Here is a 72089-nt window from a genome sequence, read left to right as displayed (position 1 = left end):
ACCCAAAAAAAAAGCATTAAATTCGGGGGCGGGGCGGGTCCGGAATTGTTGTCTCCGCCCTGGCGCGAAATAAGGTGCCGTATTCGCGGGAAAATTTATCATCCTTATTTAACTAGCAACAATATATTATAATATGCGGAATGTATTATATAATATTATAATATACAAAAGCAAAAATATATTATATAATGGATCTATCTAAGTTACATGCACGTACCTTACAACCCTCTCACATGAATAGTGAGTGGACCCACATTATTCACTATTCATGTGAGAGGGGTATAAGGTACATGCATGTAACTTAGCATTAGCCTTATATAATATGCAGAGTTAAAAAATTTCAATGGATTCTCTGCTTTGCTGTGCATATTTATCATAAAATATTTCATGAAACTGAAAAGTTAAAAGCTATCCGGATTTTTTTGGGTTATTATTATTGTTATTATTATTATTATTATTATTTTGGCAAATTACATTAAAATGCTAAATTAGCAAACATTAAATAGCATGTCAAGTTAATACTAAGGACAATGCTTAATACATGAGCATTAATTAGGAGAGCGATTAATAATATAAACATGAATTTAATCCAATAATCGACATGGAAATAATTAATATATTGAGTATTTAAATTTATGCAACCTAGTATTCATTGTGAAATTGGTTTCATATTTTAAGATCAGAGTTGAAATCAAGTCAATAATGGATCGTGAAGGACCTTAAGTTGCTTAAGGGGATTTAGATTTAGTGTTAAACTGACTTTTGCGATTGATCCAAATCTTGTTTGAGGAGTTTTATTAAGGGAAATTATCATTACACCACCTTGATTTTGTCTTATGTTCATCTAACCACAAAAAAATTTTAACATGTTCTATGCACCATGTTTTTTTAAATTTGTATCAACTAGCTACTTTTGCATTAACACCGTTAAATAATTTAAATGAAATGACAATTTTACTCCTAAATAAATTAAAAGACCATTTTATTTTATAAAAATTTTGAAAAATAAGAAAATTATTATTATAAAAATACCCCTAAATTCAATATAAAAAAATCCCAAATAGAGGTGCTCAGCTGATTTTTATTAACTATAGATTTTGTAAAATTTTAATAATTATTTTTATTAAAATTAAAATTTTGCAAAATTTTAATAGAAATAACTGAATTTATTTATTAAAAAATTATAATTTTACAAAATTTTATTAAAATAATTAAATTTATTTATTAAAAAATAAATCCCAAAATTTTATTTATTTAGGGGATTTTTATTAAATCCCAAAATTTTGCAATTATTTTAATAAGTATAATTTTTATTTAGATTTTTATTTAAAATAAAAATTCTAATTTTGGGATATTTTTATTAAACTTAGGGATATTTTTATAATAATAATTTTCTTATTTTTTAAAGTTTTTATAAAATAAAATGGTCTTTTGATTTATTTAGAGGTAAATTTTCATTTTATTTAAATGATTTAATGGTGTTAGTGCAAAAGTGGCTAGTTAATACAAATTTGAAAAAAAATGTGGTGCAGAGAACATGTTAAAATGTTTTAGTGGTTAAATGAACATAAAACAAAATAAAGGTGGTACAATGATAATTTCTAATTTTTTAATGATACGTTTCATGATTAGTGTTAAAAATTGTATGTTTATTGAGGGGTAAAAATGTTATATTGTGCTTATAATATAATTTACATTTGTAATTATGTAACATATTATGAATTTCTAATTATTTTTTAAATATTTGATTTTGTGTATTTTTGTGTTTATTAGGTAAAAATAATAATTTCATACTATCTGAGGCTCCAAACAAATATACGGATGTCAAATTTGGATTCCAGAAGTCCGAGAAGTTAGGCCATCGTCAAGAAGGATTTACGACTTTTGTTGTAAAATTATAAGTTTTTACCACATTAAATATGGTAATTGTGAAATTATAAGTTTTTACCATGTTAGGTATGGTAATTGTTAATGGAGTGTGTTGAATGTGCTTGAATGAATTAAATTAGGTTTATTTTTTATTAGTGGGACAAATGTAAAGTTAAGATGTAATTAGTTTTATTTATTTCTTTGGTGTGGATTAATCATGTATTAGTATAAATAGAGACAAGGGAACACAGCTCTACATACATTTTCTTCTCTTCTTTCCCCTCAAATTCTTTTTCCTATCTCTCTTTATAATATTTTTCAATAAATAAAATGAGTTTTATTTTCAATTTTCAAATACTTTTTAAAAATTTTTATTTTAATAATTCCCTTTATTTTCAATTATGACTTATTTTCAATGACTTATCCTTGCTGCTTTACAATCAAAAAGTGCATGACTTATAGTTTCCACGCTCTTGTTGCATCTTTGACAGATAGGCTTTGGCAAACACTTCATTTTCCATGAATTTTCGGCCGCTGGCAAAATATTTTTTATTGCCCTCTATATGAAAATCTTAATCTTCTCAGGCAGCTCCAAAACCCAAAGAACATTGTTTATCTCATAATCATAATCAATTAGGAAATGGGGATGAAGATGACCTGAAATTTTTTTAATTCTTTGGTCAATGCTTCAGCTAAAAATGGCCAACGCGCACATGGGTCGTGCCGTAATTTTTTTTATAAGGGCCTGGCACGGTCCAAGGCACAAGCCCACTCGTGTCGTATTTGGCTCGTGCCCAAAGAAGGCCCATCAACTTTTTTTCCCTTCAACTCCACATGTCCAACGTGCTTAAAAAAAATCACCTGTTTGACATACTTTTTTAAACCTACCAGCCTAATAATAATAATAATAATAATAATAATAATAATAATAATAATAACAACAACAACAACAACAATAACAACAACAATAATAACTTTTATTAAGAGAGCAATTAACATTTTATTATCAGTTTACCATAATTTCATAACTATATATATTTAATTTCATAATAATTAATCATAACACAACAATATATAAATTTAATTCCAAGGATCATGTAATGATTAATGAAAATTAAAATTACAATCCTAAAATAACGATTAGAAGAAGTCACAACTACAAGATATCAATTATAACAAATCACAGGTCACAACTTATAAATATTTAGTTCATAATTTATTTTTTGTGTATAAATATGAAAAACATTCATTCAGAAATGAAACATATCTCCATTAATTAAATTATGATTTCATAAATGAAATATCAATGTCGTAAATTTTTTAGTTATCAGTTATAAATTCATGATATTTATAATTTTATTTATTAAAATCATGATATTTATTTATTCATTTAATAAATTATAAATAAAAAAATTAGAATATTTAATTAATCTAAGACTTAAATTAATTTTAAAAGCCTATGCTAAAAAAATTAAAAATTTAATTTCATTAAAAAAATTAATTTGTAAAATCTTAACATTTTATATTTACTTTTTATTAAAAAATTTTATTTTGATATACTTTGGCGTATGTGCTATTAATGGGCCACAGGCCCCGTGCTACCCTACCAATGAAGTGTGTTTATTACATGCCTTTTTGCATGTCATACTTTGGTCCATCTTTAATCGTGCCCTATTTTTAAAGCCTGCGTGCCTAAAATTCTAGGCCCAACCCGCCCATGTGTGTGCCATGTCGTGCCACGTGCCCTGCGGAAACATGCTCTTGCTGTGTCGTGATATACGAACAAATGTCATACCTGTGCCATGCCGCGTGCCACCCGACCCATTAGTCATCTTTACTTACAGCCTAGAGCTAATGGGAATTATATAATAATAAGGATTAATTTCGGATTACTCCATCGTGAATTAATTACTATCAAATCATCTCCTTATTTTTATAAGTTTCAATTTACCCTCAATTTTTATTAAGAAAGTAAAAAAAGTTTCATCAATCCACATGTATTTTTTTTCTTATCTATTGAACAAAAATGGGATACCTTGAGATTTTTAAAAGTGAAGCACTAATTTAAAGATAGTCAATTCACAAGAGAACTAATCCAAAAACTACCCCAAATAATTAACAAATTCGGAGGGATGTTATTATTAACCTACAAAGAAACATGAATAAATAAGAATAAACATGATCATATAACAAAGAGGTATATCAATTAGTTCTTGTACCTCACAGCCCAAAATTAAATTCCAGAAAGCTTGATCAATGATGCAATTCGTGTAAAAGCAGAAGCAGCAGCTCTCCTCAACATTATATGGCATGCTCCCCAGGAATTATGGAGAAAGATTTTAATTTCAGTCTCGCCTTTGTTTTGTTAATATTTGGTTATTTTATTTCATTGAATTCATTAGCTTATAATTTATACGTTACGATTTATTTCCTTGTAATATCTCCTTTTACTTTTTACTTCCTAGCTCTAATTTTTGATATTCCAAAATTTACCTTTTGTCTTCCCTTTTTTTAAGGCATTTTGGATAGCTTTTACAGCTCAATTTTTCCAATTCCAAATATCAGAACCTACCTTTCTACCTTTTTTTTCTCGAATAAAACATGTAATTTAGACTCACCGCTTAATTTTTTTCATTTATGTAATTCAAGACTCTGATGATAAGTGGGAGAAAGAGTGAAATTCAAATCTCTTCTGGAATGGAAGACCCCCATCCACTGACTCCAAGACTGCAGCCTAACACCCAAGTTAGCCTGACGGTTAGCTAAATAAATCGCTTCCGTCTTCACATGACGAATTTGAACTCAATGTATATATATATATACATACATATTAAGAAACGTTTTCTCAGGATAAAGCATAGGCTGCCTAGGTTCTTTATTTTTACCGTTCGCCCATATAATCATGTTAAGAGTACCATATTCTATAATTTGGACACCATTGGATGGCCATATTTCTTTTATAACTATTGTGAACTTTTTAATCATCTTACCATATGTCCTAAAGATAGGTTTATAGTACACTGAAGTACCGTAGTTGTATATATGCATATGTATGTGTCCGTTAAAGTTACATTAATTTTTTACATCATCGGTCGATCAAATGAGACTATGGTTGATTAAATGAGATTATCTTATAATTTATTTTTTTTTTAAAAATGTATAGGGATGAGTAAAGATTTAATTATTTTTTTAATTGTTACCTCTCACATCATTGTGCGTAGCCAAATAATCTTTAATTATTTTCACTCCCAAATGTACTTTCCAAAATTTTCTACTTCCTTACTTATATTTTACCTTCTCTTTTCCATATCATCCTCACTCATTATTTGATTATGTCTCCACAACAATCTCTTCTTTAACCGTGAAATAAGAGAAAAAAATGAAAAGGATAAAATATTCCATTGGAGATATTGTTTTAAATTATAGGAAAAATGACAATTACACCCCAAGATTAGGAAAAATGGTCATTCAGAACTTTTTTATTTTCAATAAGAGATACTAAGACACTACAGTAATTAAAAAACTGACGTTAAAAATTTTTAATTAATACAAATATAACATAAATAATATAATCTGTCTAATAATATTAAAGTACTTTTAGCATTTAAGATAACATTAAATTTTTAAGTTATTATATTTCTGTTAATAATTTTTTTTGTATTCATTACAAAGATTTTAAATAAGTCTTTGGGTTATAAGATTTTACAATTAACAAATATCTCACTATCAATAATATTAAAATTATTTTTTACATAGTATTCAAAAATTAATTTTAATTAATTAATTTTAATATTATGTTTCTATTTATTCTTAAAAACTACTTAATATAATAAATATGTCTAATAGATTGTAAAATATTAAAATATTTTTTAAATATTAAAATTAGTTTAAAATGTATATATTACTATATTTTTTAATGTTATATTTCTATATGTTATAAAATATTGGAGTTAAATTTTTTGAGGTTTATAAAGTTAAAGGATGCTATTGTCAAAAGGAGATCTCGGTGTCCTTTATTAAAAATTTTAAATTTTTTGTGATCATTTTCTCAAACTTTAGGATTGTAGGGTCCTTTTTTCAAATGTATATTTTCAATATACATAGTGTTAGTTAAGTCAATTTACTGACGTGGGATCCCAGAAATTGGTCATTTCTCCTTCATATTAAAACTCTCTTTGCCATGGAAGTCCTAATTGTAAATGATTTTTATAATATAAATAAACAAAGAAAGAAAGAGGAAAAAAAATAATACGTAAAAAGTTTTTTACCACTACTCTTATCGAAGTGCGAAACCAAAGTGGAATGTTTTCTTTCATAAACAATCTTGGAAAAATAAAATAAAATTTCACACTTGTCATCCCCTTTCGAAAGGAAAAACTTCAAGATGCACACACTCTTTTCGATATGAGTCTCAAACTCAATTATTAATTTCTTTCTCTTATTTGTTTTTTGGTGAGCAATGATGGTTTGCAAAATTAGACATGAACATAACTAAACAGCGATCCATTCGGATTTCGTTATATCAACATTTCTTTTCTTCTTTTATATAAAATTAAAATCTTTGCATAAGCTCCTCTATTGAAAGTACACTAATCCAAGAGTCAAAAAAATTGTCTGTTAATGGATGCAATTGTTTTCTAATAAATGCCGAAAAATTTAGTAGGGAAAAAAATTGCTCATGAGGTGTCAAATATCATATTGTAATATTGATTTTTTTTTATGGTGACAGATAGGGGTGGGCATCGGTTCGGTTTCAGGATAAATTTTCAGTTTCGGTTCGGTTTGGGTCTTAAATTCAAAAAATTCATTCGGTTTTTAGAGAAAATAAAAATCAAACCAGAACCGATAGTTCGGTTCGGTTTTGGTTTTTTGGTAACGGTTCACTTAACGGATCGAATTAACAAATCGATTTTTCAGTTTATCTTAACTTGCACACAAGACCTACTATAATCAATGTATAATCAACCAAAAAAAAAGTTTACAAATTTGTATAAGAAAAAAAATGACAAAAATTTGGACTAAACTGAATAATTATTAGAATCATTGTCACTGTTTTTAATATCAAAACTTTTAGCTCAAAATGTAAATAAAATAAAATAAGTTTGTGTGCCGTAATATAGCTTATCAAAAACATAGGGATCAAATGTTATCTTGCCTTGTTGACTTTTGGATAATGACTCTTTTGAAAAGTTTACAAAATATGTTAGGTCATAATAAAATTTCTATATGTAAAATTTTCTAAATATTGGGTGATACTAAAATTTGATAAAAGAGAGGGAACTAAATGATATTATCAGTTCGGTTTGAGTTTTTTAAAGTTTGATATGAAAACCGAACCGAAAAAATCAAACCGAATTTCTATATTCAAATTTTTTGAAATAAAAAACCAAACCGAAACAAAAAAAAAAAAACAAAACGAACCGAATTTTTTTCGATTCCAGTTCGATTTTGCTCACCCCTAGTGATAGATATAGTACAATTTGAAATTTATTATAGTCTAAATAGTGCATACACTCATGTCAAGGCCGACTCCACCGTTAGGCCAAATAGGCACCCGCCTAGAGCCCAAAAATAGGAAGGCCCAATTTTCACAATTAGTTAATATAATTATATTTCCAATAAAATTAAGAAGGCCCAATTTTCACAACTAATTATTTAATACAATTATCTTTGACTTCCCAAATGGTAACTACTTATTTAATACAAACAATAATTAAATATTTCAATTATCTTTTCAATAAAACTTTCAATATTCCTTTTACAATTAAACACCTTAAAAGCAACCCCCAAATCCTTGGGTTTTTTTATTTAAATATACCCCATTTGTCCTTAAATGCCAAATCTATACCCCATTACATACACATACCTCATAAAAGTGTAAAAAGTAAAAAATAACCTAAAAAAACTATCTATTTACGTTTACTTCCTCTCTCATGACTTCCACATAATAACACAACCAAAGTCGAGTTTACTCGACTTTTTACCTGACTTGATTAAAAGTAAATTTTCATTTCAATTTAAGTCGAGTATTCTCAACCAATTACCGAACTTCAATGAAAAGTCAAGAATTTTTCTGAATGAATATTGGGTAAGGTTAAATTAAAGTCGGGTATTCTTAACTCTTTACTCGACTTACTTGAAAAAATCGAGAATTTTTCAGATAATTTTTTATTTCAATTAAAGTTGAGTATTCTCGACTATTTACCTGACTAACATGAAAAAGTCAAGAATTTATGCTGAATTACTAATTGTGTATGGTTTGGTTGAAGTCGAGTATTCTCGACTATTTACCCGACTTCGAAGAGTTAGGTTTAGTTTTATAAGGATTTAGTTGTTGTTATTTTTGTACTTTCTTTAATTTTTTAGAGTATATATGTGTAAAATTTAAGAGTGTTATAATTTTAGGTATACATTGGGTATTTTGAAGGAAATGGGGTACATCCCACACAATTCTCCCCAAATCCTTTGCCTTTTCAATTCTCTCTTCCTCAGCACGAAAGTCTAGAATATTCATTCTCAATTCCATAATTCAAGCTTCATCTAATCATCTCATCTCCTTCCAGTGATCAAATTCGAAATTATTGGATTCTAATTATTTGCTCCCATTGATTGAATTTGGCATCTCATCTACTCCAATTTATCAAATTCGAGATTCTTTGTACTTGAGAAGGAAAACCCATTACCTATTTGTCATCATCGTTTTTTCTACGTGCACTCATTCTAATTATTTCGTTTTCACTTTTCAAGTGTTTGTGTTTTTTATTATTTGTTTATGCTTTTGTTTGTTTGTTTGTTTTCATATATAATATTAGTACTTTATAGGAGAATATTTGTTGTTTGTTAATTTATTTGTTTATTCGATTATGTTTGTTATTTAAAATTGAAGATGTCAACTAGGAAATATGCACCTGGGTATGAAAAACTACTAAAAAGAAGAAGAATTGAAAAACTAGTTGAATCTCAAAAGGGGGCTCTTGATAAGTTTGTCACATGTAGTAAAAAAGATAGAGATTTAAGTGAAGGCTTAGTAATTGAACAAGAACAACAATCAGCTCCAAAAGAATTAGAAAAAGATGAAGAAAATAGAGTTGAAGAAGAAAATTTAAAAGAAACTGTAATTGATAGTGGCACATCTAATGTAGAAAATTTATCTATTCCACATAACATATATGATCCGGGAAGATGGAAAAAAACAGATACAAAGTTAAGAGATAGTTTAGTAGAAAAAGGCCCAATTAGAGAGTATGATGTAGGTTATCCAAAAGATGAAAATCTTAGGCATTTTTCTAACACATTTTATGTTAAAATACTACCAAATGGAGAAAAAAACATGATAGAAAATGGTTAATATATTCAAAAGATTTTGACAAAGTATATTGTTTCTGTTGCAAATTGTTCAATATAAGTTGTAGCAAAACTCAGCTAGGTGATGAAGGGTCAAGAGATTGGAAAAATCTTAGTGCTAAACTTAAATGACATAAAACAACCAATGAACATATAACTAATATGAATGCATGGGTTGATTTAGAAACAAGATTGCCGACAAGAAGAACAATTGATAAAGATGCTCAAGAAAGAATAAATAAGGAGAAAGACCATTAGAAGAAAGTACTAATAAGAATTATTGCTCTTGTAAAAAATCTTGCAAAAAATAATTTAGCATTTCGTGGAACAAATGAGAAGATCTATAAAGAGAACAATGGAAAATTTTTAAGTTTCGTTCAAATGATAGCAGAATTTGATCCAACAATACAAGAGCACATTCGAAGTATTAAAACAGGTGAAATTCATAATCATTATCTTGGCCATAACATACAAAATGAATTAATTTTGATGCTAGCACATGAAATAAAAAAATCAATTGTTAGCAAAGTCAAGGAAGCAAAATATTTTTCAATTATACTTGATTGTACTCCAGATGCAAGTCACCAAGAACAAATGTCTCTCATACTAAGATGTATAGATATTTCAAAAAATCTAGTAAATGTAGAAGAATACTTTTTAGGATTTTTAAAGGTAGATGATTCCACTGGAAAAAGGTTGTTTAGTGAACTTGTGGATGTATTAAAAACACTTGAGCTTGATATTAATGATGTAAGAGGACAAGGATATGATAATGAATCTAATATGAAAGGAAAAAAATCAAGGTGTACAAAAAAGATTGTTAGAAATAAATCCTAGAGCATTTTATACACCATGTGGCTGTCATAATCTTAATTTAGTACTTTGTGATATGGCTAATTCTTGTTCTAAAGCTACTTCGTTTTTTGGAGTTTTACAACGTATTTATTCATTGTTTTCTTCTTCAACAAAGAGATGGAAAATTTTAAAAGATCATGTACCTAATTTAACTGTTAAATCATTATCACAAACTCATTGGGAAAGTCACATAGAAAGTGTTAAAGCAATAAGGTTTCAAGCCCCACAAATTAGAGATGCTTTACTCCAATTGGCAGAATTTGGTGAAGATCCTAAAACAAAGAGTGAAGCTAAATGTTTAGCAACATATGAGTTGGAAAACTTTGAATTTTTATTAGGTATGACTATTTGATATGATATATTATTTGTTGTGTACACTGTTAATAAAAACTTACAAAAGCAAGATATACAAATTGATGGTGTCATAAATCAACTAAAAGGTCTTATATCTTTTTTTGAAAATTATAGAGAACATGGTTATGTGTCGGCTATTGTTTCAGCTAAAGAGATTCCAAGTGAAATGGGAATAGAGCCAAAATTTCAAGAAAAACTTGTAATTCGTGGAAAACCTGTATTTGGTGAGAATAATAATGGAGAAAAGATTTTGTCCCATGAAGATTCTTTTAGAATTGATTACTTTATATATATTGTCGATCAAGCTATTTCTTCTATCAAGATTAGATTTCAGCAGTTTGAATTATATGAAAGCATTTTTGGATTTTTATTTAGTTTTGAAAAGTTAAAATCATTAGATGATGATAGTTTGAAAAATAGTTGCATGCATCTTGAAAAGTTTTTGAAACATGATATATTTTTTGATATTGATGGATTAGATTTGTTTTCAGAGTTAAAAGTTTTGAAAGAAGTTTTACAAATTAAAATAAATACTCAACTTGACATTCGTAATCATATTAAAAAGATAGGATCTTTTCCTAATGCATTTGTTGCTTATAGAATATTATTAACAATACCTGTAACTGTTGCTTCAGCTGAGAGGAGTTTTTCAAAACTGATATTGATAAAATCTTTTTTAAGATCAACAATGTCATAAGAAAGATTAAATGGATTAGCTATGTTATCGATTGAAAAAGATTTTTTAGGTAACCTAAATTTTGAGGATTTAATTAATAACTTTGCATCTAAAAAAGCAAGAAGAATAATTTTTAATTGATTAATTACTTGTGTTAGTATTGCATTCAATAAGGATCAAAACATGAAGCGGTTGGACCGTTGGAGCAATGATATAGTCACATTATCTCATGGGTTATGGTCCTATCAAATATGTGATTTTGTGACTGAGATGGAGTTTTTAGGATATTTACTATTTTCCTGCTACAGTTTGAATTCCTAGGAGGCAGTAGCATTCATATTGTCAATTTTTTAAAGCTATTAATTTACATGCATTCTTTTGATTTGAGGGCTTGTTGTTGGTGTTGAAAATGTTGGTCAACTGGTGCTTGTATTATAAAACTTGTAAAACTAAATGTGATTTTATTTGTAATATAAGTGAAATGTCTTTCTTATGTTTCATTAAAATAAAATAATGAGATTATTTAATGGTTTTAAGAATTGTTGTTTTTAAATAGAGAAAGGTCTCATAAAAAAAGTTCGCCTAAGGCCGCTAATGTGCTAGAGCCGACCTTGACTTATTTACAAATAAAAAATCTACCCTGAACTTGAAAATCTACTCCTATTTATATATGCCTATTCCTTTTCTCCGTGGGAAAAAGAATAGAATCCCCCTTAAGGGATCGAACTAGTGCCCTCAGCTCAATATGAAGCTTCAAATATAATGAGAATGACATTTTATAGTTTTAAAATATTAGGTCCTGTTCATTCCCACGATAATCTTATAATGAGATTCTCTCTGTTGTTTATTTGATGCATGGGTGTTTGGCACCATTAATTGTCAAGAAAAAGTTGTCATTTGTAAAATTAATTTTTCAGTAGTGTTGTTGTTGAAAAACAAGCTGCAAGTCCTTAACTACCGCTAAAACAAACAAACATTCTGATGGATATTAAAAATTTCTATTTTGCATCCATCATAATCACCCACAAACTTAGTTATCTTTATACAGAATTTTAAGGACAAGCAAAAAAAGGATGATGAAAAGCTAAAAAGGAAAGGGCGTTACTTTCCCCAGGATGTTCTCCATGATATTTTCCTCAGACTTCCTGCAGATCTCTAGTCTAATTCAAGAGTGTCTGCGCAGATTGGTTTGATATAATTTCTAATCTGAATTTTGCAAAGGTTGCATTCGACATCAGGCATTAAAAATCTCAACTGTAAGTACATCTTTTAACAATATTCTTATGCCGTGACAAGAGTAGCCATTTCGTTTTTGCTGTTGGCAATCTTAGTTTCGCTTTCGCTTGGTGTGCAAGTAAGTTCGTTATTTAATTATTATAATTAACACCAGCATGCCTATATTTATCAACATGGATACTGAATGTCATTTCTCTATAATGCATCAAGCCAGAAATATAAGATGTTGGTGTTGAGCTTTGCACTTTTTTGTTTTTGAAAGGAAAGTGTAACTTTCATAGATTAAACTAGGAGAACAAGTACAGCAGATGGGTTGGGCAAGTTTCCAACCAAATAGTAGGTTCCACAGCTTTTAAAGCTAAACCAGCTAAAGTATGAGCAATACTATTACAGCTTCTGGGGGTATGTTGACAAGTGACTTGGTTCAGACGTTTCAGCCTTTCATGAACTTCCGAGATAGTCCAAAAAATATCCACCTTGCTACTCTTCTTTCTTGTGATTAAATTCACACGTCTTGGCAATCTGATTCAATAATCAGTGGGATGCATGCTGCATTTTCTGTAATTTCCAGCCCCCAATTTGCTGCTTCAGCTTCTGTAGCTGCTATACTGCCATAATATCTAAACTTCTTCATAGCAGCACCTATAAACTCTCCTTTGTGATTTCTGATGGCTATTCCCAGTCCAACCATTTGGTCTTTCATCTTGATGGCTGCATCCACATTCATTTTAAACCTTCCTTCTAGAGGTGGTTTCCAACTTGGCTGAGTAGCGGCTGCCTGGAGAGGATTATCTTGCCGTTGAGGGGCTTTGATTCTTCTATACGATTCCACAGTTGCTTCAGCTTTAGCTACTGATATTTGACCATCTTCATTCTTTTTTTAAAAAACAAAAAGGTTCCTTAAATGCCAAATAGCCCAGCATATTGCCACAATTAACTCTACTTCTCTTATAGTTCTTCTTTCCATCAACCCCTGTAGTACACTCAACATATCTTGATTGGTAATATATTCTAGATCTTTTTTAAAATCAGTAAGCTTCCACATTTTCTGAGCTGCTTTGCATGCAAACAGAGCATGGAAGACATTCTCCCATTTGCTGCCACATCTTGGACACCAGGGATCTTGCACAATTTTCCTCTTCCATAAGTTCTCAGTAGTTGGCAACAAATTTTGAGCTACTCTCCATATGAAGATTTTTATCTTTGCTGGGATTTCAAGCTTCCATATCACATTCCACTCAGTTAGTCTGGAATTTGAAGTGCTTGGCCAGTTTGGAAACTTGAGGTGGAAGGCTATTTGATAATCGCTCTTAACAGAGTATATACCTTGCTTGCCATAAGCCCATTGTTGTGCAAATTTTAATGTACTCGCAAGCGCACGAATCTATTGTAATATAGACTAATGGTGACGAGTGTCGATCCCACGAGGAGGTGGATTTTAATTGTGTAGAATTAATTTAGTAAATAGGTGATTGGATTTGTGGTGGAAATGATTTGGGATATGCTAAAACTTAAATTAAAATGGCGAGAATAAATTCTAAAATTAGAATTGAAATAGCGAGAATAAATTCTAAAATTGGTATTGAAATGACGAGAATAAATTGACGAGAATTATATTGAAATGACGTACTTGGGTATCTGGATCCGTATCAACATGCATCATGGGCTAAATAATCCGTATTAATACCAATTAAATCATGAGGGGGGAATCCACACCTCATGAACCACGCTCTAATCAATATGGTGCTAAGGGCTTATCGTGCCAAATAATAATAACATTATACTAGAGAGCCGGTGAAACCAAGGCGGTACTAGACAAGATTAGTATTATTTGTCGACGAGAAGTCAAAACATCCACAAAAACTAGAGGGGAAGAGAAAATAAATTTACCAAATAAAGCCCATGACACATGTTGAGACTTCACCTTCAACCCAAGCTTGAAAGAAAATTAGCCACTCATAATTGAACTAGGAGCAAAATGAGAATTTATTAAAATACGAAGAAAATACAAGATGGAGAGGGAATTACAAAAAACAGAGTCCAAAAATGGATTCAGAGATATCAAATTAGGGGGGAGAGGCCCCTTTTTTATAGATACATGGAGTAAATCATGGCCATCGGATTAAAAACAGTTTGGACGCTCAGGATTGCGCCACGTCATCAGTCAACAGTCCATGGTTTGACCACGCGGATGAACAGTAACACGGTTTGACCCGACTTTGAACAGTAACGCGGTTTGACCCGGATGAACAGTAACGCGGTTTGGTTGAAAATAATCCTGTGTGATGCATGCACCGTACACGAGATTTTTCGTCCACTGATATGCTGCCACGTCACCATCAACAGTACATAAGAATTTTAGTCCAACAGGATCGTGACACCTCATCAGTCAATGCCACATCATCGGTCAATGCCACGTCATCATCCGTCTATGTGAACAGTGTCGTGAACAGTAACGTAGACAGTACCGTACACGTGAATAGTACCGTACATGTGAATAGTGCCATTTTTCCTTTTATGCTCCTCCTAAGGTTTTTGACCGTCCTGAGTTCAAAAGTGATGTCCGTTTTGCCGTCTGATTTCTCCTTTATTGTGAAATGACTATAATGCCCCTAAAATACATAAAATACTTAATTAAAATAAAACACATGTAATTAAATCACAAGAAGGTTAAATACATAAAAGTAAGGGTTGTTAGTAAGACTTGAAATGTAAAATGACGGTTTTCTCCTTTATAAATATGCATTTTCTAACACTCAACACCCATAAAAGCTCATCAGGTTCAGCGCATCTCGGGAGGGGAATCTGCATTATTCTTTCCATATCCTCAGGCATAAAATGCTATCTAATCATGTTTTCATTCCATTTGTGCTCTTCATTGATCAAGCAAGATACTGTAGCTCCATCAAGTAGGGTTGGTTGAGATAAAATCTTAAAAGTCACAGGTCTAGGAATCCAATTGGTATTGTAAATCTGCACATTCTCCCCATTTCCAATTCTCCATCTTAAGCCTCTATGCATTACCTGTCTTCCCCATAGAATACTCCTCCAAATGAAAGCTTTGCACTTAAACATTGCTGCATGTACATCTTGGATTCATGTAACAGGTGGGAGGAAAATATAAAATGGAGCTCGATTTATAAACTTTCATAAGTCGCTGAAAATTTAGCACAAAGCCGTTAGATTAGGCAATACAAGATCTCTATTTCATGCATTGTTAATGGACCAAGATCTATCTTTCATGCATTCATGCATTGTTATCCTCATATATCATCATAGCAAGCCCTTTTGGTGCAAAGGGATGAAAATACAAATTTGAATGCTTAATTAAAAAGTGGATCATATTGTCATCAAGGATAGTCTTTCAACAGAGACATGTCAAGGCCTAAAAGACTAAAGGACTCAAGTTGAATAGTCAAATTACCTGAAATACCCTACATAGGGAGGGAAAATGACTTATTACATTCTGCCACAAATCCAAAAAGACGACAAGAGCTCTCACGGGCACTCTCTATGTAATGTAGGTCAATGTCAACAAAATAGATTAAGCTATTTTCCCACAACTCTCAATTTTTTATTGATATTATGGTTTCTTAGAAACCAAACACTTTTTCTGACACTTAACTGAGTTGAACGTACCTAGCTACCACTAGTGCTGCCTCTAACGATTGTTTTTCTCTTATTTTCAAGACCATCTTAGTTGGACACGGCTACCATGCAGGGCATAAAATCCATGTATGGTGCAGGGGCCAAACTTGAGCCATTGGATTCAGCTTGTTTGAATCCAACGGTTGTGGTTTTAATTTAAAAAAAAAAAAGAGAAAAAATGAACAAAAACAGGAAAAAAATAAGGCAATCGGTTGAATTAAAAGCATTTTCCCCTCCATTCCTCTCTTTCTCCCTCCTTTTCTCCCTCTCTTTCTCCTTTCCCCCCCCCCCCCCCCGAACATTAAGCAGATCTTTGTCATTCCTCACACTGTCACGGTCTCATTCTTGGTCACTCTCCCACTCCGGCTCACACTCCCGCTCCCACTCCGGCTCACACTCCTGCTTCTGCGCTTGCTCACACTCAGGCTCTCATTCTCGTCGTTGTTGTTGCTGTTGGTCTTGGCTTTTCTTCCAACTCACACTCAGGCCCGAACTTGCTCTCACTTTCGCTCTAGCTACCGGCTCCGACTTTCACTCTTCTTATCAAGGTTACTCAACTTTAAACTTAGCCTTGTATTTGTTAAAGTGATTTAGATTTGTAATTTGTTATATTTGGGGAAAATAATTTGTTAATGATAGTGTAGAAATATAATGCTTACATAATATTTGACAAAATGCCACAAAGAACTATAGAACTATTTGTCATCTTTTAAGATAATAGGTTAATTTTTTTTTTGTTGACAAAATGCTATAGCCGTGTTTTCAAATTTTTTTATAATAATTCAATGATGAAAAAAATTAGACCTGGCCATTCGAGTGTGGTAGCTTTGTGTGATAGTTTGGCGTATGCATTCGTTTGATGCAAGATGCATTTCGGTTAATGCCCATCGCATGTGTGAGGTGTGTTTTGGTGCGATAGGCACCGTCGCACTTAACACGTGTGCGAGAGGCAGTAATTGTTGTTTATTAACTGCTTTCTTGTAGATTTTACAAGAACACATGGAATTTGTTGATGGTAAGAGGAAAAAATCGAAAGAAAAATCATTATGGCAGGAAAAGCAAGCAATGAAAAAAAAAAGCGTGGATATACTATTTGTAAGTATAATTTATATGCATTTATGTACCCATTATGTTAAAAGGTTCAATTTTTTTAATTAATGTAACTTAAAATATTGATCACAGTAAGGCAGAAGCAAAACGACTAAGGCTATTAGGGGTAGAAAAGGTGGATAAAACGGTATGTAGCAAAAACAAATGACTTGTTGGATATTCAATTTTCTCTTGCCTAAAATGATATGCCACTGATCGTATATATATTATAATTGTTGTAGGTTAGAGCTGATATTGCCCAAAATTGAAAGCAACTAACCCCCGAGGAGAGGTATCAATGGATGGTTAGTAATATGAATAAGATATCTAGCTCAAATAGTGGTGAAAATAGTGGTACGAGTAAAAATATTAAGGAATCTGATGAGGAGAAGACTGATGGTGGCAACCTTCTATCTCGATGTCATGTAGCCTCATTCTCCGATGTGGTTTCATCTTTTTCAAGTGACCAACAAGTAGCAGTGAATGAAACCGACTTAGGAAGTCTATTTGACCTAAAATGTGGACGCTTAAGACAAGAGTTATGTGCAGCACTAATTCAACAATGTGATGTAGGTAGGCAAAGTATAATTCTACATGGGAAAGAATACAATTTAAGCCCTACAGTGTTTGCAACTATAATGGGGGTTAGAGATGGAGGCACACGTGTGGACTTAAATGACCAAGCAGTTGATATAACTGATTTGCGTGTAGTGTATAGTAGTGGACCTAGAGGAATTCATATAGCGAAGGTGAAAAAAAGGCTAATGAATACTTCAACTTCTGATGATGAATTTAAGATACTTTTTAGTCTTTTTGCGTTGGGAACCATATTATGTCCCACAAGTGCAATATACATTAATCAGTTGTATCTTCGTGCACTGAAAGATACAAATTCAATTAGAGAAACAAATTGGGCTAGTTGGTGCTTTACCTTTTTATGGGAAGGTGTGCAAAAGTTTAAAGAGAATAAAGTTAGCTCTGTTAGCGGCTGTGTTCTTTTCTTAAAGGTTCGTATTTAATTAAGAAAAAATATATTGTTTCTTGTTTCTTGTATTTTGGTTATTTCAGTGTATAACATACGTATTTTGCCATTGATGAACAGTTGTTCTACTTTTCCTCCGTTGTATATGATCGACTTTCTATTGATAGAACAATATGTCCTATCAGTGTGTGGAATAATGATGAGATTCGACGATTCTTGAAATGGCAAAAAAAACTTGATGGCATCAAAAGCAGTAAGGTATAGAATACATGCATACTATTTTAATGAAATCAATTACCATATTTTTAGACTAAATTGTTATTATTTTATGAATTATTTTAGGTTTCGATACGTGACCCTGATCGGCTTCATAAGCCTGAACAAGCAGAACCTCCTGGGTGGAATAATGCAAATAATGATGCTTTTCAGTTACTAATGGAAAGGTTTGGGTCATTCGTCGCCCAAAACAAAGAGTCGTTCCAAACCATTGAACGGAGATTGGAAAACATAGAGAAAATATTGGGAGAGTTGACATCAAAGTATCATGGAGGATCAAGCAAACAACTAGTTGCTCCCAATCCACTTTCAAATTTGAAAAGTCAAAATCGTACATCTCCGGATGGAAAAACAATGTCAAAAACTGAAGGGAAAATAATTTTGGTCAGTGATGACAACACCGTAGATCGTAGAGTGAAAGCAAGTTTACGAGTCTTTGATGCTATACTGTGCTGTATTGGGACTACTGCACATACTAGTGAAACTCCGCACGATTCATTTTAATTTGATAGAGGACATGATCTCCATTTAACGCCAATACCTCAAGAGGAGGGAGAGGTTTGTCTAAGCGATCTTTAGTTGTAATTTAGTTTTAATGATAATGAATTAATTTTGACCTTGGACATATATAGAATTTAGCTGAACCACTTGACACTAAGCAAGAGTTCCAGACCTCCACTAGCATGAGCGTACCGGCAACACGACCAGCACGGAACAGAAGGTCGGGGCGATACCAACGCTCTCCTTATGATAAAGTGTCTCGAGAAGCGAAGGCTAAGTTTAAAGCTGGTCATTTCTATGTAAATAACCCTCTTTCTCTTGACCAATTGAAGCTCATTCAATATGCATTTGATAAAGGTGGTAACGGAAGGTACTTGTGGTTTATAGGGCTTTGTATTTTTTATTCCCCTGTACATATATATTGATTAGCTAACATTTTATTACTTGTTTGTGTTTTCAGCGAAATCATTATCTCTACTGATGATCAATTTATCTCCAGACATAATTTCATGAGCCTTTTGCCTAACACGACTCTGAGTGGAGAGGTTTGTGGTGCATTGGCACTCACATCATCATACTATATGTTTGGATGCCTTATTGCAAAATTGAATACTAAGTTGTCACTTATTGACCACTGTTTTAGATTCTCACCATGATAGCATATCACCTCACACTATGTGAATGGGCTAAACGCAATGATGCACCAATAAACTGGTATTTACCGACAATATATGCAGTAAGTATCCACCACTATTATTTCTATGTGAATTGAAGTTGTTGTTTATCTATAATAATTTTTCAAACATTGCTCTGTACAATAAGATTTTTTTTTAATGCTTGTGCATTTATTGACATATCACTTGTTTACTTATTGTACTTTTATAGTAATCAGCACTTACCGTTGGAGCCGACGTTGATGGTTTTGCACAAGCAGCAAGTGTCGGAAAACCTTTCATGCCAGACTTTCAAAGGTGCCAAAAGGTTACTTCTTACACTCTCAACTGATTACAATTTTACTTTTTGTAAAACATCTTCTATGAGAAGAATACTTATTTTTGTTTGTTAGATTTATGTTCCAATTATCGATGGTGACTGTTTTTTTTGTTAGATTTATGTTCCAATTAACGATGGTACCTTTCATTGGTTCCTGTTCATCGTGAATGTCAAGGAAGGCTATGGTGAGGTTTGGAACCCTCTTCCTGATGGTCGAAGTAATCGAAAACGCGAGCAACAAGCTGAACGCATAGTATGTTACATGTGTATATGTCGTTCCTCAATTTGGTGAGGGTTTTTATTATTCAATTAGTTTACGGTCTATGCTGAAGGCAAACACATATAGAATAGGCGCGAAAGCTCCAGGGAAAAGTAAAAAAATAACCCAAAAAGATTACGGTCGTAAATGTTAGGTCTTCTTCATTGGGTTCGTGTGAAATTCCACATTTTGTTGTAGGTTTAATTGTGGAATCATAATTGTTCATTTAGTGCACTGATTTTTGTAGTTTTACCACTAACATTGTTCTAATTAGTGTATTCAAATGAGTAAATGTCATGGATACTACTTCGAAGACACGCACTCTATTTGTATAATATATTTTTGAGGATGACATAACACATACTACAATTGTGACGGTTGATTCCCCTCAATATTGCATGATTTAAAACTAATTGCAAAAATTTAAAAACCTCGCCCTAATAATCATCAACATCTCATTTATGGCAATTTGAATGTGTGCAAGCATAATGCGTCTACTCGACACAAGTATGAGATCTTATATTACAAATGCTTTTAAATTTTGATATTTGTTATGAAATAATTATAATCATGTGCATATTCATTAAAGCAACTCTTCATCTCCTATAACTCCCACTATTTCATAAGAAATTCTGACCAATGATGTATCTATTTACTAATCTGTTACTTCATTTGTATTGTTTTGAAACTATAAAAGAAGGGTTCATCTCTTTTTTTGTATACACTTAAGATTGAATAAAATTTTTCTCTAGACATTATGTCTCTTGTTTGCTTTCTCTCTTTCTTTTGATGTTGTGCACCTAATTGATAAATAATTTAACACGTTATCAACATGAATCTCTAGCCAGAAGGTACTACGGTAAATTTCTCTCTTCTGATCTCAATATAAGGTATGAATTGAACTATCTAGACTTTGTCTACAATCATATTTATATGTTTTCCATAATTTAGGAGAATAGATCTGTGAATCCGCTTGTTTATTAATCATCATATATATTTTATGGGAATTGTATTGCAATATTAATCATCATATATATTTATGGGAATTGTATTGCAATGTTTATCTAACATTCCATTTATTGATATTGCTATTGTTTGACACTTCTTATTATAATATTCAATTACTATTATATATTTGTATTCTTCGAATTAAAAAAAAAATCACCTTGAAGTGTGAATATTGTAATATAGAATGAAAGAAAATTATGGATGCATCATTGAAGGATTGCACTACACATAATGAAGATTTTCTTTCAAAATATGTTCCTGAAGAACTGTACCAAAATTAATGATGTCATTCACCTGCATCTTATTTATGAATGATTCACTCAATAAGTGTATATTTTACATGTCCCTAGAGGACTATACAAATACTAACAATTCATATATATATGTTATGTAAGACTATATACTAATTTCCTTCACCATATCTCCTAGAAGGACTTACAAAATGAATTTATAAGTAAGGCATAATTGTTTCTTTGAAATAATTTTGAAGGAAAAATATGACAAACAAAAGTGTTTGAGTAAATGCTCGTTTATGGTTTTATTGGCTCATTGCTTTATTTTTAATATTTTAGACTTTTAATGATAGTTTTTTTACATATTTCATTTGAGTGATGTTATAGTCACAAACTTTTATACAAACTGATGTGGCATTAATTTATTGGTTGAATGAAAATTTAAAATAATATAAATAAATCATGTGGATCAAAAGATATTTAATTCAACCAATTTTATCATGTCACATCAGTTTGTACAAAATAAGTTTGTACAAGAGTTTGTGGCTATATCATTACTCATTTCATTTATATTAGATAATATTTTCTAGAAGAAATCAATCTCTGAATGATTTTAAATGATTATAATTTTTTTTTTATGATCATCTCCCGTGAAGGATCTAAAAGTTTATATATAAGCTTGACAATTATTTCAAAAGCTCACTTGATTCTATCATTTGAAATTATGTGGAGAGAAAAAAGAAAAAGAAAAAAAAGAGAAACATATTAGGAGACATGTGATTTTGTAGCACAAATATGCTCCTGCAGTAGCAAAATAAGAGTGTCAATATAAATTGATACTATGTTTTCTTTTATTAAAAGATAACATGAGTTTTTGATTAAAAAGAAAATCATGGCTAATTTAAACCCTTAATAGATTCTTGTCCTTATGGGATTACTAATGGATGTAACCATTAGAATTTGATTGAGGACCATATGTCAATGACCAAGATCATTATATGATGCATTAATGGCAAAGATCGAAATTATTATGATTTTGATATACATATATGATAAGATTATTATCATTATGTGATGCACAAATGACAAGAATTCAAACCAAATTTTGATTCTAGTAAATCAATCCTTTATAGGTTCGTGAAGTCTATGAGTCTTGTTAACTTTTCTTATAAGGAAGAGTATATTATTTAATCTAATTGAGAAACTTTATCTATCTTTTTAAGTTTTTGAACATATTAATTTTTTTTTAAACATAGTGCTGATACTTTAATATATTTAAATACAAATTTAAAGTCATAATTGTCAACTTACTTAATTTTAGGCATTTCCTTAGACGTTAGAAAAGAAAACAAACCAATATATTATGCGGACATAAGCATTCACATTAATTTAAATCAATTCTAAAAAAGAAAAATATGAGTGGGGGGAAATTAGATCTCCGGCCAAAGTGAGAAAGTGTTATAAATAGTGACTGAGTTAAACTATTTGAGGAATGAGGATCTCTTATAGCCATAATTCAAGGATGTCTTAGTCAGCTCCAAATTTTTCTAACAACTTCAAAATTTTTCTTCACTTTCTTAGCTCCCATATTTATAACTTGAGCATTAGAGTACCTTTGCAAGTACCACCATCAATGCTCTCGAAAGGAATAGTTTAGGTAATTATTTCCAGCATCGAAGATAAGAACTTATGACCTTTAATAGTTTTTAATTAAAAATATTAATAATTAAAATTAAAATTTATTACGTAATAAAAAGTAACTAATTAATGAAAGATAAATTAGGGAAAATGTGGCATATATTCTGCCAATGATTTAGTACTTATTATCATAGGAAATGATTTTTTTCTCTTTTGGGTTCTTTTGCTTATTTCTTATGGGCTTTTTTGCTTTTGCTTTCTGTTGTATTGGAAGTTTTGACTCTGTCCGCCTCCTTCTGTTCATCATTTTCTCATCTCTATTACAGGTAGGGGTTTGTTTTAACCCTCACTTTCTCAGTGGTTAAAAAAATCACTAATTATTATTATTTTATTAAATATTGTATACAATACAATTAATCAATTGAGCCCACATAATAAATGCTATACAATTCATAAATTTACCCCGCATAAATATACAACCAAAGCCCAGAGTATACAACTGAAGCCCAGCCTAACATAGAAAATCAAATAAAATCGACTTCCACAATCATGACGGCATTCAAACCTTTTATTTTAAAGTTAAGGAAAGATGTGTGCCGACTAATCCAACCAAAGGGATGTTGGTCCGTGCTTTATTTTAAATCATTTTTAACCTAAATGTACATAGACGGGCATAATGTGTCTGTACAAGACGAGTATGCAATGCTATATTTTACAAATGCTTTTAAATCATGATATTTTAATTTAATTACGAATTATTTTTTGAATTTTAATATTTAATATTCAAATTAGATTTTACTTCAAATTTTATTTGAAATTTTCTTAAGAATATATAACATGCTACTATGTGTTATTATATGTGTTTAGTAATTAGTAAGCGGCCCTCATTTTTTTTAATTTGCAATTATTTTAAACGAATGCAATAAATTGATTGATTGCAAGTAGGTGGAAAAGAATCACAAATTGTTAGTGATTCTATCTCTTGAACGGATATCGTGTACGATTGTGTCTAATCAAATATTTGTATCAAACATGGATGGCTATAAAAAAAGATATAATATACATGATAGAGGAAAACAAAATAAATAAGATAATAAAGTTTTCTATTTACTTGAATTTTTCTTCATAGTCTTTTTCTCATCCCTACTCTCTCTCTTTTCCCTTTTTAATCCTTGAAAAGTATTCTGTATAACATATTACATTTACTTAACGTTTATAATGTTAGGAAACACAATACAAAAGTCATGCTGAAATTTTGGAGGAAATTAACATAAACTCTATTTAAAACTTTTTTTCTCATCCATGTCAAAATATGAAATCATCGTCATCGCTTCTTTTTAAGACCAAGTTCACTCCAGTGAGTATCGTGGACTTTGCCAACTACCACATTGTGACGATCATCCATCTCCAAGTATTTTCAAAATGAAGAATCTAAGATTTATAGATATTTTTGAAAGTTAACGTTATATTTCACGGGCAAGGCAGTGTGTTTGTTTTAAGAAGAGAAACAAATTATAAGCAAATGCAATGTAATTCAAAAAATAAAATATAAGCAAATAAAATTTAAAATATTTTATTTTTTAATTTTAATTTTGTTTTTTTGTAAAACAACTTATTAAGGATTGTGTTAAATTCGTTAAATAATATGTATCATACTAATAAGTTTCTCACCAATTGTTTTTTTCCTTTTTTCGTTTTTGGAAATTTGTTCACCAATCACTTAAATTTTTAATAAAAACTTTCTTTCAAATGTAACTAATAACATGACTTCACTGAAATCATCGGTAGAAACCATTTCAAAGTTACACATTATTGCACTTCATTTAAATCATTTTTTAAAACTATAACAATAACGTATAGGTCCAAACATATATATTACCAATTTTAAAATTTACAATTTAACTCTGTTGGATTACTTAACATGCTAATTGAAAAAAATTATTTATGAAAAATAGAAGGGAAATTTACACTCATCCACCTGTTTATTTTGCCTTTTTCAAAAATACACAAACACTTTTTTTTTCAGCGCGCCACCTGAAGTTTTTTTTTTTTGTTGCATTCATTCACTTCCGTCTAATTTCCGTTAGTGGATTTAACGGAAAGTTAACAAAATGACATTTTTACCCCTCAAATTTACAATTTAACCCAAAATAAATGAAAATTGGAGATAAATTGGATGGATTTAATTTTTTTCAAAGGTGGATGCTAGAAATTGGAGGAAAATAGTGTTTGTTACTTGCTAAGTTTAGAAAATTTGTATTTATTTTTTCGAAAGACAAAAAATAAATACAAATTTTCTAAATTTAGCAAGCAATAAACACTATTTTTCTCTAAAAAAATAAATATAAATTTTCTAAATTTAGTAACAAACATTATTTTCCTCCAATTTCTAGCATCCACCTTTGAAAAAAATTAAATCCATCAAATTTATCTCTAATTTCTATTTATTTTGGGTTAAATTGTAATTTTGAGGGGTAAAAAGGTCATTCCGTTAAATTTACTAACGAAAATTAAACGGAAGTGAACGAATGCAACAAAAAGTAAACTTCAAGTGGCGCGCTAAAAAAAAAAGTGTTTGTGTATTTTTGAAAAAGACAAAATAAATAGGTGGACGGTTGTAAATTTCCTAAAATATAACCAAACTGGCCTTATTTTAGTTTCTCATTTGTATGGTGATGGATTTTCAACAAATAACTAATTTGAAAATTCCAATTCTAAATTATGTTGGACAATTGCTTATTTTATGATTGTTATTAGTGTATTTGATTCAAAAGAACATCCGGAATCAAACTTCATAAAAGGATCCAAAAGAGCATCCTTTAACAAATTAACACAAGGGGGTCAAAGTCTCCAATATTGTCTTGCCGATAACGAAGTATACGTTTTCTTTTTAATCCAACTCAGAAAATTAGGAAGCATACCATCGGAAACTCGAAGGACATCCATCAGAAGATAAAGGGGATGAAGAGCTAATTTGAAGTAAATTTTGTGATGATCGTTGTCTTATGGGGTTGAGCCTTTAACACCACTTTTAACACTCCCGTCAAACCCGAATTTCGACCACCCCTTTAAAATTCTTTTGAAATCCCGTTTATTAAATTTATAAAATTTTCTCTAATAAAAACTATAAAAAAAGGATAAAAGATTTTAATAAAGTTTTGAGTGGTGATATTGATACCCCTCAACAATTCTCTCGCAATCCCTTCTCTAAGTATAACCTGTTTAATAATTTCAAAACTAACTCTTTCTCCTATGGTACACCTTCAATGACCTTAATACCCCCTTGATCGCGATAAAAAAAATAATTAATAAGAATCTAAGGTTGATGAATTTTTGTTCAAACTGATGTACCATAAATATATTAGTTGAATGAAAATATAAAATAATAAAAATAAATCATATCAATATAATTTTAATTTGTTCATAAATGTATTACAATCTAGACTTAGATAAATTTCAAATTATAATATATCTGTAACCAAACAAAAAGTCAATATTGAAATAGGATATTTGAGACCCTATAAGCAAATTTGAGACTCATATCGAAAAGAGTCTGTGCAGTGTAATACCTTCAAAATAAGAGTGATGTGGTATAAAAAATTTACATATTATTTTTTCTCTTTCTTTCTTTACTTCATTATATTATAAAATTATTGACAATTAGGACTTCTATGGAAAAGAAAGTTTTAATCTGAAAGAGAAATGACAAATTTCTAGGATCCCACATTAGTATATTAACTTAATTAATACTATATTGAATTTATATATTTTGTTGAGAAAACAATTTAAAACAGTTTCCTCAAATAGGGAGACGATTGCAATTAAGTGGAAGTCTATTATCTTATTGAATAAATAAATAGGGAGATAATATCTCAAATTTAAATTTTGAAATATTTTAAGTTCAAGGATAAGAGTTATATCTAGTTATAAGATAAAAGTGTTTTACTTTAATCCCACTACTGAAGATAAAGAACTTTAAGAATCCCACGTAATTTTCAGTCTTAAGTTTTTTTTAAGTCTTATATAAAAAATAAGATTATTCTCTACAAAAAAAATGGCCATCAAAATTACTGTAGAGATCCTGAAAAAGTTTTAGAGAAGAAAAACTTTTTTCAAAATAGAGTGAATAGCGTGAATCACTTTGGAGGCAAGACATTTAAATTGTTAAGTGAGGTCTGTTTAATTTTATTGCTGAAACCCATGTTGTGTGAAACGATCTTGGCTGGGTTAATGAACATTTTTCAATTCTAATCTTCTTTATGACATTAAAACAAATCTAATTAATCCTCTGTTCATTACATTTTAATAAATCTTTCAATTTCCTTTTTTTTCTTTTTTTTTTTTCATTGAGCTTATCTCGTTATCATGGCTACAGTTGAAGTTGATTATAAATGTTGACAGGCAAGAAAATATAAAAATGAAGCGCACATCACAGCTCAGTCTACAAGCCGAGGGGCGTATCATACCATAAGGTTTAAATAATATTTGTTGATTGCTGACCAGTGACCAGGACTTAGGTGAGAGAAACTTTTATTATTATTGTAAACACTGAAGTCAATATGTCACAGAGTTTCCCAAATTTTTTTAAACATAATTAGTATTTATTTGGTTTTGGCCATTGATTTTATTTACTCAATAGTCAACATAGTGGGCGGTCAGCAATTTGCACCAATAATTTATTTATTTATTTATATATTAATTATTTATTGTTTTGCAAGAAATGGCGCGAGCTTAATCAGCAAACTGAATTATTTATGATGTATTTGGAATTGTTTTTTAAAATTTAAAAGTAGTTTTGAAAAATAAAAAAATTAATTTTAGTATTTAATAAATTTTATTAAAAATCATTTTTAGTAAAATCATTCAATCGTAAAACAGATAATCATTAAATCCTAAAACAAATTTTAAAATAGAGGAAATGAGTAGTTTTTCAAAATCAGATTTTGAGAATCACTTTTATACTTAATATAATTTTATATATATCCTCATATATATTATAAAAATCTAAAATTATTTCTATTAATTAGGAAATAAAATAATTAACTTTAAAAAATTATTATTATCAATTATAATAAGATAACAGAATAAAAAATAAAATTAATAATACAAAATATTTATTTAGTATCGATTATTATATACACAACAAAAGAAATTTTATATGCATGTTTATAAGTGCTTTAACTAAATCTTATTTAACATTATATCTAATTCAATTATTTAAATTCTTTCAATAGTGCAATAATAAGATTTACTAAACATATATGTCTGCTTTTAAAAATAAATTTTACTAAATGTTTAACTTATTATCTATACAACTAATTAATTTTACAACACAATTAACAATAATTATTTCATAGTTATAGCATCACTAAATTGTTCTTTAATAGAGCTTAAAGGGAAGTATTGATAAGAAATAGATGGACTGAAGCAATAAAAAGCCTCCATGACTTCTTTTATTTGGGGAAAAATTGGAATGGTTTGTAAAATAAAAAAAGAGGAGTGGAATCTTAATTAAATATTTGTGGTAGCATATCACAAAAGCAAAATAGTAACTATAAAAACTCCTTTAGTCCTTAAGGTTTGAATCAATTATAAAATCAATCATTCTGTTTTTAAAAATTATTTCAAGTATCCTTGTTGTATATATGTCTTCATTAATACTCATCATAAGTAATACTAGTCATTCTTAAATTTGAAGGGATGACTACTACATTTAAGGCTCATTTGAGATTATTTTTAAAAGATTTAAAAGTAATTTTAAAAAGTTAAAAATTAAATTTAGTGTTTGGTATTTTTTAAAATTTACTTTTTGTAAAATCACTCCATCTTTTTGAAAAGTAGGAAAGGAATATTTTTTCAAAATCTTATTTTGAAACTCAATTTTATACTTGTTACAATTTTAAATATATCCTCACATACATTATAAAAATAATTATTTTTATTCAACTATGAAATAAAATCATTAAATTTAAAGAGATTATTATTATTACCAATTATATTGAAATTAATAAAATAAAAAGTAAATAAAATATTAATATTTATTTATATATACATGTTTATAAATGTGAAAATAACTTTTATTCAATATTGTGTCCGTTTTAATCATTTGCATTCTTATAACAGTTTAACAGCAAAATTTACTAAATATAGACGACTGTTTTTAAAACTCACAGTAGCTTTAGAAACATATTTTATCAAATGTAAAACTAATTCTTTCATAACTGATTATTTGTACAATAGAACTAACATTAATTATGTTAAAAATTGTAACATAACCAAATTAGGATTACTTAGGTGGCGTTTGTTTTTTTTATCTAAAATCTAAATAGACCTGAATTAGTCTGAATTCTGAATAGATCTGAATGTCTAAATTTGAATAATATGTTTGTTTTTTTCGTCTAAATCTCAGAAAACAAGTATTAAGTTGTTTTTTTTTTCAACTGAAAAAGCTGAAAATATGTACTTTTACATTTGTATCCTTATTAAATTTGAATATCAAATAAATAATATATTAAATACCACAATATTTTAACATTTATAAGTAAAACTATATTCAAGTGAATACATAATTATTTTGGAATTTTAATATATAAAATGCCATAAATTTCAAATTTTATCATATATAATATAAGAAAGAAAAAATATGGATATTTTTATGTGGGGTAAATGTCTATGGGTGAATTTTGGCATAGACATGAAAAATAAATTATAAAACATGGATATTTTTGACATTAGTAAGTAATTGACTTAATTTAAATTTCTCCATTAAGTAAAAAGCTAAAAAAATTGGCTTATTTTATTAAGTCAAAATTATCTAAAAAGTCTCATTAAGTTATAAAAACAAACACATCTAATTAACTTAATTAATTAAGTTAAGTCACTTTAAGTCATTAAGTTAAAAAACAAACGTCACCTTAGTAAATAAGCGTATACTATAATAAGGATCCACATATTCACTCTCAAGTGAATCTCAAAGATCTATTAAAGATGCATTTCAAATTTAATTTTTTTAAATTAAATTATTTATCCCTTTAGAACCTGGTTACAAACTTTAAATTGCACCACTAAATTTTTCTTTTTGATTTCTTAAAACTTCTATTAAATTGCAAATTGTTTGAGTATTCAACAAAACTGAACAAAACTATCAAGGCTAGTTGAGACGTGGCTTTATATTAGACAGTATAACAGAAGCTTCCCAAAATTTATGCCACAATACAGTTACATGTATGTTAGTTAGATAATGACATGATTTTAGATCATGTTTGGTTGAAAGAAATGAGAGAAGTGCAAATAAATGGAAAGGAGAGACGGGAAGAGAAAATGAGAGAAAAGAGGATCAATGTCAATTTTGTTATTTAATTTAATATGAAATTTATTTCTTCTCCCCTTATTTCTTTTTCTTTTCCTTCTTTCCTCTTCTTCCATTTCTTCAAACCAAATATAGAGTCAGTGTAGTTTATGATAAATAATGTTTTAGTGTAAATAACAATCTAGAAACTTCAGTTTTATAGTATAAAATATGAGCTTTATTTATTTTAAACAAGTAAACAACGCTATTTAATCAACCAGTCTCCTCTTCATTTTTGTTTCTACTCATGACCCCAATACGAACTTTCATAAAACTTAGCATGATAACAGATTTTTGTGTGTGTGTGTGTGTCATAAATTACAAATACAGTTAATAAACATAATTCGTTTGATATGTGTGATCATTTTTTGGGAGGTATATGTGACATTTACAGTAAGTTGCCTACAAGTGACTTTAGGCTCGTTATGTGATATATGATACGTGAAGTCCTACTATGTGTTATTGAAATGTTGGGATTCCTAAAATAAGATTGAGAATATTTGTAAGAGACTTTTGAAATGTGAAACCTTTGCTTGGAAGTAAGTAAATTAGACTTTAAACTGAAATTATAATTAATATATACATTTTTGTGGATTTTGAACAGATTATTTTAATATGTGCTTACAAAATTTTTTGACAATGTGCTTGGTAAATGCATGAACAAGCAAATGCCTCTTATAAGTAGTTTCATGAAAAGGATTATGTTTGTTAGGAGGATTAAATGATTTCACAAGAATTACGATTATCTCCTAATTTAAATTCTCTTAAATGTTGAAAAATTTTATGTTGCGTGATAAATAGTGACAGTGTATAACTATGATTTTACTCTAGTTTTTTTTTTATTAATTACATTTGATCACTCTTTACTCACATGAATTTTCCTTTAAAAAAAAAATAAGAAAAACAAAAAACTCACTCAGGTTCATGAGTGACTTCTTAGCGTTCGTTATACAAACGGACTGGACCTACCACTGCCAACGTACCGACATAGTCACTTGCAAAATTGATAATTCATCTTAGTTGTTGTCTCCACTCTCCAGCAACGAGCCATACAAATATTTATTTTCAAATCAAGCCAATTAGCATATTTTGCGCATGCTTTTTAAGCTAATAAATAAAACAGTAACACGTGTTAATATTCCAAAGTAAAAATACCAAAATATCCCCGCGCATATGCCAACCGAACATAAACAAATTGGCATCCAATTTTCCTGAAGGGTAAACAATTCCCTAAACCTCTCGTTCTTTTTTTTTTTTTTTTTCCTCTATAAATATGCCAAAGTCCAAGCAGAACAGTTAAGTCTTTTTTCTCAAGTCGGGAAAAGGGTATCATCAGCTACAGACCTGCAGCGATGGCCGGCCTTCAGTACAACTTTTTCCCAACTGATTTCTTTTACCCAAGAACATCGAAGCCTGCTTTCGCCGCCACCGCTGCCGCCGACACGTCAGCTGCTGCTGAAAAAGCGTCATCACTTCCTTCACAGCAGCAATATCATTCCTTCCCTGCTGATTACTTGCATCCTCCTCCAGTATCTCAGTCTCTCATAGTCAATAACTCCGGGCAGCAGCGCCGCCCGGCTCCGATACGCATCAGAAAGCGAGACGCCCCAGCGCCAACCCACAAGCCTAGAGCTTCCCTGGATAAATCAGAATAAAAACGTTGTCGTTTTTGTCTTTGCTTCTGTCAATATGGTGTCCGGCTGCTTTCTCCCTAGCGTCTTCTGCTGTATAATAGCAAAACTGTATCCCCCTCCTTCCATATGAGCGAGATTTGTGTGGTTTTTTTAATCCTTATATATATTATAGTATAAATAAAACAAGTAAAATGCTCATCAATGATCATTTTGGCTATATAAAATATATATGTTAGAAGTACTATTAATTTTTACGTTTATTCTGTTGTATTTATGAGAAAATTTTAGCTACATGTATTGATGCATGAAATTTATTGTATAGATTCTTGTGTTGTAAATATACTATTATAAAATCAGCAAATTTATTGGAAAAAAAAAAAGAACCTTGGTCCGTTATCCAAACAATTCAAAATCTTATTAATAAATTGATGTTAATAGCTTGGTTTTTCATCATGGTTAGTTTAATAGCTTGGTTTTTCATACTCCCTTTGAGAATGGATTATTTTTAAATAGTCTTTTTTAGTGTCAAAAATTTTAATTTACCCTTCATTTTTATTAAAAAAATTAAAAAAGAAAAACCATCCGCCCGCCTATATTATCTTGAAATTATGGAGAACTTAATATTTTTAAAAATAAGGTGAACAATTTAAAAATAATCAATTCAGGAGAGAATAATGTAAAATTTACCATTTTTCATCATCATAAAAAGTTAATTAATTTATGAACCATTCTTCAATTTCTCTATGCCGAACAAGCAATACCAAGTGACAAATTAGCAGCAATAACACATCTTAAAATGTTTTGGTGATATCAGTCAAAAATAATATTAATAATAATAATAAATAAATTGGAATGTTGAGATATTTTTTCAGTACATTTGTGGCTGTAGCTAGCCAATTTTGCTTCAACCGAAGAGTCAAAATGAAGCTAACATGGAGTACTAGAATATGCGGAGGAATATGCGTTGGTCATGGTAGGTAGGTAAACCAAATAAACATCGGCCACAAAAGTTGGACTGCATTGCTTTAGGAAATAATAGTCATAGCCTCCTTTATTTGAACGGTCAATTTAAATTGCCACTTTTTAAAACTTCTTCATTAACCTAACATGAACTAGGCATGCAATTGCAATGTTTGTGTAATGGTAGGTGAATGAACTAATGTGAACCATGCGGTACTGAGGAAGATATTTTTATCAACAATTGCTAGTCTTATTTAATTTAATATTAAGCCACCGGGAGTGTATGACGCAACGGATGTGGCAAAGCACCATCAAAATCAATCATGATCACGTATCACATATTCAACACTATCAAGCGTACGCCGTACGGAGTCGGAGGAGAGCAATGTAATTCGCTTTAATTTTCCTATATGTAAGGACAAGCTTAGCCGCCTTAAAGAATGATTTATTTTTCTTCATACCAACTTCAGAGGAGAATTAATTTAAGGTCGTGGTCGCTATTTACACCTTACAATGTGTTTTGTACACGTCTAAAACCATCAATTAACCATATCGTTATCGAAACCCTAATTTTTATTTGGGGGGAATTTTAACCTTTCCACACCTGCTCTTGAAATGAATTTCAGTCTTACAGTGTGTTTTGTAAATTAACAATTCGTTGATCGGTCAAGTAATGAGTTCAGAGTGAGGACCACGGACTTCCTCAAGCGTTAATGTAACCAACTGATTCCTGTGCTGTGATTATGAATGGCTTTGACTAAAGCATGGTAGTTTGACTAAAGATAAGCATATTAATTGGGAGAAATGATGTGGGGGTAGATTGTATAGAGTATTAAATAATAGAGAGAACCGGGTCCAAGTAGCCAGGGCTCTAAGAGCCGTGTAAAGTGTACGACATTAAGGCTATGAGAGAAAAATTCATTTGTAAGAAACTACAACAGTGGAATCACAAGCCATATGATCTCAGACAGTGCGATTGAGGCATGTCTAATGGTATGACTAGTTTTTGGTTTGAAACGTTTTTATCTAAGAAACAAATAATATGAGAGTACGATTTCCTTTCGGTTTTGGATCCAGGCCTTAAGGAGCAGCAAAACACTATGGCTTAGGAATAGGGATGGCAATTTCCGGGTCTGGGTCCTAGTTTGACTATTCCGGATCCGGACCCTGATACAAAATACCATAACCGGACCCGCATTAAACCCGGATTTTTTTTAATCCGGGTCCGGTTCGGGTTTAACCCGGATAAATCCGGGTTTTCAGATTCCAGGTTTTGAACCCGGATTGCTTTATTTTATTTTATTTTTGAGAGACCCGATTGCTTAATTTAACAGGGGAAGTTTTAATGTTTTAATGTATTACATAAAAAACACATTACGGTAAAATACATTACAATATTCTTCCTAGAATTGGTTCAACAAAATTTACTGGATAAAGAGCAAAAAAATAGAACATATAACACATCCAGAACCAAACTACTAGAACCAAGTTACTTCACTTTGGTTCAACAAAATTTGCTGGACAAAGGGCAAAAAAACAGAACATATAACACATCCAAGTTCTAAAACAAATACAACACAATATAAAATCTAAAATTCAAAGTTTTAAAGTAATAAATATCCACAAATACAAATCCATAACATAATTCTACAATTTAAAGCTCAAATTTCCAGCCACTAGTGCTAAAGACTAAACTCTGAATCATCCACTTCATTTGACTGTTGCTCAATCATCCAACTTTCATCAATCAAATGCTCTGCAGAAAGTATTGCTTCCTCTGGAATTCCATCTACAAAAAATGTGTAAATTATAAACATAATGAACAACACAACTAATTAGTGATAAATTGATAATACAGGACATTATTAATCAAGAATTCATAAGATTAAGATTTTGAAGAGACATTATTAATCAAGAAAATTATAGAACATTAACTTTGAATTCTTAACAAGAACATTATTAATCATGAATTGGAGGGTACTGGATTTTATCTGGCCCTCCGATTAATTGGAAGAAGCATGCGAGAGGCTGGCAAAGAACAAAAGAGGATTTGAATAAGGAACAAATTGCTATTGAAAATGTAGCTAAGAGCCTTTGCTGGGAACAAATAAAAGAGAAAGGCGATATTGCTATCTGGCAAAAGCCTATTAATCATTTGAACAGTAAAACAAATCAAAAACTCTCTCAGAGTCTACCTTTCTGCCCAGTTCAGGATCCAGATAAAGTTTGGTTCGTGTTACTTTCCAAATTTAACATTATGTATTTTCATTTTGTCCATGCTCTGTCAGAAAATAACCCAGCCGAAGCTCAACTCAGCAAAACAAAACAAAATATCCTGAGCCCTCGAATGTCCAAAAGATAAGATGAATAATGAATCAAAAGGGATGAGGCCAAAGCAAAAAAGATGCAGTTTTTTTTTCCTCCAGTACCAACTTTTTATTAACACAACCCCACAACCACGAACTAAAACATAATTAATTAATACAAATCAAGTCCAATACCATTTTTTTATTAACACAACCCCACAACCACAAACTAAAACATAATTAATTAATACAAATCAAGTCAAAAAAGTACCTAAATGCATTAGTAACAAAAAAAGTTGCAAACTTTTGATGAATTAAATAAATAACAAAGAACTAACTTTTTGCTTACCAGAAGAAATGGATCCAAGAAACCACAAACGAACCCAGCCGCGATTGAGGTGGATTTCAACCCTTTTACTGGCTGCGATAGAGTGAGAGATGAGATGTGTGATGCTGAATTGCTGATGAGTGATGAAACGAACAAAGCCTCACCGTGAAGGAGAGTTGAAGAGAGAGTGAGAGAGATTAAGTGAGGACTAAGGACTGAGGAACGAGTCACGGCTCACGGGTGAGAGAGATTGAGAGAAGAATGGATTACGGATGAGACTTGAGAGATTGAGAGGAGAAATTACAGATTTACAGTAGAGTTCAGTACTTCAGTTGAAGGAGAAATTTTGAGAGGGGAACGAGAGAGATTGAGAGATCTAGGGTTCACTTTTGCTTTTTTTTTTCTATTTATATTTACGGATTTATGGATAAAAATTAATATTAAAATAAATAATATCCGGGTCCGGGTTCCGGATTTGCGTGTTCACCTGAAACCGAATCCGGACCCGAAAATATGCGGGTTGTCAAAAATTGATCCGGATTCCAGATAAAAATTATTCCGGTGCGGGTTGAACCCAGACCGAATTTTTTGGGTTTAGTTCGGGTCCGATCCGGGTCCGGGTTTGGTTGTCATCCCTACTTAGGAATGCCAATCCTGACCAAATGCTAGAAACCTTAGTATTTTGTAGGTTTACAATCTTAACTTCTTAAAAAAAAATAATCATAAATACAAGGTATAAAGTACGAGGAATGAGAGAATGCAAAGTAGGAGGAAGATTAATGGGGAAACTAAGAGTTACACATATGGACATTCATAATGGTTAGTTTGATAACGAACTTAATTTTAAACACACTCAAAAAATGTTTCCAAGTCCAAACATCTATTCGAATCTAAAATCTTAAACTTTATTAAAGTCTGACAAAATTACTAAGTTATATGATTTAATAGTTTTCTCGAACTTTAAAGTTATATGATTTTATATTAAACCATATTAAACCATATGATTTAATAGTTTTCTCGAACTTTAACAAATACAAGATCCTGAACTAGATGAGTAAGGTAAATTCTCGTTTAGTCTTTATATTTTGACTAAAGTACCCGTTTAGTCCCTATATTTTAAAAAATATCTCAAGACACCCTTTCTATTAATATATTACACTATTACCCTTGCATTTTATTTCTTTTTATAATAATACCCTTGCAACAATATTCTTGTTTTCTAGAAGACATTAATGAAAAAAAATGTTAATTTATCAAATTAGCCTTAAAAGTAACATACAAAATTTCACAATTTTTTATGTTATTATTTTTCTTTTAAGGTTAATTTAGAAATTAATTTTTTTATAAAATTACTATTAACAAAATTGTTTCAATGATATTAAACATTGCTTTAAATTAGCTGATATTAATTTTTATTTATAAGTAAATACTAGTTCTTTCATAGACAAATTAAATTAGATAAGTTTTCTAATTAGATTTTTTTAGATAAATTAATCAATGTCAAGAATATTATTGTAAGGCTATTATTGTAAAAGTAAAGTAAAAGTAAGGATAAAAATATAATATATTAAACTAAAAGGTCTTTTAAGATATTTTCTTAAAGGTCTTTTAAGGTCTTTTAAGATAAATTACAACTGTAACTTACATCAACTGTTAATAATAATAATTAATGATTAATGATAATTATTATTAATAATTTTTTGAATAATAATAATAATAAAAATAAAAATAATAATTATGATAAAATTAATTAAGGATTTTATAATAATTTGTTATAACCTAACCCATTTTGATTTTGGTTCTAAAACAAAGTAAACTCATAAATAGTAATACAGCTCATTATAGTTACGATTCTTGCAGTTCAAGTAAATAAATTATTATGATTTCAATTCCCCATTTCGATTCTACCTATTCTGATTCTAACTCATTATGTTTCCATCTAATTTCGATTCCTGTTTATTGAACGCACTATAAAATTGTAAATAACTCTATATTCAATTAGACCATTCTATATTATAAAATAGAGTGCAAGGGGTTTAACGAAAGTTTACAATACAGAAAATTTTATAATACTTATAAATAAATTATAAATAACATAAAGTATAGGAGGTGAATGAAATTTTACAGGGCAGCTGTAACCTACATCAGGTGTAAGTTAGGCGGACCCTTTTTAAAAATATACGAACAACCGAACTAGAAGGCATTTAAGTCAATATATATACACGGTTCTGCTAATATGCAGACACGCGAAAATTGTGAATTGTGTGTGAGGTGCTAAGCGTTAAAAGAATGGAAAATGATGTTTGCCCCAGGTCAAACCCTGAAAATAAACTAAACGGCGTCGTTTTGTTTGTTTTTTTTTCTTTTTTGCTTCTCCAAAACACTGCCGTTTTTGATAGAATATTTCACTCACCGTAAATCTCTTCCTCTTCGTATCTTCGTTTTACCTGAGACAGATAGAAGAATTCGTTACTTTCCTCATCGAAGAATTCGTTTCACCTGGGATTCCTTACCGAAAAAATCGTTACTTTCCTTCCTTGATCGAGGTCCAGCCATTCGGGATCCACCACGACCGACTCACAGCCACGGTCACCGTCGTTACTTTCCTTCCCTGACCGAGGTCTAGCCATTCGGGATCCACCACGACGGACTCACAACCACGGTCACCGTCAACGCTGGTAGCCGAAACTTGTTCGGGAAATTGAACTCACGAAGCGTCAAAGTTCACAGCTTGAGCATATATGATTATAAGATGTGTTTACACCAACTCACAGCCTGTGATTTTTATACACCTCTGTACAACATATATGATTCATCTGACACAAATAGATGCAGTCCTTTAAATTGTAGAAAGTTTCTTTGCAGGATGTAGAATTGGATTCGACTTGCATTCAGATAATACCAGTCCAGAGCATAAGCCACCACAGCTAACTTTTGATGTTCTCTCTAACATAGATTGAGGCAATCGAATATGTCTGCTAAAACTAACAGAAAAAGGAGAGAAAAGAAGAGTGGTGACTCCTCTTTTCACAAATAGCTTTCTTGTACCAATAAACATTAGACAAAGAAGCAGGAATGCCTAACTAGAAGAAACACAAATCAATAAGCGTGTAGTGTCTTTAAACTCAGCTTTCAAGGACAAATTTCGCAGCCGAAACTCAACTGTTGTTGGTCTTGTTCTTCATTCGCGATAGTTTTTTGGGTAAGTAAGAAACGAAGAAATGAAGAAACAAAGAAAGGAATCGCGAATCCAGCCATTCGTGATAGTTAAAGATGACGCCGTTTTGAAAATGATAAGTGAAACGGCAATGTTTTGGAGAAGCAAAAAAGAAAAAAAAACAGACAAACAAAACGACGCCGTTTAGTTTATTTTTGGGGTTTGACCCGGGACAAACATTATCACTCTAAAAGAATTGAATAGACAAGATTTGCTGTCGACGTGGGACCCCACTGAGAAAATGTAAGTCAAACACTTTACACACTGGGGCCACGAATAAAATGAAAAAGAAAAAGCAAATGAATTCAATCACTCCTCTTCCGTCTCTATCTCTGCACCTTACTCCTTGCAGATGGCTTATTCTTCATTTTTCCTTGCTAAAGGATGTAAGTTTCTTTAAATCCCTCATAAATACGACCAAAATTTACATGTTTAGGCACCCGCTTTGATATAATTTCATAAATTCCGTGAAGCCGTTCATTATCATCCAATTGTGCTTTTTCGATGTCATCCTTCCATCTTGTTTTAAACTCTTCAACAGTGTTCGAATCCCATATACATTTCTGAGAAAACTTTTTTTTTAAAAAATTTTTTAGAAGCATTTCTGAGAAAATTTGTGATACTATTTACCACTTCACTCAACCTTCGAGAATATTAATTCAAAATTTGCCATCTTAAAATTAAAAAGAAAATCATAAGCGTAACGAAAGAAAAAGATTAGAAAAAGAAAGTTACATGCTTTAGCAAGTTAAAAATGGAGAAGAAGCAATCTGCAAGGGCGTTGAGAGGTATTTAAAAAAACGTTAAGAGCAATATATATAAATGCGTGTGTGTGTGTGTATTTTCCCCTCTTTTGAGAGCTTATTGCATGAGCTTTAGGCCTAAAGAAACGTTAAGAGCAATGTGATCATTATTGATCATTGGCATTGATTACTAAGATGTTCCAGGGAATTGCAATTTTCACTTTAATTAGCTTTTCGTCTCAATACTCGATGTGATCGGCCGGATGATTTTAATGATTTAAACACAAAATATGAGTAGCATTTGCTTCATTTTAATTCATTTGTGCTTTGCGTATCTTTCAGCAATCATGCATCAAAAGATTCATACGCATGAGATAAGAGAGCAATGCTCTTGTTGCCCTCAAATATTCTAAGAAAAGTAAACAAAAATCTCTTTCTGTGGACCTATACATTGTTGGCACTTCTAATGCCCAACATCTCCCGAGTACTAACTTAAATTTGCACAAAATATTAAGAGATATATTTCCGATCCTTGATGCCAGGGAACCTCTACAATTAGATTGCCCAAGTTTCTAAAAGAAAGAACACTCCCCGTAAATTTAAATTTGTTATTACGGACAAAATTTTATGGCACTAGACATTTCCTGAGACGACAATCATTATTTTCTAGATCAAGAATAAATTTATCATAATGGCGAAAGATGTAGAAAACCATCCAACTAACAGCTAATAACAATAGAGCTCATAAAATAACATTAGTAGAAAAATGGTCTTCGCTGATATCATTTTGGTGTGAGTAACATGTTTCGTTAACACCGACTTTTAGTGTCAGCATAGCCCATGCTAGTGAAAATAATATCAGTGATTTTATGTCACTATAGTATCAAAACCATTCTAATTCTAGGACATCATGTATATAACGATACTATGGTATCAAACAAATATTAATACAAGGGTATTACAAAGATAATGATACTATAGTAAGAATGTTTATTCAAAAAGAATTAAAAAAAAAAAACAGAATTAGAAATTTACGATTGGTACTAGAATTGAAATATTCATTGAATAATCTGAAAATTTATTACATTGTGTAGAACTACATGAACATTGAAATATAAAAGCCAAAACATTGTGTCAAACTCAAAAGAGTAAAGAGTTTACAATAAAAAACTACTTGAAGAATCAACAATCACCAACTATTATCTCATATTTATTTTCGTAATCTTGCTCAATCCTAAAAACCTGTTAAAGAAAAAAAAAATGTTATGTTAACTAAGAACTAAAAGGTTTTCTCAAAAAAAAAAAAAACAAATCTTAAATAACACTAAAGAGACCTAAATGAGTTCATGCTCAGTGCTCAAATACAAAGGTAGGTAAACACACATAACTATCAGGTGAGTATCCATGGTGAAAGATTCACTAAATGATTTTATAACATCCGTTTATCATAAATATGACCAAGTCAAACTAACTAACTTTATGCTCCACTTTTAATAAGCAAATATGGTGTTAACGTGTATATATCTATAAAATTGATTTTGATGATGACAAATTTTATATATTTTTTATTAAAAATGTTGGACCTTTCATTAATAGATAAATTCTTAAAAGTTGATGAATTTGGATAAACGTTAACTTTAATCAGAAAACTATTCTCTGCGAAAATTTGTAAAAACACTGATTCTGGAAAATAATGGTGAACCGTTTGCTGCAAACGGTTAACAGATAATTTTCAGAGAGGTATTGATTTCTAACCTTGAACCATTTAGCAAAAATGGATAAGCATAATTTGTTTTGTAGGTTTTTGGAAATAAACGGCAAACTGATTACAGCAAACGGCTAACCGATAATTTTCAGAAAGGAATACATTCTAACCGTGAATCATTTAGCAAAAACGGTCAAGCCAATTTATTTTGCAGGTTTCTGGAAATTAACAGCCAATCGATAATTCCAAATGGTTAACTGATTATTTGAAATTCAGCCCAATGGTAATTTAGACTAGTCAAAATGGTTAACCGATAGCAGTTAACGATGATCCGATTTTGTTCAGAAAGTCACTAACGACTAGGTTTTAGCTCCAACTATAAAATGACTTAATCAAATTCAAATTAGAAGTGATCCAAGAGTTATCATTGAGCTTGCTATTGAGAATACAACCTTCATTGAGCCTTAACTTATTCTTATTTCATTTATTCACATTTTGAGCTTTCATTTGTAATCATATACATTGTGCGAGAGAAAATTCATTTGTAATCTTTGTTTTTGAGTGATTATAAGTGTTGGGATACACTTGAGTTAAGAGATTGGTGATAATCTCTTGTTGTAAAGGTCTATTAACACCTTGAAAGTCAATTATAAGTGTTGTTGAAGCGTTGGAGGCTTGCTTAGTGAAATCCTCAAGTTCGATGAGCTTAGAGGCATAGACGTAGGCACAGTTGGCCGAACCACGTAAAAATCATGTGTTTACTCTCTCTTACTCTATCTCTTCATCTTTCATTGCACATTAATTTATTTAGTTTGATTTTCGTTGCTTGTTTAAATTGCATCAAGTTTTAGTTGCTTAAATTTTTAGAAACTCAATTCATCCTCCTCTTAGGTTAATAAAATACTAACTAGGCAACCCAAGAGGGGAGTGAATTGGGCTTCTAAAAATTTAAGTAATCCAAATACCATTATAAAAACTAGAAAAGCACATAGTACATGTGTCATAATAATATCATCCAAAATATGAAATGAGAGTAGAAATGTATGTGTGAAAAACATATGCAGAAACTAAGACGAGGGCTGCGAGGAGGAACTACCAGGATGGGAACCAAGGATAGCAAAAATACGTCGCTGACCATTAAGGAGTTGTTGCTGTTGATCAAGAAGATGCTACTACTGAGCTGAAATGCAACAAACTGGGATTGAAGCTGCTGCTGCTGCTCGAAAAGACTCTGAACATCACCAACTAATTTCTGCATGAGGTCATTCGAAGCTGGTAGATGCTCTGGAGCTGGGGGCTTATCAGTATCCATCTCATGCTCCTCAGAATTAGAATCTGTTGGAGGTTGTGATACGGATCCACGACGAGGCAGTGGAGGTCTAGCTCCTTGCCTAAAATCGAGTAACAGATCATGAGGGTAAACATCATTAAGCATGGGATTGTCTTCTGGAGCAACAAGGGTGTCTTGGTTCTTAGAAATAAATGTCTTGATCCACTCCTCGTTCTTTTGAGAAAATTCGATACTCGTCATAGCTTCCGTAACAATCCTCTTGGTCTCTACATAAACTAAGTCTCGAATAGGTACTTGAAAGTGTCGCAATATCTTAGAAATAATACTACCATATGAAAGCAACTGATGGTTAAACCCAGGAGTACTCAGCATGTGCCTTAAAATAACATAGTCAAGGTTAATAGGTCACCTCTCAAACAAACTGTCTAATAACCCGACATCCATTCTTGTCACCTCATTCGAATGCCCCTTCGTAGGAGTAACAATATGTTGTAATGTGGTGTGAAGGATCCGAACTTGTAAAGACAATAGTTATGACAAAAAAGGAAGAGCACAAATATCATTAGAAAGGTCTCGACGCCTACAGATATTTTTAACACCATGATTATGACCAAAATTGGCAAACAAGAGAGCTTTCCTAGATGTATAAATTGTGTGATTATCATCTAGAGTTCCTAGGATGTGGTTCAGATCCTCAACATCGAATTCAATGGGGACACCTCCTACATAGGTAACTATCCGATCTAGCCTATTTGCAGAAATTTCTATGTTCAAGTAAAAAACACGGACTAGATTAGGATAAACCCGTTCATCAAGATCTAAAGCTGACTCCCAAGGTAATAACATATCTCTCACACTCCTACCACACACAATCAACTCTTTAAAATCCTCCAAATCCATATAGTAAGAGTCAATTACCTTGCGATCCATAAAGCAGGATTCGAAGCGTTTGGCCGGAGGAGCTGTGGAAAAATGAATCCTCTCGAATACCAAAGTCTCCCTTGGTGGTATTGGATTCCTATCAGGGGCAGATTTTCTCTTGCGAGCAACCCTTGAAGATTCAGCCATTGATACAACTGTGGAAATTGGGATTTTGGGGAAATGATGAAGAAAATGAAAAAAATTAAATTGAATAAGTTTGATAAACAAATTACCGAAATTAAATTCCTCTTAATGTCTAGAACATAAAAACAATTATTCAAAACTAAAGTCTCATTATTAAAAGATAATAAAACATATCCAATCTTCATTGCTAATACGAATTGTCATGTCCCTAACTGCAGCTTGACTCTTCCTTCACTTAGTTTCCTTGTTTTTTGAAACCAATAAAGTGAATTACAAATATGATTAGTTGCTCCTGAATACAACACCCAAGTGTCAACAGGATTCTGAACTAAACAAGCCTCAATTACAAAAAGATTTCACATACCTGATTTCACAATCGTAGGGCAATCATTTTTCCAATAACCTTTCTGTCCACACTTAAAACATTTGCCTTTCGACTTGCCATCTTGCTTGGTAGACGATCTCTTTTTCCCAGCTTTCTTCTTACCTTTGCCTTTTGGCTTAAGTCCAGAAGAACCTTTTTTAGCAATATTTATGCTTCCTAGAGATTTCTCAGAACGACAGATCTCTTCAGCAGAATGTAGTTCGCTCATCAATTCAGTTAAAGTCATGTTTTTTTTGTTCATGTTATAATTGACCTTAAACTCCTTGAATGTTTCTAGCAGAGATTCAAACACCATGTCAATCTTTGAGTTATCATCAATTTGTGCTCCCTGAATCTCAGCCTCATTCAAATAATCCATCATTTTTTTAGGACATGATCACGAACTCTTATGCCCGTCCCCATTTTACTGTTCATAATACCTTTTAGCGCACTTGCCTCGTGGAACGAGTACTCTGCCCAAACATCTCTTAGAGACTATCCATTATTTCAGTGGCAATCTCTAAGTTCTAATGTTTGGTCTGCATAATATTAGAAATTCGAGGCTAAAATGTAGCATTTAGCCATTTCATTGGCCTTTTGTTATTTCTCATAAAGCATCCTCTGATTTTTATAAGCATCTTCCGCTGGAACTAAAGGGTATGGTTGAGTTAAGACATATTTATAATTTTCAGCAGTTAGGACAATGAATAAATTTCTTTTCCAATATATATAGTTCTCCCCAGTGAGTTTATTTTAATTCAGAATAATAGTAAATGGGCTCAGGGAAGACATTTTCAAAAAAATAAAACATCCGTGCATAAAAATCTTGATATAATATTTACAATAAAAAATAAAAAATGCAAAAAAACCATAAATGCATTTTAATTTATTGTAACAATAATCTAATACCGTTTTGACAAGTTATTCATTGGGGAAGTCATGCTTACACTTACTAGACTCAATTATTTATTGGATTATTTACTTTCATGTAGAGACATGATAAATGATTATCGTTATCCTTTTGAACCTAAATTTGTTAACAAAGCTTCGTTGGGAAGGTTAATAATAAATTTTAGTTGAGTGTATAACCATTATTTCAATCCACGTACTTTTCATATCAATAGTGACCGTTGGGGTGATCAACTGATTGAAAAATATTTTAATTTTATCTTTGAAAAAATTCATCAAATAAAATATCTAATATATATACCCTCCGAATGGAGCATTATCGTATTATGAAGTCGAGGTATATATTTTATTATTGAACTAACAATGAAGCCCGTGGGAAAAATTATCTTGAATTTTCCCACTCCCACTAATATTTTAAAGTTGGTTTTTCTTTTCTAAAACATACATTGATTATATATTATGAATTGTATGCTTCCTATAATATTATCTAGATGATATTCAATATTATTAAGCATTACAAACAATATAATAAAATTCATAATTTATGAATGACATGTATCATAATGCATAGAGTGGCACTACCTATTCTATATAGCATGTTATCATGACATGTTGCCATCCAAAACATAACATATAGAAAAATAATTAATTAAATAATATTAATTCATGACTTTCCCAAAATGAAAAAATACATTAACCCTAAGCCTAATCTTTATTGGGTTTCTTATCAATGTCCATCTTCCATAGGCTTATCTTTGTTAATGGATTAAGGAAAATTGAGCTTTTAAATTTATTATTGGTCCAATTTTAATTTTCAATGAAAATAAATAATAATTTTTTAACAATATTTAAATAAAATTTTTGGACCAAAAATAAATTAATGTGTTAAACTTTTATCTATGCATTTTAATTCATTAAGTCCAATTTCAATTGGACCTAAAATTAGGATTCATTAAGCGCAAAACTATTTTTGGACTAAAATGCACAAAATGAAACTTGTCTACCCAAAAGATAAAACTATGGAACTATAAGGACTTCAACGATAGAAACCAACGCTTGCAGCAGCGCTAGAGAAGGCATCGTGAGTTGTTTGGTGGCTTTCCAATGTGGCAGGGACAGTTAAATCGACATCAGAGATGGGTGAACAGTGGCTGGTCTTTGTAGTGGTGGAGGCTGGGGAAGAAAAATATGGATTTTAGGGTTTCGTCGTTTTTATCGTTGAATTCTCTATATTCTATAGTTTTATCTTTTGTACAGATAAGTTTTAATTTTATGCATTTAAGTCTAAAAATAGTTTTGGGCTTAATGAATCTTAATTTTAGGTCCAATTGAAATTGTGCTTAATGGATTAAAATGCATAGATAAAAATTTAATACATTAAATTTATTTTTGGTCCAAAATTTTTTTTAAATATTGTTAGAAAATTATTATTTGTTTTCTTTCAAAATTAAAATTGGACTAATAATAAATTTAAAAGCCCAATTTTCCCTAGTTCATTAACAAAGACAAACCTATAGAAGATGAACATTGACAAGATGCCTAATGAAGATTAGACTTAAGGTTAATGTATTTTTTCATTTTAGGAAAATCATAAATTAAGATTATTTAATTATTTTTTCTATATGTTATGTTTTGGATGATAACATGTCATATAAAATAGATAGTGCCACTCTATGCATAATGATACATGTCATTCATAAGTTATAAATCTCATTATATTATTTGAAATTTGCAAATGCTTTATAATATTAGATATCATCTAGATAATATTATAGGAAGCATGCAATTAACAATATATAATCAATGTATGTTTTAAAAAGGAAAAACCAATTTTAAAATATTGAGTGGGAGAGGGAAAATTCAAGATAATTTTTTCCTCTCTCACTCAATATTTTAAAGTTGGATTTTCCAATTTACAGATTATATCCTATATTGTTAATTGCATGCTTCCTATAATAATATTATCTAGATAAAATCTAAAAATTATCAAGCACATGCAAATGTCAAACAATATATGTCTAAATTCATAATTTATAGATGTCATGTATTATGATGCATAAAGTAACACTTATTATTCTATATAACATGTTATCATGATATGTTATCAACCAAACATAGCATATTAATCAAAAGCAATTAAACAATCTCAATTCATGATTTTCCTAAGGAAAAAATTGACTTAATCAACAAGCCTAATATCTATTGAGCTTCAAGCCAACATCCATCTTCCTTCTTTCTCTTCCTTGTACTTGCTCTTATTCATAACTATTGACTTGGGACTTTTGGAATTTTAAGATTTATCTTTGGTTCAATTTTTAAATTTAAATTTGGGCACCTTTCAAAATAAAATAAAAAAATTCTATTGGATCTTATTTTTTAAATACCTATTTTTTTTAAAAAAATCCAAACCCAATTAGTTTAATAAAATAAACCCAAATTTATCTTTAAAAATTCTTGAGCCAAATAAATTTTATTATTGATCTACCAAAATTTTTATTTATATAACCCAATTTTGAAATCCCTTAAATGGGCTTGGGACCAATATAAATAAATCTGCACAAATAATAACAATTGAGCTTATCAAATTTCTATTTATATTATCCAATTGATAGCCAATAATGGGCTTGGATCCGATATAAATAAATTTGAATTTTTCTGCCCAAAACCTAAAATACTTAGGCTGAATCGTAAAATAGTGAAACTGTAGGGTGCCATGGGGTATAAACCCAAAACCCTAATTCACTTATTTTTCTTCCAGCCGCCACCAACATATATTGTTGGACTTAAATGCAACAACATTTCAAGCCTTGGCAAAAAACATAAATTAGTGAGACAATAGGGTGTCTAATGAAAAAATTCAAAAGAGCCTCCATCCCTTCATGGTTTTCCCTGCCAATTTCAGAGGCGCTGCCGTTTCTTCTTCTCTTGCCGCCATCAACTTTCCTTTGTTTTCTTGGGCTCTTTACATTATTTTATAATAAAAATAATATTTACAAGAACTCCTATACCATAAATGGCTTACAAAGAATCTAAGAACAATGAATTAAAATAATCAAGAGAGAAACGCGGTGAAAATTGACCACCTCTCTTATTATAAATCTATAAAATTAATACAAAGATATATCTAACTATGAATTGAGACAATATTTAATATGCTCAATAATTATATACATTCACATGATGAAATAATATATAAAATATAGTGCCACCCATTTTATACACATAATACAAGAGATTGATTTCATACAGTAACTATATATATTAATATGAGATTGCTCTGATACCAATTGTTCGTTTAAAAATATTTTTAGCAAAAATATTTAGATCGTGATTCTCATACAATCTATAAAATTACCAGAATCTAGAAATTGTACCTTTGCTTTTTCGCTGAAGTAATTTAAGCTCTTAAATCACGACCCGTCACCACCGCTCATGTTAGATTACAATCTGTCACCAATAATCTTCTAGGTTATGACTCAAGTTTGATCTACACTTAACGTATGGACGCCTTTATCACTACGAAAAACAACTAGTAAGAGAAAATATTCATCTCAAAATTAGAGAAAAAACTTTTTTTCTCTAATCTGTATGTTGTGGCTTCTCTAACCCTTTAGAGAAAATATACCATTTTATATCTCTATTCGGTGGAAACCCTAGACTCCATATTTATATATATTTTTTAATTCTATTAAATCAAATTTGATTTAAATTAAAAAATAATAAAACAAAAAGTGTCGTTACTTGTTCTTGTTGTAGGGGCCCACCTTGTAAAATAACACAAGACCCCTTACACACAAGTATATTAAATGAAGTTTCCCACTAAATAATATATTTAAGCTTTTAACCCAAATAACTAGTTATCTTACTTATTAATCCAGTAGAGACGCAGTCAATTAAATGAGCTAACCCGAGGATTTTATGAGTATATACAATAGTGACTACAATAATTAAACCTGTAATTAAATTAACTCAATTATTTAATTCCAAATCTACTCCACTAAAAAATTAGAATTTACCTCCATAATTGTATGTTATCTAGGATAGTATTCTTGAATAATAATTCGACTCATGCCACATTGATTTCTTTACTGAACAATCCTTTGTACCACATCGCTAAATAAATTAATATCTCAAATGTCCAATCAATTTAATTACATCTTATTCTTTGACACTTACTAGTTTTCTCTAATGATTATTTTCAACATACTAATTATGTTGCTACACTCTGACTAGAGAATTTTACGATCAAATGCCGAAAACCCATCAAGAGATGTGTTGTACAAATTATATATTGTTAATCTATAATCTCACTGCTCATAATTGCTTTCACCAAGATACCAGGTAATCAATACTACAAATGTATATCGCGCCCATTGGTAACTCAATTGAAATGATAATTACAATCATAAAACTATAATTAACTCAAGATTAAGATTGCAATAAAATCAATGCCTATGAAATTTAATAAGTCTAACAGTCATTTCAAGGTTAATTAAATCTTATATGTGATACAGTTCAATGTAGTCAAACTACATCAGTAAATTCATACATAATTAAGATAAATCATTTAATGAATTTACTACAGTCTAAACATAAATAGAGCGTCCAACTCTATTTATCAACTGCGAATTTAATTTATTTAATCATAAGATAACTTGTATTTATGTCTTTTGTGAATCCATATGATGATCACATAAATACATATAATATGATTAAACAAACCTTATTAAAAATATTTATGCAATTGAAAATATGTCAAATATTTTATTAATAAGAAAATAAATAAATTAATATACTTTAAAGAGAAAATAATCCCAACAGAGCCGCACTTCAAAACAATAGTATCAATAAGAAAAATGCCCAGCTTAATTAGATTAAATATATTAAATAAAAGAAATAGTGCAAAGCTTGCTGCATGTTTTAAACAGCTATGCATTCATAACAGCATACTTGGAGGACCCCATCTACACAATTGAAAACTTATATAGCTAATGTCTAGGAATTACCTTGCAAAAATTCCCCAGTACCTCACCATCATTTTCCGAGGCAGTCAATCCCTGTACAACTTTCTCCAATCCTTTAGAAGTGGCTTGCATTTCCTCCGCCAAAAATTGTAATTGTATCTGCATAATGATTAATCATTCAGCCAGTATGCTGAAGATGGAATTAACTTATAAAAGTGCAAAGAGAAAAGAGTACCTTGGTTGAAGCCTCCAGACTCACAAGATCTTTTGGAAAATCCCGAAGTTCTGGCAAATTTTCAGCAAGCACCTATAGCTTGGAAAAGCCAAAATGTAATTATAAAGAGGAATATAAAGAGGTTGCAATAAAGAAGCTCAAGTAATCTCTATGGAGATATATGCAGTAAGAATAAGATTAATACTTCTTAAGGATATAATTCATTGATATTCACATTAATTCGTATGCAAAACGTGCAGATCCTATTAGATTTAAAATTCAACATGAACTTCTAATTTTTTGAAAAAACCTCCTGAAGAGTTCACTAGAATTCTCCCGTAAAGCCTCCCCTACGCCCAAGGGTTGTGACTGTATTTTAGCCAAGCCTTCAGAGAGATGAGAAAAATTATCCTTGCACTTTTTACCATACATGAAATCAAATGTCCCCTGCTCAATGCAGTGATTTGGTTTCTGACTCGCTAGCCCCTTTTCCTAAATGCATATCTCTACTTATCACAGTAGCAAGTAATAGCCATTTTTCGTTAAGCTTGCTGCAGGACAAGAAGCAAAAGGAAAACAATTTACTAAATTATCAAAATCACAACGTGTCCGCAAAATAGTCATTGCTTTAGTTTTCTCTACACTACAATTAAAAAAGATGAAAAACTAAAATCATCAACATTAAATGCTTCACGATTGGGGATCCAAGAGGACATAAGATCCACTCTACCAAGCCCAATAAAAATGTAAAATCATAGTTTCCTTGCATACAACATTGATTAATCATCAAATAAAGCATGAAGAAATTAGAAATAAAAGATCTCCAACCATTCAAATCAAAGAAACAATTACACTACATTAAGACTGAGTCAATCATCCTTTAAAGTAAAATTCCAAAGCATCTGCAGCCCAACAAGTAATAATACAAGTAAATGACATAACATTTCAAAAGCAAACTAACACAAGCACCCAAAAGCAAAGAATGATAGGCCATGGCTTTGAGGGATGTTCAACTACGTATGGATTTTTATATGGTCACCAAAATTTGTCTCCTTCTTCATAACGCAATCCAAAAATTAACCATTGTGATAACCATGGATGCCAAATTAATTACTTTCATCGTGATCAATTCGCTAATTCGTTCAAACAGTAGTTGTATGCATATGCTCATGGCCACTGATGTTGTTTCCAGTGAATCTTTTAAACATTTTTCCTATAGATTAAATATTGGGTCCTAGAGAAGTAACGTTCAAAATGCAAACCGTAACTTCAAAATAAGTAAAACCAAACCAAAAATAAGCTTCACAATTTAACTAATTCATTTCCAAAACCCACTTTTCGGCAAAACCCACCCAAACCTTAGAACAGAGATAATCTTTATTTTGATCCAGGTAAGTCACTCACTTCAAATTATTAAATAAGAGAGAAGAAATAACAATATGAACAGATACCTGGGGTTTATTCAACAAAAACTCCAGTGCTGCAACGAGGGCTGGGATTTCTTCAATAAGAACTGCAGCTCGGCAGCTACAGGGAACAACAGGGAAAAACGGACGGCAATGATGGGCGAGTCAGTGACCGGCCAAAACGACGGTGAGAATGGATGGATTCAGAGGGAATTTCAGTGAGACCTTCATGTTGTCCAAGATTTTTTCCGATCTATCATTTTATAGGCTGTGTGTTTTGTTTTTTGCCTGTGGTTTCTTTTAATTTGATACAGAGTTAGTTATGTTTTATTGAGCTTTAGAGAGGGAAGATGAGGTGACAAAAAATTCAAGTGTTTCACAAATTTTAAGACAAGAAAACGACGTTGTCCAAATTTGGGAAAATAAAAATTAATTGAAAATAAAATTAAAAATACACCTGTTAGCGTCAGTGTAGGGTTATGATACTGTAGTATCAACAATGGCGGACACTAATATGTTAATCGCGTTGAAAATCACTCAGTTCATCATTTTTTTATTTATTTAGTATCAACAACTTAATATTACTGAAAATTATTATCCAACTGGTGTAGTCCAAAAACTTTGTCAGCTGACATGCGTGATTATCATATTGATAAATGGATTTAGAATCTCTCTTAATCCAATTTCTTCCAATGTTTAGAGGAGATTTTGATACGTGATAATTAAATAATCTTACGAACATGATTAAATCTACTCTTAATTTTTCTTTATTAAAGACAAAAATTCAACATTTTGGGTTAACTAAAATTCTAAAATTAATTATCAAGCAAACCAACGTTAACTCTCTTTTCCATTTTCTTTCATATATTTTTTTCTCCTTTTTCCCCTTTCTTAGCAAATTAATTGATACATGAATCAACCACCATAGACGAGGTGATTGGCAATACTTATATATATTTTTTATTTTTTAACTTTCTTTGTAGGATAAAATCTTCAATTCCTCTTATCGTTTTCGTTCTCAATCACTGTCACTTGTATGCATATTCCTAAAGCACAAATATATTTTTGAAAAAAAATTAATTGAAGAGTAAAATAAATATTCAAATGAAACCGATTTATAAAATATTACCAATTTACCATACAATATTTCAAGAAAAATGGATCCGACCACATGTCATTGTAATCTAGAACACAATATTGCCATCATATTTTGCATGTCCCATGTCAAAAATGAATGTACAAATTACCGAGGCTGGAAATTAAAAATATATTAATCCAAATTAAAATAAAACTAAAAATAACATTCACAATCTAACTTCTAAAAATTCACTAACCTGGCCCTTTTTTTTTTTTTTCATACAATCGAAGGCTTGTCCAGCCGCTGCCAATCTAACTTCTAAAAACTCACTATCCTTAGCCACTTTTTTTTTTTAAATATAATATTGAAGTCTGGTCCAGCGGCTGCCAGTATCCTTTAGATTTGGCTATGCTAGGGAGTGGAATGAAAGTGAAGGAGAGGGCTATGAAGATGAACAAAACCAAAACAGCCCTCTTGCGATTTGCAACGACGATTGAAAGAAAAAGAAGAACGATTAGAGTTAACATCCATTTGTTTGTTTGTTAGTTTTAGAATTTAACTAGCCTAAAATGATAAGTTTTTATATTTAATAACGAAAATTAAGAGTTAATCCTGTCCATAAAATTACTTAATTGTCTGTGTCAAAATCTCCTACAAATATTAGGAAATTAAGATTAGATTATGTGAGGGATAAGCTCTGATTTTATATTCTTTGAAACCATTCTTTTCTTTCATAATAATCTTTTATTGCCCATATCTCAATCCACATATACCTAGCTAGAGCCAACTTTCACTTGATATTTATATTTTATTAATTTTATTTCTTGTATTTTGTCATCAAAATGGTGATAAAATAATCTTTTTAGATTGAATGACTTAATTTCTTAATTGAACTAAGATAATTCTGAATTTTAAAGCTATTGATTGATTCTTCTATATCAGTCATAAAATACTTTAATCAAAACAAAAATCTTACCTTTTTGTGTGGTTGATGGGAAAGTTGATTGATTTTCATATATCAGTCATAAAATGCTTTAACCAAGAGAAAAATATTTCATTTTTTGGTAGTTTATGCAGAAGTGGATCGCATCGAGATTCTCACTGTTATTATTGGTCGGAGGATAATTAATCACATGTATATGGAGCAAAAGGAGGCCACCAGCCTATCATTGCCTCGCCGAGTGTTTCAAACCGACGCGTCATGCGCCTCAATCCGTCATCGATTAACTCAAGCGACACTACTATAAAACTATCCTCGGCACACAATTCTCTCCATCAATAAATTCCCTATTTGATATATGAATGATGCCACGCGTCATAATATATGCAGAAAGTGGATTATAAGAATTAATGAACTAGCTAGCAATGACAACTTAAAAAGAATAATTAAATATAAGAATAAAGTTTTTAATAATATAGAAACAAAAATTAAGAGAAATCTATCCATGACATCAGGGAACCTCCGCAAATGGATTACTTTAAGTTTTTAAAAGAAAGAACACTCCCTGTAAATCTGATTGTGTCATGATGGTCAAAATTTTTCGGCACAGGACATATCCTAAGATGACAATCATCGTTTTCTAGATCAAGAACGAATTTATTATCATGGCGAAAAGTATCCAAAACCATCCAACGACCGGCAACAACAATAGAGCAAACATATTCAAAAAAATCTTCTTCTTCAATTCTGTCACCATCTTGATCGGTACTAATTTTATATGCTTTAGACCATTCATTTCTTTCATAATGATCTTTTAGTACCCATATCTCAATCCAAATATATTCTGTGTCACCATCATAATCATCAGTGGGAAACGTAACTAGAGCCAAGTTTCCCCTCAGGTTTATCAACGAAGGTGAACGTGGTTCCATATCACAGTCTATTGGGAGATCAATTTTTTTGAATTCCTCTTTGTTGAAGTCAAATGAGAATATACACCTATGTATATTATTTTGGTCGAAACTTATCCAATGCATGTCTCCGTATGCGGACACACCAAATTCATAAGAAACATCAGGACGTAAAGCCAATGAGGATGAAATTATTCTCCAAGAATCATCCTTCCCCAATGTATAAACCGCAATCTTATAATCTGATAGCTCTATCACCGGATACGATTGAACAATCTTATAAGTACCAGTTGCACTATCATATCCCATTCCAAAATGCCCTCTCAAGCCCCTGTATGCATCATAGTAATCGTGCTGGTAATCGCAATAATACCCGAGTTTTGGTAGACGTAAAACTTCTCTTCTGAGAGGATTCCATAAATGGACGTGATCTTTAACATGACATGACGATTCTCCAAAGCATATGAAACCATAAGCAACAAAATAAATTGGTGTGTCACGTTCGTTAGAGAAATCTAAGTTGGTGGGATATTCACCTGGCTTCAAGGCATTATTATCATCATATATGTATGGGAATAGGGCGTGTTCACTTTGCTTCAAGGCATGGCCATCATATATATATGGGAATACGCCATCTCGATTCGCAGATAAATTTAGAGGCAGATGGTGAGATTCTTCGGTGGCAGCCATAACATGCGCGTGTGCAAAAGAGTGACTATCAATTATGTTGGACCAAGTTTTAGAGACACATCGGAAACGCAAAAGTACTTTTACAGGTTGTCTCAGAAGGATATTATAAATTATATTAGAAGGAAATTCCATGCTGCATAATTTGATGGTTGTTAATTGAATTTGGTTTTGTATGCGTGGGTTAAAGTAGCTTAATTGAGACTTTGGCTGTAGCTTGTTTGCGTTTGATTTGGATTGTTTAGGAGTAGAAGCCATGGCAGAAATGAATTAAAGGAGTGCTTAAGTTATGGCGATAATGGAGGATTTGATATCTGCATTGGTTGTTATTTTTATTTTTGATGATGGTTATTTTGGTTGGGCAGTGCAGAATTGCGGGGATTTGATTAGAAAAAGTCAACCAACAAAACTAGCGAGTCTTTTGTGTTTTAGAAGTACTAGAGATGACCTTTCAAAAAAAAAAAAAAACTTGAAATTAATACAAGGTACTAGGGAGGTGTGGGCCGGGCCTTACTTCTCTTGAAAAGTTCGAGCCTGGCCCGGAAAGTGATTAGACATATATTATTTTAATTAGTCAAATGTTTATTCATTTGATGTTGGCTGCAGTGCGCATGATATGCGACGACCCCCTATAAAATCGATACAAAACTTTCAAAATGCTTTGCACGACTCAAGTAGTGCCCTTCCACTCGATGTATTCCACCAACAAACACACATTTAACTTGATTATATATATATATAAGAGGACAAGTTCTTGGAAATTATATTCAGCATCCATCTGCAAATCATCGAAGAATAGAGGAAGAGAAATGGCAACTATGTTGTCTATAGCCTTGATGTTATCCGCAGCATTTTTCATGGGGTGCACCAACTTGGCGGTGGCTAATTATGGGGATGCTTCAGCAGGAGTCATACATGTGGGTGGTCAAGTATTGTGCCAGAACTGCTTCAAGAGCTACAAGGAATGGGTTAATGGCTCCAATCCCCTCAAAGGTATCAATTGACATTTACTTTTCTTTTATACCTGTACCATTCAATGATGTGATTTACTATTCGATATAAAGGGCAAATGACATTTTCATCTCTATTCAAATTTAATTTTATCAATTTGGGTTTTTGAAACTTTTAATATCTCATTTCCTGCATGGTGATAAAATAGTTTAAAAGAGAAAAAAAACTTCTATTGTTAAAGAATAAATGCAACCTTTTTACGTACAGATTGATTATAAGAAACCACTATACATACATATTACAATTAGTTAATTTCTTTGGTGAAGAAACACATTTACTCTTTAGTACTATGTTTTACATATATTTTTTTTTTACTATTTAAAATCCATGGATGAAATGAAATAGGAAAAAATTATGAAGAACCCAAGTAATAAATACAATTTATAAGAGAAAATAAATATTTAAAGTTTGAAATATTATTAATTTCAAATATTTTAAAAAAATTTTAGTTTTTTAAACTAATATTTAATTTTTAAATATTTAATTATGAATAGAAAAAATAAACTTTTATAACTTTTATTTTCACCACAAGCTTTAACATAAAACAAAAGAACTTGTGCTGTATGTATAATTGCAGGTGTTACTGTGTCTCTGACTTGCATGGATGATAGGAGCAGAGCGATGTGTTACAAAAGTGATGAGACGGATGAGCAAGGCCAATTCTACATGACCGTGGACAGAATCATTAACGGCAAGGAATTGAAAGCTAAATTATGCTCAGTGAGATTGGTTTCATCAACTCATGCAGACTGCAGCATTGCCACTAATTTTGCTGGAGGAAAGACAGGAGTAAAGCTCATGCGATCACCCACCTCAATGTTTCGTGACATTATCAAATACAGGGTTGGCCCTTTTTACTATACCACCCCTATGTGTGAAAAACCAGATACCAATGATAGTCAATCTGATGAAGACCAAGGCAGCTACTATTGATTTATCAATAATAATAATGATAGAGTCACAAATAATTTTATATAAATTAGTATGTACAATTTGATGTGGTATGAAGAGATCAACTGAAAAGTAACGACAATTATTTTGTTTTAATTATGTGGATGCATAATACATTTTTACAACTAATTTATTCATGCCGCATCAATTTATATATATTTGTACGAAATGACTGTAACTCTATTATTGCTGCTGATTTATAATGTTCTTGGGATAATCGTAATTTTTTGTTTAGTTAATCAATCTGCTACGTTCTCTTCATGGATATGCAATGATTTTGTGATTTGATAACATATATATTTTTCCTTGCACAAATAATTATAAGGTGGTGAATGATGTGTTATCATAAGAATTAATGAAATATAAATATGGCTTCTTTTTTTTCCCCTCATACTAGGAGATTTTCATTTTTCACCTGTGTTTGTGCATAAAGATCTGCCAAGGTGTGGATTGTGGAATGTGAAATGTTAAAAAATAAAATAAAATAACAACAACAAAGGCCATCGGGTTGGGAAAAAGAAAATTCAGTAACACTAGAGGACTGAATTTACATTTCAATTAAAATGTGTACATTTATGATAGGTCCCTCCATTTTGATAGTGGTGATACAGTTATAAAATCTTATACAAACTAATTTGACATTAATTCATTAGTTGAATGAAAATACAAAATAATAAAAATAGATCATGTGGGCCTAAAAATATTTAATTCAATAAATTTTATCATGCCACATTAATTTATACAAAATAAATTTATACAAGAATTTATGACTATATTATTACTCCGATTTTGATATAATTTTTCTCTATTATTATTCTCATGTTGGCCCCCTTAGTTGTACTGCTGTTATGTTTTAGCGTGCTCTAAAAGAATGGGCTTGGATTATATACTTACCATGGTTCCGCCTCTTTTAACTAAAAGAATTATATACTTACAAAATTCATATCGCAATTATTTACATCTCACGTGTATTTCTCTTCAGGACAAAGTCATCACAAATTTCGCTTCGGCACTATGTTAGTTTTATATTAAGTAGTTTTATACAATGCGATGTATTATTTTGGTTTGTTACATCAAACGATATAATAGTCAAGAAAGGATCTCATTATTTAAACAAAGAATTTAGGTGGTTTTTTGAATATTTTGAAGGAGAAAATAGACTTGGACATTATTTGGTATTGAGATGCTGTAATATAAAAATTATAACTATTATAATATTGTAATTATGAAATAAAAATTAATAGTGTATAGTAAATGTGATTTTAATATTGAAAAAAGTACTAAATGTATTTTAAATTTTTTGTCATACAAGTGTGGGATAAAATAAACTTAATTTTCAAACCGCAACAGTAAGTATTTACTAAATAGTTTAGTATTAATAATTTAAAAGTTACAGTTAACTAATCACAATATTAAATAGGACCTTAAATCTATCATGAATATGGTCGGTGCACGTTCTGTTGAGGAGAGGGGAGGGAGGGGTGGAGAAAATGAGAGTTAATCCCAATTTTAGTTTGTGACAATATCATAAGTAATAAGCATTAAGTTATAAATTACTTAATAGTTTGGCATGACCCTACGAATGTATGATTGTTTTTTTTTTTATGGAGAATGTATAATTGTTATTCGAACCACAGTGAAAATTCTCGTATATTATTATTATTATTATTATTATTATTCTCGTATATTATTATTATTATTATTCGCATACTAGCTAATTATTAGATGAGATTAACCAATTAGGGTAATAGTTGGGCAAACTTCGTTAAAATAGATCGAACTATGTAACATATATAAGTAGTAAACAAATGAACAAACAAAATTAATATCAGATATAAACATACTAAAAGTTAAATTGAGGTGAAATCAAGTAATCAAAAGGTACGTTTATGGAATAAAAGTTAATTAATAATGAGCAGTTCAAGGGCATTTCGGTCCTCCTCTCTTAGTTTTCCAGTTATTGTAGCAAGGGCAGGATTGCTTGTTTCCATAAAATCCAGCAGGCACACACAAGCACTTGGCACAGCACTTTTGACAGAAGAACAAGCATGGCTTCCTGTATTGTGTCTTTGAGCATCTTGTCGTGCATCGTGGTCCGCACTCTGAAGCATCACCACCATAAATTTGAGATGTATTATAATAATAAGGATTTAAATCTATTTTCATGCCGATTTTTTTTGGAACTTTTACAAATATGTAATTGATAGTTATTAGATAAAAATATAAAATTAATTAAATTTTAAGCGTATAGTAATATACACATTCGTACAGTAAAAGATTACGAAGAGTTGGTTACCAATTAACTCAATACTAAAGTTAAATCCAATAATAATATTATTCTAGGAGAATGAAACTTTTCTCCAACATTTCGTACTTTAGCACTTGGCACTTGGTGGGCTTTACCATTAATTTACCATCAAAGAATATGATTTTTACATTACTAGATTGAATTTTATGAGAGGTAAGTTTAAAACGTGACCTCCAAAAGTTCTTAACCCTATGACTTTTTTGATCCACCACATTTTCAACTCTAGCTCCGGCTCTCATAATTAATCATGGTCTTGTAATCAACAGACAGTATGCTTATGGCTCAAAGCACCAAGGAAAACATGAACTGTTTGCAATATTCTGATTCTTACCTTGAGGTTGAAGACTTCCTTGGGTGGTACCGTACTGAAATTGAAGAAAACAAGAGCAAATTTGAGAAACATGAAAGAAATAATTAAAGGAATCGTATAAAGCTACCTAGCAGTGCCCATCTGTAAAATCTCACCGTGGAATGGTTGCCGTTTCTACCACTTGACTCTGCAGGCTGCGGAGTTGGAGCCTCAACAATGCTGGTAGCCTGGGCGAGTCGCAAAATTACGTTTTTAAATTTACGAGAATGAAGATAAATAAAACTGTATGCATGCAGTCTGATGAATCGATCTTGCTTTAGTTAAAATTAAACGGCATACACACACATACACTCACACACACACACACAGACTTACATGATTCTCCACAAGAAAAAGAAAAATCAAAACAAGAGAGAATGCTACAACACTAAGCTTGCTTGCCATTTTCAGTAAGTGTGCAGCAAGTACAGAGAAGGGATAAAGAGATATAGAGGAAGCAATGAGTTGCAAGTGAGAATGAGTGATTATTGAAGCATTTTGGTTTATATTTATAGGCAGTTGAATACAAAATTTGTTTATGTATTTCTTTTTTGGGAAAGGTGCTTCATACATTGCCACAATCTTAGGCAGTGGCATTCTTGTCCTATACAAATGACAGAACCGGTGTACATTTGATGATTAAGTTAATTAAGTAATTAATCATTGCACAAAGAGTTAGAAGATCCGATTCCATGCAGTTAACGTTAGCTCCCCGCCTTTCATGATCATGACTAATTCATTGGTTAATTAATAACACTGTCCTTAATTCTTCTAAACATATAATTACTAATTAGTCATCACTTTCACTTGACCAACGAGAGCATAAATCATGCATGTTAAAGAATAATCGTGTATAATTAATTAATTACTCGTGCTTTTTTAAGAGATCATAGCTGATACGATACCATAAATTAACGTGATGGACCGACGCATATAATCTTCAAAACAACAGAAAGATAAATCTCAGATTGCTATTACATTATCAAAATTCAGGGCCGGTGCCAGACATGTAGCCATCGCCATAGCTTCTTGTGATTCCCTTCCATGTGAAATGGGCAACAATGAAAACGATAGGCATGTTCGCTCACATGCATGCTCTTATATCAGGTTTAACACAGAGCCATGTATAGACTTGTCAGCAGCTCCCTATAAGAAAACAACTTTGCAGAATCAAGACTTCTTGTCAGTATGTGCTACAAGAAACTGATCATTGAATAATGTTATATTCCCGTGACATTGTTTTGTTTGTTTCCATCTTATTTTTAATTTCTTTTATTCGTTGTAATAATCTTGGAAATGTATGAAAGAGAGAGTGAGATACAGAAAGGTTGTTAATTAATTAATTAGTTGGTTGTGTTAGTTTGCTCTCGTGAACCATGCTTCTTGTTTGTTTGCGGAGAAAAGGATGTTTTTAATATTTGTTTTCTCTCCTTGTGTATCCTTCACTGCTAAGGATATAACAACATGTGGATGTTGTTAAGCTTGTGTTTTATATTTGTACTGCCATTGGGTTATGCTCAATATTAACATTGTTGAAGGTACCTGATCAAGCAGGGATGAAGAAAAAAAAAATTATGTGGAGCAATTAGGCATAAATTGATGCCAACTCCTCAAAATTTTGGTAGCTTCCACTCCTTTAACAACCACCTACAATTCTTTTTTCGGATTACATCTATTATCCTAAGTTTTAGATCGAATTAAATTGGCTAATTGTTTTTTTCCACGTATGAAATTCATGTCAAAGACAAATAAATCTTAAAGAAAGTTCCATTAATATATAAGTCTACAACTAAACACTATTTAAATAATGCCTTCTCTAGAAAGTTAAACTTATCTATTATGGAATTTGAATTGATAGTGTCAACAAGTTCTCTTTCAATATAGATAACTATACAATCTGATATAAATTCCTTAAAATTATTACTTTTGGGTTTGAGAAATGCCTTGTGAATTAAATTCCTTTGACAAGGAAAATAATCAACTTCAAAGAATTAAAAATCAAATAAGTGATAAATTTCTTACCATCGCAATATCTTAGAGAGGAAATGAAATTTCTAAAGTAATATGGAGTACTGAATAAGAAATTGGAAAATGACCGTAGTTATTTTTTATAAATAAGAATGGCAATTTTGAAAATCTCATAGCGGCAATTTCATGAACTTAGTGGCAGTTTTATAAATACGGCGGAGGCAACTTTGTGGAATTACAATAATGGCGGTTTTGTAAATGTCTTTTTCCAAAATTTGGCTGGGCTGCGTCCCAACTTAGCCCACAAGAGCTCTTTCTCCTCTTCACAAAATATGACGTGGAAGCAAATTTTCAAACTGTGTTTGGTAAGTCTAGGCTTTGCTAAACATTATATGTATCTAGATTCAGTTGACCTCAAATTACAAGAAATCTGTAATTCATAACGATTCAATAAAAAATATGGGTTGCTTTTGATATACATCAAGCTTATTAATTGGTCTCATGTCAAATTTCTTATAACAAAATGGCAAGGTGGCTCTTGTACAGTGAAATAGAAAGTGCGCCTAAATAGAACCTACAGCCATTTTGTGAGAGTGCTATACCTTACAACATTTGTAAAGTAGCATTCTCCACAAAAGGGCTTATATCTTGAATCACTTCATTTGATAAAATTTTTATTTCTCAAAATACCTCATTTTGTTGTATAATTTATAAAGTGCGTCTTCTTTTTCTCTTCACTCAACCGATCCTCCACTAACTCATCAACACTTCCCTTCTTTTCTTCTTCATTGAAGCCCTCCTCTCCATCAACGCCGGTGCCTATAGCCACTCCCTCCACTTCACTTTCTTTGTTGTTTGGTGGCCATGTTCTTACCTTTTGGGTGGTGGTGATTATTTTCTTTGGAAAACGAAAATCGAAATTATTTTTTAATAATATGAATTTTAAGCTAGTTAAATAGCGACAACTATTTTCATCTTTATTATTTTCCATTACTTATTTTAAATGAATTTTTAAAAAAATTATTAAGTAAGCACACAAAATATATTATTTCAATAACATTAATATTAGATTATTTTGATTCCGTGTTAGTATTCATTTCGTGCAGCAGTGGATTCCAATCGTTTATGGATATTGTGTTCTTTTAATTAAATTTTAAAAAAAAAAATTCCCTGTTTTCCTGAAATGGGTACGTAGCTGAGACTTTGCTGCATAATTTGAGCTCTCAGCATGTAATTGATGGGGTCATTGAATCTTAAGTAAAAGAGATCTTACTTTGAAGCATGCTGATGAAACTATGAAGGAGCTAACTACATTATTTTAGATATATCAATATTGATAACAGAAAATTGCACCATTATATATGACTTAATACTTGGTAAGTGCTAAGAGTATGACTCAATTGTTTTCGTGCCAAGAATGTGACACAATAATAAGTGAAAGTACACAAATACCCTTAGTAGTAACTAACTTAAAAACTAAAAGAAATTTTGAGTTAGGAAGTTCAGAAAGAAGATGTTGTGAGGTTTGGAAGTGAAAGAGAAGGGGAATCAAGTTCTTTCACCGTCGATCTCCATTTTCGTTAGTCGTTCATGTGTGTCTCATTGGAATAGACAAAATCGAGCATTACAACAAAAAATTGAAGGTTCGTTAACCATAGAACTGTGTTTTATTAGTTTTGACAATCTAGGGTTTATCACTTTTGAATTTACCATAGAGGTAGGGCTTTTAGAATGTATAGTTGAGGATTCAATTTTAAGATGATAAAGATGGTGTCTTGTTTTGGATAACTTCTATTAAGTTGCTAGTTGCCATTAGAATTATTTGAATTCCATAAAACAAATTGCTGGACTTCTAGACTTGTTTGGTTTAGAAGTAAAGAATTTACAGAATTGGTTGGGCTTTTACAGAGTGTTGTATTATTTTGATAACAAAATGTATATTTCTTTTTAGGATAGCACCTATATTTAAAAAAAAATGAAGCTCATCATTTCAAGGCCAAACTATCAACACTCTCCTAAATAAAAGTAATTAAGAATATTTAAGAGCATCTTACCAAGAATCAGAATTAGATGGATATGTTTAAGGCATCTTGCTTTGGACATCTTATTAATATCCAACATTTACAATTTTCTAGTACTATTATAAATAACCTTTTGCTTATAGAGGTGCATTCCAATGATTTCTCTATGTAGTTTAAGGTGGGGAACAAGGTATGTAAATTCTCTATGGAGGAGTTTGCACTAGTTATTGGTTTGAATTGTAAACCTCTCAATAAATCCGACACAGACAATATGGATGATGATGGTTGTGTTAGATTGTATGAAGAGTTAATGGATGGTTTTGAAAGATTTATCACCTCCAAGTTAGAAGAATTGTTCATGAATTCCACATGAACCAATGATAGAAAAATTGTGAAGCTTGCTATTTTTCTCTTCAGGAAGGATCTGAAAACTAAGGTTCAAGCTAAACAAGTGCGACACATGGGGGCAATTTTGAGGACTTTAATAGTTATCTTTGGGGTCGTGTTTATTTCATGAAGATTTTAGAAAGTTTGAAAAAAAGCTTTAGTAGATAATGTGAGAATATATAAGAAAAAGATTATAGAAAACCTCAATCATAAGAACAAGGCTTACACCCTTACACCCTTGCTGGATTTCCAATGGCACTTCAGTTAATCAACTTCTTTTAAACTTTATCATTTAATTAAATAGCAAATCATTATTTTCCTAACAATTTATTATTATGTTAACTATATAGATATGGTCTTCTGTGGCAATGCCTGATTTTTGTAGAGAGTTTGCCGTGTATAATAAGAATACAATTCCTCAAATTCTTAATTGGACTGCATTGCACAATGTTCAATATCTGTGAAGTACATTTTCAATAATAAAAACGTGTGTATTGTAAGAGTGAAATATTAATACATATACATTGTTTTGAAATTATTTTATTATACTAATTTTATCATATTTTTTACATAGATTACTACTGTATTTGAAGAATTGCATGCTAGCCTACCTGGTGAAAAGGAACAAGATTATACAATTTGGTTTTACAACAATGATTAGCGTGAAGAGGTTGGTGAATTTAAAATTGAAAATGGTGATGAATCAGGTAGTATTTCTGGTGACATCCAATCAAAGTTTAACAATAATGAAGCGATGTATAATTTTAGATCTAACTCAACCTCTATTAGTAGTGTGGATAAACAAAATATGAGAAACAAAATGGATAACAAAAACAGTGAAAAGGTAAGAATGTTGGCTCTTAACATCAATACAAATTTAATAAAAAAAATTTCCTGAATATTTAATCTTCTTGTAAGATGCTGTCTTCTGCAAGTCTAGGTAACCATAATTTTGACATACATTATAACAATCACCTGGATAAGATAAAAGTAGATGTGCAGAAAATGCAACTTGAGGTTTCCCATATTGGAGGCAAGATTGATAGTTTTGAATGCAAGTTGGATAAAATGATTAAGCTACTTGAAGAGTTGAAATATACACAGGCTACAAACTTTTACGATGAGTTATGAAACTACATAATGTCAGTACGTATAACAAAGGAAAATAACCTAATAAAATCTTTATACATTTTCATTGCAGGCAACTTACAAATTCAATGACAATTTTGATGTCACTCCTGGAAGACCCACCATGGAAACAACGTTAATTCATGCCCCAAACATGAGAGGTGATAATTTGATTATCATACCATCTACAAAAACTCCAAGTGCACAACAAGTAACGAACCAACTGTTAAAGTTTATTTTAAAAAAAAGAGTTAGAAAGGAATTCATTTACTGATGTTTCCTCCATATATGGTAAATAACACATGGATGTCTTTTGCTACAAGCTAAGATTGGTTATGAGTGAATACTCAACTCCCCACATGCAACCTTTTACTATTATGAACTCTCATTTTCGAGTAGGGAATGAAAAAAAAAATATAAATGATATGATTTGCTCTATTTCTTTAATTTTTCTAACAAATAGTATTATTGTTATTGCATAGCAACTGCTCAAGGAGAGATTTAATGCTTATTTGAAGAATCCATATGATTTTTGGCTTAAAAATTATTCACTTATCCAATATGCAAGTGGAAATAAAATTACCCCTACAATACTATAGTTTGAGGCACTTAAGGTAAGGTTTTAATATATATTTTAACATAAACATTTACACTATTAAATTTTAATGTTGCTATTTCTTGCACTAGAAGGTTTACATTTTGATAAACTTGGGTGGAGATCATTGGGTTCTTAGGGTCATCGACATATTGAATAAAACCATTCATGTTTATGACTTAGCCATAGGTTTCACCTCTGACAGTTAGTTTATTAATGAAATGAAACCATATGTTGTGATGGTACCTCTCCTTGTTAATAAGATATCGATACAGGACTCAAGACCTTCATGTGCGGCTGTGCCACATTCAAATCAATGGATCCTTGACCTGTACACCGAATACGTAATGCACATCAATAGATTAGTAGGTATTTATCATAACCTTAAAGACCTTTTTTTTAAAATTTATTTTATTTACCAAATACTTATTTAATTATCATTATAGGGGTGATTGCGGTGTATTCGTTCTACGATTCATGGAGATATTGGTGCATGTAAAGATGGCCAATGGGCCGGGCGGCACATTGCCATGGCACGGGCACGGCATGGCACGCATGTGGGCCATGCTGGGCCAGGCATAGAATTTTAGGCACGAGGGCCTTAAAGCACGGCATGCGAAAAGATACGTAATAAGCACGCTTCATTAGTGAGCTAGCACGCGGCCCAAAAAACATCAAAGTAAATTTTTTTAATAAAAACTAAATATAAAATGTTATGAAATTAAAGTAAAATATCTTAAAATTACATGTTTTAATATATTTTTTAGCATAGACTTTTAAAAATTAATTTAAATCTCAGTTTAAATAAATATTCTAATTTTTTTATGTTTATAATTTATTAAATGAATTAAGTAAATATCATGAATTTAATAAATAAAATTGTAAATATCATAATTTTATTTATGATATTTATTTAATTAATTTTTTGAGTTTATAATTTATTGAATGAATAAGTAAATATCATGATTTTAATAAATAAAATTATAATTATCATAAATTTATAAATGATAAATAAAAACTTTTACAACATTAATAATATAATATTTTTCATATTAATATTAAATCATGACTTAGTTAATATTTAATAGAGATATGTTTCATATGTGAATGAAATATTTTTCATATTTATACCAAAAAAAATTATGAACGAAATATTTTTATGATAAATTACAAATTGTATTTTCATTAAATGGAGTTCAAGTACAATTATAATATTAGTAGTTCAAATAAAATTAGGTATAATTTGCATCACTACAGTTAACAGTACATCCCAACTAGGTTGGCACCTATTGAACCATATATCATTTGCAAATTTACAACCTTTTCACTAATAAAATTTGTTCTAAAAAGTTACAAGAAAAAAAAGGTCTCTAGTCTTTGGAAGTGACTTCAATGTTCAGTACTCTGCATAATCTAGATCCACTTCATCTTGATCACCATCCAAACTTTGAATTTGTTTAATTAAAGCATTTTGCCAATTTTGTTGTACTCAGCACTCAACATCTTCCTAATCTTTCAAACACATCAAAGAGTCTGTTGTCTCGAATGACAATCTTGACCGACGTTCATCTAGAATTCTGCCACATGTACTAAAAGATGATTTTGATACTACAGTTGAAGCTGGACGGGTTAGTAGATCACATGCCATAATAGATAATATAGGGAGAAAATATGTCTTACCCGTCCAAAATCCTAAAATATCAAAATTTTGCAATTGTGAAGGAGTTGCTAAATCTTCAAGATTGGTAGAATAATACCTTTGCAATTCATTACGATTGGTATCAATACTAAAGGCAACACCCTTACCTTTGAGTAACAAAAGGTGAGCTGGATTTTTATGAGAAGTCGATGCTTCTTGAATATTAGAATCTGTATTGCTTGATCCGAATTTATTTTGAAAAAAATTAAAAAGTTCATGCGTAGATGACATAATTGTATCAAGGTTGGTTGCAAATTTTCACTAATACCCTCAACTAAAAGTTTTGCACCAACTTTCTTGATTATAGGATCCAACACTGCTGCGAAAATAAATAGGTGGGGAATATCCTTCCACTATTTTTGGAATTTTTCCTCCATGGCATCACAAATATTTTAAAACATAATATTCTCTCTAAAAGTCTTAAAAGCATAACTCTTATTATACAAGTGCATTAACACTCTACATGAAATAGGCTCATAAACAGTAGAACATGCAAGAGTAGCATCATAAAATACCTTTAAAAGATCCATAAATTTAAATGCAACATTTCAATCATAATCAGTGATATGATAATCTTCATCATTCATTCTCTCATTGTAAAAATTAGAAATTGCTTTAGAATAGTTTTGGCAAGAAAGCAACATCAAATATGTAGAATTCCAACGAACTTTCATGTCAATGTTGAATTTCATCTTTTTCAATCCAAAAATTTTCAATGTAGACAAAAATTGTTGACATCTTAAAGGTGCTCTAATATGTAAAATGACTGTTCTAATTTTTTTTTCTAAATAATGATTTATATGAGTCATCTAACTTGAACAATTAAATTAATAATATGACATACACATCGCACATGAAAATATTTTGAACCACGTGCAAGTGTAAGAGTAAAAATATTTCACAAAAACATGTCAATTGCAGCTGTATTGGCAGATGCATTATCAAATGATATGCTAAACAATTTATTAGTAATTTCATATTCTTTTAAAACAGACATTATAGCTGCATAAATTATTTAACCAGTGTGAGGATATTCTAATTCACGAAATGCAAGCAATTTTTTTTCCAACCTCCATTTACCATTAATCTCATGTATAGAGTGCGAAGTCACACAAAAATAACCAACCATATTAATACCAGTCTAATAATAAGAAGAAATTGAAATAACGCCATTAAAATTGATAAAAGTATTAATTAAAAGTTTTTTCATGTCATGAAAAATTTTAGTTAACTCACGTCTTAATGTATTTCTAGGCACTTTCTTAAGTTGAGGCTGAACATACCTTTGTAGAAAATTTATTAGACGTTCATCTTCTGCAAATGTTAAAGGTTGTTCTGCTGCAGCAATATACTGAGTCAATCCTTCTCGCATGTTCTGTTGTGAATATCTTAATGATGTTATATCAGAAGGTCCAGAAACATATTGTGAGAGTTAGGTTTGTGTTGGGTCTTATGGCGTGTATTTTGTCTGACAAGTTTCCATATGTCATCTAAGATGTCTAGTTCCACCTTTACTTTTGGCACTAAAAATGGCTTGACAAAATTTTCGCACTGCTTGATCCACCATCTCACCGACAGATGGAATCCTAATTATTTTACCATGCCCTTTATTTGGCTTAAATATTGGAGGTTGCATATCTGTGGTAAGTAACTCAATAGGAACATCTTATTCCTTTATTGGGCCCATAGGATAAATTGTTTATACATACGTTGTAATTCATGCATAAGTGGTATAGCATGGAGAACAAAATGAGTGATATTCAAAAGATCGATGCCTGCACACTGCAATAGCATGTTCACATAACATATGGTCGAGTTGGAATGCTTAACAACTACAAGTTTTGCCAAGCATATCAACATAGGCCTCAAATTTACCACATTTACTAATAAATTCATGCAAGTTTAGAGACAAAACCTGGTATGTGCAGGAGTTATCTTGCTTCAAAAGAAGTTCATTTTTAGCCTACTTTGTGAGTTTTGTAGTTGTGCCCACTACCAATTGACATCGCTTGCAAAACCAATCTTTCAATAAATCAATAATCTTGTCAAGCAACTTATGAACCAAAAACATTTTTACCTCCTTCAAAACACCATTCAAGCATTCTACAATATTAGATGTCATTATGCGATAACGTCTTCCATTAAAGTGAGCACGAGACCACTTATCATACCCAGCTTCAAATAGATACTAAGCAATGTTTGCATTAATCCTCTCTTTCTCAGTCATGACAATGTCGAATTGAGCAACACGATATAACTTTACAGCATATACAAAGATTTTATGCATATAAACTTTCTTAGAATTCGACCTCAGATTTTGGCCAAGATGATACATTCAAATATCGTGGCAACACTCTTTTTTATGCTTCCATTAAGATCTGAAATTAAAACCAAATCTTTAATATTGCCAATTGAATCTATTAGTATTATTAAATACCACTCCCATGATGCATCATTCTCGCTATCACCAATGCCAAATACAAGTCAATATATTTGATTTTCACCATCCATGCATGTAGCCACACATATGGCTTCTTTATATTTCCCTTTTAAAAATGTGCCATTGATTGTAATTACTGGTCTAATAGTTGAACTGAACCCTCTCAGGCAACTACCAATAGCATAAATAAATACTTGAAGTGATTTGAGCCATTAGACTCAATGAAAGTACAAGAACCAACTTTTTTCTTTTCAATCATCTTCAACTATACTTGTGAACCCGTTGCATCTGTCCTTGTATGCTATCTTGACCTTCATGCTTTATGGTAAATAATATCATAACTGAAATGCTTTTAGAAGTCTCTCATGATTTCCTCTACTTTATATATAGATGAGGTACCTTTAAATTTATATTGAATTATATGCACAATCAATTTTGTGGATGCTTGTCGATGATCTCTTTGATTCACACTAAATGAATATTTATGCGTATTACGATACTTTCTAATTTGAAATTAACTTGAATTCTTTATTTTTGTAGCACGAATACCTCAATAACAACTATTGTCTACACAAGTAACAATCGAATTATTCTTCCTATACTTAACTGTTTTAAACTGAAGGTGGTTTTGTAAAGCAAACTTACAGAGCCTCGGTTGCAACTCTTTTTATTTATGCAAACACCTTATTTACCATGAAACCATCACTGCCACTAACAATTTCATTACTCATAATGTTGTCGATACATTGATATGCATCATTAGTACCCGTGGTGTTACTAATTGCAAGAAAACTAATTTTGCTTCTAGGCACATAAGTATTATTGGCGGTTGGCTCAACCTCATACTCATCCATGAGCTCTACATTAGGTACATTTTCTTGTGGTAAATCATATCTAGGAGAAAAATGTCTGGGGTTGATCTCATATTCTCGATTAATTTCTACAACTTCATTGGAAAATGTTGATGGCATAAATGTTGGATAAGCCTAACTTTCCTCCCAGGAACTGTTCAAATATTGGTTATCCTCTTTTCTCAAATTTTCTTGTAGTATTGGAGTAGTTAATCTACATTGATATGTGACACAAAGAGGTGTTTTGTATGCAGTACCGCTAAGATTTTCATGCAAAAGTAATTACACATCATCATATGAGATAATTTCCACAGGCGGCACTGGATATGTTGAATTGCATTTGAATTTCATAATAATTTTGTACTCTAAAATGCCAAGTCCAATAGTTTGAGCTACCTTTTTAAGCAATTGCAAATATGTCGAAGAAAGATGCACCATTATTCCTTTTGTGGCTAAGGCCTTGAACTTGTATTCATTGCTTTGATTAATCCATTCACAATTGTACAAGACAATAATACCATATCTATTTACCTAAAACTCAAGTGATGACACAGAAAAAATATTAACAAAAATAAGCTGTTAAAAGTTTCAAAATTCTATGCTTCAGTTCTAGACTTCTAAATTTAGAGACAGGTCTAGAAGTTTAGAAGTTAAGAACATGTTTTATAATCAAGAATTAAACGAACTCAACTATTATAGATCAAACACCACAAATGTCTTTGAAAAAAATGATAAATAACATGTTACTACTAGAAAATGATCTTTACTAACACTTGTCTTGTAACACTTTATTAAAAAGTATCAGTAATTACATATATTTAGGTTATTTTCCGTGTTTAATAGATAAGTATCACAAATTACTGATTTTATGGTGTCAGTAGACTAAACATCAGAGATTGTAGACACTAAAGTATTAGTAACCGAAAAAAAAATCAATTATTGTTGTCATTGCTACTCAAACCCAAGACATCAAAACCGTGGCTTTTAATGTTCAAGCAACAAACCATCAAGCCAAACAAATTGTTTATTATTTAATTAAAATATTATATTAAATTAATATATAAAAACAACAATATAAAAGAAAAAAGAAACCTTAACATCAATATAAACTTAAAATCTCTAACTTGTAATTCGAGGGTTAGCCGCCTCATCTCTTAACCATCTCTTTCTTCTTCATACCTCTAGAAAATCTCTCATTCGACTCTCTAATTCAAGATTCCATATGAAACCCTAAAGCCATTTAAGGAGTTGTTCTTTTAAAATAATAATATCTCAATTATTTTGTATGTTTTAATCTGTATGCTTTTGGTAGATGCTCATGTATAAAGAAAAGAGATAGGATTCTAAAAG

At 30.8% G+C, this 72089-nt stretch overlaps 4 protein-coding genes and 2 long non-coding RNA genes across 8 annotated transcripts; 1 reads left to right on the top strand and 5 right to left on the bottom strand.

The window, feature by feature from the left end:
• Positions 1 to 12839: 12839 nt before the first annotated feature.
• LOC127899857 (uncharacterized) lies at positions 12840 to 13672 on the bottom strand. Its single transcript, XM_052433997.1, has 3 exons — positions 13661 to 13672; positions 13317 to 13553; positions 12840 to 13208 (listed from the first exon to the last, which is right to left on the bottom strand). The coding sequence occupies exons 1-3, from the start codon at positions 13670 to 13672 to the stop codon at positions 12840 to 12842; spliced, it is 618 nt and encodes a 205-aa protein (XP_052289957.1).
• Positions 13673 to 34465: 20793 nt separating this feature from the next.
• Positions 34466 to 36304, bottom strand: LOC127899650 (uncharacterized). Its single transcript, XR_008051546.1, has 2 exons — positions 35559 to 36304; positions 34466 to 34692 (listed from the first exon to the last, which is right to left on the bottom strand). It is a non-coding gene; the product is annotated as an uncharacterized LOC127899650 (long non-coding RNA).
• An 11067-nt stretch (positions 36305 to 47371) lies between these two features.
• On the bottom strand, positions 47372 to 51931 carry LOC102630917 (uncharacterized). 3 transcript variants are annotated; one of them, XR_008052090.1, is made up of 5 exons: positions 51461 to 51928; positions 50320 to 50560; positions 50031 to 50102; positions 49838 to 49954; positions 47372 to 48278 (listed from the first exon to the last, which is right to left on the bottom strand). It is a non-coding gene; the product is annotated as an uncharacterized LOC102630917 (long non-coding RNA). The 3 variants fall into 3 exon arrangements; XR_008052091.1 differs by lacking the exon at positions 47372 to 48278 and having other exon boundaries at positions 49676 to 49954; positions 50031 to 50108; positions 51461 to 51931; XR_008052089.1 differs by lacking the exon at positions 47372 to 48278 and having other exon boundaries at positions 49676 to 49954.
• Positions 51932 to 53966: 2035 nt separating this feature from the next.
• On the bottom strand, positions 53967 to 55289 carry LOC102629535 (F-box/kelch-repeat protein At3g06240-like). The gene has a single exon (XM_006491548.2). It carries the CDS (start codon positions 55287 to 55289, stop codon positions 53967 to 53969), a length of 1323 nt encoding a protein of 440 aa, XP_006491611.2.
• Positions 55290 to 55764: 475 nt separating this feature from the next.
• On the top strand, positions 55765 to 57122 carry LOC102629249 (anther-specific protein LAT52). The gene is made up of 2 exons (XM_006491547.4): positions 55765 to 56024; positions 56620 to 57122. Exons 1-2 carry the CDS (start codon positions 55841 to 55843, stop codon positions 56973 to 56975), a joined length of 540 nt encoding a protein of 179 aa, XP_006491610.4. The 5' UTR covers positions 55765 to 55840; the 3' UTR covers positions 56976 to 57122.
• Positions 57123 to 58754: 1632 nt separating this feature from the next.
• On the bottom strand, positions 58755 to 60153 carry LOC102630614 (protein GAST1). Its single transcript, XM_006491490.4, has 4 exons — positions 59987 to 60153; positions 59767 to 59838; positions 59633 to 59666; positions 58755 to 59095 (listed from the first exon to the last, which is right to left on the bottom strand). Exons 1-4 carry the CDS (start codon positions 60053 to 60055, stop codon positions 58914 to 58916), a joined length of 357 nt encoding a protein of 118 aa, XP_006491553.1. The 5' UTR covers positions 60056 to 60153; the 3' UTR covers positions 58755 to 58913.
• Positions 60154 to 72089: the final 11936 nt, after the last annotated feature.

Source organism: Citrus sinensis, chromosome 9 (assembly GCF_022201045.2).
Source record: "Citrus sinensis cultivar Valencia sweet orange chromosome 9, DVS_A1.0, whole genome shotgun sequence".
Classification (NCBI taxonomy): Eukaryota; Viridiplantae; Streptophyta; class Magnoliopsida; order Sapindales; family Rutaceae; genus Citrus; species Citrus sinensis.
This window is presented reverse-complemented; position numbering and strand designations above follow the sequence as displayed.

Bases quoted from the DNA above. Each gene is read 5' to 3' on its own strand.
- LOC102630614 (XM_006491490.4), bottom strand. From the start codon at position 60,055: ATGGCAAGCAAGCTTAGTGTTGTAGCATTCTCTCTTGTTTTGATTTTT. The intron at 59,839-59,986 runs GTAAGTCTGTGT...CGACTCGCCCAG, and splicing joins TTTTTCTTGTGGAGAATCAT to GCTACCAGCATTGTTGAGGC. The intron at 59,667-59,766 runs GTGAGATTTTAC...CTTCAATTTCAG, and splicing joins GAAACGGCAACCATTCCACG to TACGGTACCACCCAAGGAAG.
- LOC127899857 (XM_052433997.1), bottom strand. The intron at 13,209-13,316 runs GTACTACAGGGG...TTTTAAAAAAAG, and splicing joins CCAATCAAGATATGTTGAGT to AATGAAGATGGTCAAATATC.
- LOC102629535 (XM_006491548.2), bottom strand. From the start codon at position 55,289: ATGGCTTCTACTCCTAAACAATCCAAATCAAACGCAAACAAGCTACAG.
- LOC102629249 (XM_006491547.4), top strand. From the start codon at position 55,841: ATGGCAACTATGTTGTCTATAGCCTTGATGTTATCCGCAGCATTTTTC. The intron at 56,025-56,619 runs GTATCAATTGAC...GTATAATTGCAG, and splicing joins TGGCTCCAATCCCCTCAAAG to GTGTTACTGTGTCTCTGACT.